This window comes from Apium graveolens, chromosome 10 (assembly GCF_009905375.1).
Source record: "Apium graveolens cultivar Ventura chromosome 10, ASM990537v1, whole genome shotgun sequence".
Classification (NCBI taxonomy): Eukaryota; Viridiplantae; Streptophyta; class Magnoliopsida; order Apiales; family Apiaceae; genus Apium; species Apium graveolens.
Window position 1 is genome coordinate 45329412 of NC_133656.1, and position 72089 is coordinate 45401500.

Here is a 72089-nt window from a genome sequence, read left to right on the forward strand (position 1 = left end):
CTTTCTTTATATTTTAACACCTTTATCCTATTTGTACCAGTGATGCCTATCTTCTTGATGTTCCAATACCTATACCTTGTCTACAACCGTTGCTTTAAGTCTAGTTTGGCATTACTCTTTCATCTTATCCAATAGCCTGGCTTAATTTCCTTGTCTAAGTTCTTGTTTATGGAAACCTCTCAATTACCCTAATATAGTAAAGTCTAGTAGATCATGGCCCTGAGATTTAGTGTCATATTTCCAGTGTTTCAAGTTGATCTATAATCCCTTGATAAAAATAATTACAGTCAAAAGAGATTTTGTCATAAATCGGCATCAGTTTTTAAAATGATTAAAACGTGGATTTTTCAGTCCCAAAGGGGGACAAATGTTTTCTTGAATGGTGGATCTGGACTGAGACGCGAGTCCTTTCCACACTTATATTAGGCTTAAAAGTTGCCTAGGGATTCCCAATAATGTTTTAGAACCCAGCGAGGTTCGGGATTACTTCGCGGCTGATCACCGGCTGTAATCCGTAGCGTCATAAAATGATTTTGATTAAGAATGGTTTTAAAATTTGTTTTGATGCAAGCAAAATGATGCCAACTCACATAAGATTTATCTCTCGATTATCATTGATTATGTCATTCCATTGTCATTCCTAAAGGTATATCTCGATTTATGCTTTGCGTTGTATTGTTAGCACTTGTTGAGCTTTTGGCTCACTTCTTGCTTTACCCTGATATTACAGCTAGCAGCCATGGTTAGATTCAAGCAGACTGCCCGTAAGACCTGTGATGCGGATGCTTATGTTCGAGCTCAGGTAGAATGAGTAATAATAGTTGTGTGAGGACTCGGTATTTGTAATCAGATGTAATAGTTGGTAGTGTTGGGCTGTTCCAAACCCTAAACTGTAAGATCTTGGATTTTGGTTGTGTAGTACTCATTAAAATGATGTAATAACTATAACTATTTTGCTATTTAAGTTGGGGGTGTGACAGTTCTCATATTTGTAATTCGTTGCAAGGACTAAAGGGAAGTAGGACTCTTGAAAAAGATGAGGCGATTCTACGTATGGGCAATGGAGCAAGGGTTGCGGCCATATCTGTAGGATCATTTAGTTTACATATGCCTACGGGAAAAACTATTATTTTGAATAATTATTATTACGTTCCCTCTATTGTGCGGAATATTCTTTCTATTCGTATGTTGGATGTGGATGGTTTTTCATTTATTATTAAGAATAATGAATGTTCTATCCTTAGAGATAATGTTCTTTTTGGACGTGGCAATATAAATAATGGTCTGTATGTATATGACGTAGAGCATGATTTACTTCAGATTGAACAAACTAATAAAAAAAAACGAGATGATGAAAATCTGACCTATTTATGGCACTGTAGGCTAGGTCATATTAGTGAAAATAGACTGCGAACATTGCATAAGGAAGGGTTACTTGACCCCTTTAATTTTGAATCATATCCTACATGCGAGTCTTGTCTATTGGGTATAATGACCAAATCTCCATTTAGTGGACATGGAGAGAGGGCTGCAGATTTGCTATGATTGGTACACACAGATGTATGTGGACCAATGTCTACACAAGCCATAGGTGGATTTTCGTACTTCATTACTTTCATAGATGATAGATCTAGATCCGGATATGTGTATTTGATGAAACCCAAGTCTGAAGCCTTTGAAAAGTTTAAAGAATATAAACATGAAGTGGAGAAACAAACCAAACACAATATTATAACTCTTCGATCAGATCAAGGTGGTGAATACTTGAATGGAGAGTTTCTAGATTATCTCAAAGAAAATGGTATAGTCTCCCAGTGGACTCCTCCATATACTCCACAGTTAAATGGGGTATCTGAAAGGAAAAATCGAACTTTGTTAGACATGGTTCGGTCCATGATGAGCTATACGAATCTTCCAGTATTCCTATGGGGTTATGCATTGGAAACCTCAGCATATTTACTGAATAAGGTGCCTTCCAAATCTGTTCCTCAAACACCATATGATATATGGAAAGAAAGGAAACCGAGTCTTAAACACGTTAAGATTTGGGGATGTCCAGCTTATGTCAAGAAAGTTGACCCAGATAAGCTGGAATCTCGATCCGTAAAATGTAATTTTGTGGGATATCCTAAAGAGACTTTGGGGTATTACTTTTACACCGATCATCGGGTGTTTATCTCCAGACATGCTACCTTCTTGGAAAAGGAGTTTAACCTTGAAGGAAACAGTGGGAGCAAAATTGAACTTGATGACGTTCAAGAAGCACAAACTACTACGGATCAAGTGGAAACACCTGTTCAGACTGAACAACCTTCTGTGGAACAGCCCATTCGTAGGACAGGGAGAGTATCTCGCCAACCTGAGAGGTATTATGGCCTTCTCATTGAGAATGACAATGAGTTGTCAATCATTGATGAAGACGACCCTGTGACCTATAATGAGGCTATGAGTAGTGTTGACTCAGAGAAATGGCATAGTGCCATGAAATCCAAAATGGAATCTATTTATACCAACCAAGTATGGACTCTGGTTAAGGCGCCTGAAGGTGTTAAGCCTATTGGGTGCAAGTGGGTATACAAAAGAAAGATTGGAGCAGATGGCCAGGTGGAGACCTATAAGGCCAGGCTCGTGGCAAAAGGATTCAAACAAAGGCAAGGGATTGAATTTGATGAAACTTTTTCGCCTGTAGCCCTATTAAAATCAATTCGGATTTTGCTTGCGATTGTTGCTTACTACGACTATGAGATCTGGCAAATGGACGTGAAAATGGCCTTTCTCAATGGGGAACTTGAGGAGGAAGTTTATATGACACAGCCAGAGGGTTTTCTTTCCAAGGGAAATGAACACCTAGTGTGTAAGCTGCTGCGAACCATATATGGTTTAAGGCAAGCTTCTCGTAGATGGAACATCCATTTTGATGAGACAATCAAAGAGTTTGGTTTTATCAAAAACATAGATGAACCATGTGTCTACAAAAGGGTTAGTGGGAGCGCGGCAATATTTCTTGTATTATATTAAAAGAGGAGATGTCAAGAGAGTTGATACACATAACAACGTAGTAGACCCACCCACAAAGCCATTTTCTCAAAGTCACTTTGATCATCATAAAGACAAGATGGGTATTAGATACTAGAGTGATGGACTTTTGTACAAGTGGGAGATTGAAAGAGATATGTCCTAAGTCCAATCATGTATGATGATTTAGGAATAACTTTTATGTAATATGTTTTGATTTTATTGATATTAATAAAAGCCTTGTTTTGTTTTTTATTGCGGGCTCTATCTATTTAAATGTTTAAATAAGATATACCACAGTTTAGAGTAAAGCTTTTTATGGATTGTGATGAGATCATAATAATGAGACCTAAAAGATGATAACTCTAAACTTAAATAGTTCCTGATCGTAGGATTACTAACTGTAATTAGTATTCCGCAAAGATCGGTACATACTATGCTTGCTTCATTATGAAGGATGTCTGTTCTCATAGACATTTGTGTGGTGACACTATAGCTAGTATGTAGGTGCTTATTATAGAATAAGTTCACTGAACATGACTTACACATCTGAACAACTGATGAAGTTCACTCACATGTCAGCAGTTGTTCACATAGTGATAGTTGTACAAGTATCCTTAGACTTGAGGTCATCATAGTCATCTTGTGTACATTGAACTATGCTTTGGTTTAGTTCTTAGTCTCAAGGGACAATTATAGGGCTCTACTAGGTATAGGAATTTGTACATGAAGATAGTGTATGATCAATAAAGGATCTACCCCTTCCAGTGTAGGAAGAGAATGTTCAATGCTCATCCACTTATGTTAGTTCAGGAATCTCTGGCCAGAGTGAATGAAATTAGAAAGGAGTTTCTAATTTACATTAAATAGAACTAAGCATAGTGAATGGGAAAGCAAGTGATTAAATAAGATAGGCTTGACACAAGTTCCATGCATTGTATTTAATCGTGACATTGCAGGGTAGAAGGAATAGGTTCTTGGTATTCTAAGCAGTGAATTCGTATTATCCGGATAGTCGCGATATGTTGAGAAGTATCCCTCACGATGTAGAATAAATATGATTAATTAATTAATCATATTTAATGAATTACATAATTCATATAAATAATGATAAAATAGTTTTATTATTATTTATTTCTACTATCGGCTTAATATTGAACCTACAGGGTCACACCATAAAAGAGAATGATTTAATGATGGAGGAATTAATTAATAATGGCTGATAATTATTTATTTATGAAATAAATAATTAATTGGCAAATTTAATAATTGATTAAATGAGATTTAATTGATTATAAATTAATTAAGAAAAGGTTCTTAATATTATTAATTAAGAATTTAATTTTTGGAAATTAAATCAAGTGAGAGAATTATTTCTAAAGAGTTTAGAAAAAGGATTAATAATTAAAAGGTGTTTTAATTATTAGTGAGAATAATAAAGGGTTAATAATAATAATATTTTATGGGAAAATTTTCAGCTGAAAATTTTCCCTATAAATATACTATTATAAACCCTATTTTTGCCTCAACCAAAAAGATTTACAAAACCCTAATTCTCTCCATCTCCTCCTCCTTCATTACATCATTTTCTTGGTGGATACCGGTGGATACCGGTGGAGTGCTTCACACTTGAGGAGAAGCTGCTAAGGATCACCGTTCATCATTTTTGGATCGCCATTAAAGACCTCCATCTTTCCATTAACGTAAAGCTTCTTAAGGTAAACATACTGAACTACGAATTAAATATTATTTTTCGCATGGATCCTGCGGAGGGTTTCGTTTATTTTAAGATCATCACCCGTTCACGGGTACACAGAATCCTCACCAAATACTGGCCACTGGATGTCAACTCCTGTGGATCGGAATGTAGTCCCTAATTCCTGGGTAAGGTCATGTGCAAACTTGCTATGGATGTCATGCATCGGATCCATCCGCCTGATCAAGCGCCAATATTGTGCTGAACCCAAACCAACACTGTCCTCTGATTTCTGCTGCTCCTGCGATTGTGAAGGATCGGCCTCACCCTAATGATGTCTCCATGCTGTTCTACTGGCCTGAGTCGTACCACAAGCATATGCCTGATCAGCTGGACGGCCACCCGACAAGTGATCATAAGAGTAACCAAGCCCCTTTTCATCCGGCTTCCCACCGTACCACTCCTGCATACTCAAAAGTGTAGAACTGTCAATAGGGGCACTAGGAAGCTGAAGCTGCTCATATGCGATCAAATGAACTCCAACCGCCACATATAGCTTCATCACAATAGACGTGTAGGGAATAGAGCCCGTAGTGTTGCCTCACAGAAACCTCAGAATACCTTGATAAATCACCGACCTGAGATCCACATAATCTCCCTGTATAATCCCTCATAATAACCATGCACGCTCCACCGTAACATCATTCACATGAGAAGATGGCATGATGTTGGCATAAATAAAAGAGTTTCATGCACGTGCAAACCTGTTCATGCACGAGGCAAGGAAAGTGGCATACTCATTCGTTCCCCTCTTGTACTTCTAGTGAGTCTTTGGCACACACAACATAGCAACAATCAAATCCAAGTTAAAATCATCCCTGTCTTAGCATTCCAATTCTCATGATCTGGCCTCCTCTCGGGCTGGTTGATAACCCTCTGAATAGCCTCAGTATTGTAATTCACCATCTACCCCCTCACCACAGTGAAACCATTCTTATCCGGCTTCGCATTCGCGTAAAACTCGCGAACAACACTCATGGGCACAGCCGCGGGTGCCTCACAAAAAGCGACCCAACCCATCTCCAGAATCATCTCAAGCAACTTACCATCCTTTCCCGATGGCAGAAAACCCCTCTCCTTCACAATCGGCTTTGTCAACAGCCTCACATACTCCGCTTCAGCCTCCGGAGTAGAAAATCTAGGCCTCACACCCCCAACACTTGAAGAATCGGTGGTGCTGCTGTTAACTTGGGTTCTTTGTCTCTTGGGAGCCATTGAATTCAAATAAGAGAGAATAATAGAGTGTATAGAGAGATTTATGTGCTTGAGAATTATGAATATGGTGGTGATGATTGTGTATAAGTTTGTGTGTATATAGGGAATTGAGAATTAGTTTTGGAAAAGAGTGGGATTTTATTAAGGGAATAATGGGAGTAATGGGGGTAATGAAATTGATTTGGAGAAGATAATATGGAAGTAGAGGGAGTAAAACTCGGCTGGGGTTTATTTTGTGTTTGAATTTTTTGTTTTTCTATTTTTTTCTGGTTTAGGGAGACAGCGTGACCGCCTCGCCTGGCAGCGCGAGCGCACCGTGCTTCTGGAAAACCAGTGTGGCCACCCCGGGCGTGCGTAGCTACTGGACTTCCAGCGTGGTCGCCCCAGTTCTAAGCGCTAGTGCACCGTGCTAATGTAGTTGACATTGAATTTTTTCATTTTTCTGATATTTTTTGGAGTATTCTTCTTGTTTTCTTCTTCCTCTATCCACTAATGTATAACAAACTTGGGTTGCCTCCCAAAAAGCGCTTAGTTTACATCATTAGCTTGATGTAGAATTCCTGAGTTCAAGTTAACAATAAAACGGCACTAACCACCTCACGGTTTGCCGTATCTCCATAATAATGCTTCAATCGTTGTCAATTCACCATGAATGCTTGGCCTAGATCCTTCTCAAACATCTCCACCGTTCCATGTGGAAACACAGTTTTAATAACAAATGGCCCTGACCACCTCGACTTCAACTTTCCAGGAAAAAGACGGAGACGAGAGTTAAACAAAAGAACTTGTTGCCCCGACACAAATGATTTGAGTACTAAACCCCTTTCATGCCGCCTCTTAACTTTTTCCTCATATATTTTGTTGTTCTCATACGCTTGAAGTCGAAACTCATCGAGTTCATTCAATTGATGCATCCTTTTTTTTCCAGTTGCATCCATATCAAGGTTCAATTTCTTTGGCGCCCAATATGCCTTGTGCTCTAGCTCCACCGGCAAATGACATCCCTTACCATAAACCAATTGAAACGGGGACATGCCTAGTGGAGTCTTGTATGCTATTTGATATGCCCAAACAGCTTCATCTAGCTTCAAATACCAATCTTTCCTTGATGGACATACAACTTTTTATAGAATACGCTTGATCTCTCTATTAGATATCTCAGCTTGACCATTAGTCTGAGGATGGTAGGCTGTAGCAATGTGATGATTCACATTATATTACTGCATCATAGCAGTGAACTTGCGATTACAGAAATGCGATCCTTCGTCACTAATAATGACTCTTGGAGTTCCAAATATTGTGAATGTAATATATAATAGATGATGTCAAAGAATTATGCCTCAGAAGAATGTCAAAGATTACTGGAGCTAATAATATCATCAACATCTATGATCTGAAATCATATCGCAATATAAGAATCTCGAACCACGACGCGAATTATACTAATACCTGTTATACCGTAGCACTCAACCTCTCGACGTTCTATCTTTCTATTTCTTACTTCTAATCCTAACCCTATACCCATTCCATTCAACCTAGGCTTGTGTCAGTGACTTATAACCTGTAGCTCTGATACCAAACCTGTGGCACCCTCCAAACCCAGGTCAGAAGTTTGGGGTCCACACACACACACACTATTTATAACCTGCTTATAACAATAATAAAGATAATAATAATAATATGCAGTGACCCTACTTACCAACTACCACGGACCGCAACAGGTTAAAGTATGCACACAAGCCAAACACACTTACTTATATTACAAACATTTGAATCCCAACTATTCCAACTCAGAACTGAGTATTAAACATTATTACAAACTTTTAAAAACTTGAATTATCCCAAAAGAAGCCTACTAGCTCAACTCGGTCAACCTAAACCCCTAGCTCTCGCACTGGACTGGGGATCCTCGGTACCAACCGGTTCCTTCTTAACTGGAAAAGAACATAAACAACATTGCACAAATGAGCTAACTAGCTCAGCAAGTCACAATGACAAAACTGAGAATAATGATCATCAGGTGAATATGGTTTTGATATCAAGTGAACAATAGATTATGATTTAGAATTGGATATTATATTTTCATTTAAAAAAAACAAGGTTAGGCTGCTGATCAGTCACGCACTAACCCCGAGCAAAGCACACAGCACTGCTCTAACTACTGGATCCAAGGCACACATTGGCCTAACTTGACCATTATATGGTCTGACCACGAATCTGGTCCACAATTTTATAAAAACAATCCAATTCTAACAGAATAAGCAGTGATAAACAATAAACAGTATCATTAATCAACATTGGACGTTCAATAATGAAAATGGTTTCAATCTGCATAGGGATCAATATGGCAGTTTCAAAGCATGGATGCTAGGTAATGAAAGAATTGGATAGCAAAGGAAATAATGTTTTAAGGATTTGGCCTTTCAAAGCATAAGATACAATGGTTTGAGTGTGTAAGCAATCTGGTTCAGTGTTTGATATTTAGTTTGTATGTATTTGTGGAGTTATATCGTATATTTGAGGTTCGTATTTGGGTATACAACAATCAATGGTCTAGAAAGAATCCGGTTTAAGGCTCAAGATCAATAACTGGAATCATGGTTTAGGGTTCAGTGCTTCAAAGCACTTGCAATATCAAACAGGACTATCAATCACTACAATATCTCGAGAAAGTTCAGAACACTTGCCTAGTACTAGCTTACTATACTGCACTCGCTTTCAATCACCACTGTCTTACTCCTCGACTACCTGTTTTCCTTTTCTACGCCTTGTCCCTTCTGCTCACATATCATAAGCATCCATCAATATTCAACTTATACGATTCTATTCGACACATACTTCTATCTACCCTTCGTTTTACCCAAATCCGATTAACGGATTGAAAGTTACGCAATAAACAAGTAAATATTGAATATATAGACCGACAGTTAACCACCAAGTCACATATAGCACGTAACACGTCACATAATCAATGATATAACATTTATAAAGAAGTCTCGGGTTATAAACGGGCTTTCGGATATTTAAAATGATTTTTAAAACATTTTTCGGAATTAAAACGGGTCGTTTGATCCATTTCGGAGTAATAAAGAGGGTTCGGTTGGCCAATTCTGGCTTCGAAACAATTTTATAATAATTATGGAGCCTTGAAAACAATTTTAAATAATATTTTAAAGCTCGAAACTATTTTTCGGAATTTTTCAATCATTTTTAAATAATTAAATCTAATTAAATAATTAATTAAAATCAATTAATAATTAATTAAATCAATTAATCAATTAATTTTCGAATTAATTGACCAATTAATCTATTAAAAATTAACTAAAATTAATTAACTAATTAATTCAGATTTATTTTTGAATTAAAAATAATTTTTGGAATTAAAATAATAATTTTTGGAATTTTCAGAATTTAAAATCGAATTTTTATAATAAAAATAAATAGGAAATATGATTTTTGAATAATTTTAAAACAGGAATCCTAAATTTGCAAACTCTGGAAACTTCAGGGACTGAACTGTTTCTTCCCCAAAAGTTCAGGTACCAAACTGCAATTTTACACCCCCGTCGCCGGAAAATACAGGGGTGGCCGGAGAACACGATTCCGGCACCCTCACCTCACCACAAGCTCTAGATCACATCTACAGACAACCAGGAACTTATTCGTGCAATCAAATCATTCAAATAACCCCAGACTTGGCCGGAAATTTGCCAATAACATCGCCGGTTTCCGGCGAAACATCGAAAACTTAAAAAGACAACTCCCTACGATTCAAGCATCCTCTGTTAATGAGCTATATACCAATCGATTGCAAATTTCATAAGGAACATAACCCACTATAAATCAACAGCTAATAACCCCTAAATCAAAAAGCCCCAAATTTTAATTGAAAACATTCATACGGGTTATAAACCCTAATTTTAAAATTCGAGAATTAAACCCACTTTTGAGCATGTTATTGAACTCCAAATCAGACGTATGACATATGAAAATCATCAGGAAAACAAGCTCTACAACATGAAATCATCAAATCATACAAACAATCATCCGAACAAAAATTCATATTTTTAATAAAAATAATTCGAAAATAATTAAAAATATATAAAATCAACCTTTGATTCTGCAGTAAAACAGGTTCTCGAATCTAATAGTACTCCTTGAGACCTTCGATTTGGTTACTTCAACTTTCCAAACGGATTTCACTAACACCTTGAATTTGTGGTTTGATTCTCAGGAGGTTTTATGAATTTAGGGTTTTTCTCTGGAAAGTTATATATTTAGCTGACTGCAAATGATTTTGGTATGAAATAAAATACGGTAAAAGGCTATTTATAATTATGGAAAATTAGTATCCCATTGGATCATTCCGGATATAAAACGGTACGTTTATTTGTAAAAACTAATCCAAACGGTATCGGTTTTCAGGATAATTATCCAAATCAGTACAATTTGTACTGCGGTCTTGGTCTCAGCGCCTGGTTACACGTATTACGATGTGATAATTGCGATAGTTTAATAAAAAGCTCCCGTTTCTCGAAAATACGAGTTTTATTGATTTACCGAAACGAATATTGTATCGAAAATGTTGCGCCGGGACCCGCACAGGACAAACCGTACGCCGGATCAAAAAAGTCAAAACATGGAAAATGCTTGGAATATTGCAATTAGGTTAGGAAGGAGTTCTCGGAAGAGTTTCGGGTTCTAAAAACATAACAACGGATGACGTCGGTTGGTTCCCGTTTTTATAAAATAGATTTTAAATACCCGGAATTTTTTTTTATAAAATTAATATGATTCCTATAAATTCATAAATCAACATAAAAATAATTAGGAAGATATGACAATTATCTATATTTTATTAACAAATAATTCACAGAATAGATATTGAACACATATAATCATTATTTATTAGCAACAATAAATACACGATATATCCCGGATAATACAGATGAAACTAGAGTTGTGCTAATTTCCTTGTTAAGTACCATAGTTTGTTGAGAAACTGTGGTGTGGCTAGGTTTGGGTACACTCACCTCACCATCCTTATTCTCAGGGTTTCTTTTATGGTCACCCTGTCCCTCACCAATTTTACGCACCTTCACACTCCCCTCTTTGGTTTTGGTGGCTTTTGAAACTGGCATCTTTTGAGAGACACCAGAGTGTGGTTTCTTTGTTTTGGATTTTGAAGATTTGGATTTTGTGGCTTGGGTAGGCATCTGTTGGGTCAATGACATAGATGTCATAGCCACGGTCAATGGCAAAGAAATTTGGGAGGTAGAAGGAGTAGAGATAGAATTATTTACCTCACTTACCTGAGGGCCCTCCATGATAGGTAAATAAACAAGGGGCACCTCCTTGTGGTGATCTGCTCTGTTTAAGTCTGTAATTATTCTCCTTTCTTGAACCCAACAATCCAGTTTGTTGGTTGGGTTCTCAATATCTAGGTCCTCACAAACATGGTTAGCAATAATCATAAAGAATCTAGCATAATAAACATTTTTAGATCTCTTTTTGATCTCCCCTAACTTGTAACCTAACTCAAACATGATAGCATCACTAAAATTATAGTAATTATCAGTAAGTAACATGTAGAGCATGTTGAGTATGGTAGTGTTGATAGAATCAAAATTGCTTATCTTACCTAGAAAATACTTTGGTAACTACATCACATAGATAACTCCACTCTTTCCTAAGACCTAGCCTTTTAATCTCACTTAACTTAGTGGTAGGAAGTGCATAGGCAATAGAATTAAGTAAGCTAACTAAATCAGCATCTGTGTGTGGTTTAGTAGTAGTGTTATCAGGAATTTTAAAGCATTCTTGAATATTATCACTATTAATGCAAAATTCCTTACCTTTAATGGTGAGAGTTATAGTTTTTTCAGTTGCCTGATAGACAACAGCAATCCACATCTCCTCCACAACTTCACAGTAAATTGTGGGTGATTCCAGCATGGCATAACTAAGCTTGCATCCCTTCACAAAATCCATCATTTTGTGATAATCCTCAGAGGCCGGAATTTCTTTGTTCACAAGAGCTACAAAATTGTTCTTCTCATAAATGAATCCTGATTGAGACATGATCTTGACTACTGGTGCCATTGTTAAAGCAAGGAAATTTGCAGAGAAAAAGAGGATTTTGCTTTGAGGAAGTAGAGAGTAGTTAATTGCAATAGAGAAAGATAAAAGCTAAAATAAACTTGAAGTAAGGCTTTTATGTATTCTCGGGATTTAATCCTTAATTTTCTGGATTTATTCCTTATTTCTGAAAATATTAACATTTTCAGAAAATATTTCGAGAAATTTCCTTATTTTCCTGTAATTTTCCATAAATTTTTTCAAATTTCCAACCCTTTTTCGACCAGGATCCTAGTCGAAATTTCGACCTGGATCCTAGTCGAAATTTGGGCCAGCCTTATAATCCTGGTCGAAGGAGTTCGACAAGGATCCACGACCTGGAATTCGACCAGGATCCTAGTCGAACTTTCGACCTGGATCTAGGTCGAATATTTACCCTTGTTTCTATTCCTGGTCTTGAGGTTTCGACTAGGATTCATGACCTGGATTTCGACAGGGATCCTAGTCAAAACCTCGACCTGAATCTAGTTCGAAATTTCTTTAATATCTCTTGCTTCCTGGTTGATAGATTTCGACTAGGATTCACGACCTGGTTTTCGACTAGGATCCTAGTCGATTCTTCGACCTGGATTTTAGTCTAGGTTTCTAAACCCCATACTTGAAAAATGTTTTGTTTGATTCGACCTCATTCCTGGTCCAAGTTTCGACCTCAATCCAGTTCTGTTATTCCCGTAATTTTCGGGTGTCTGTTCGAAGGATTTCGAGCAGAATTTATGACCTGAAATTCGACCTGAATTCTGGTCTTTTATACCCGTTATTTTCGGGTGCCTGCTCAAAAGATTTCGAGCAGAATTCACGACCTGGATTTCGACTAGAATCCTGGTCTTTTAGGACTTCCATTTATTCCATTTTTTACTAGGCCTCAGTTTGGGCCTAGCCTTCTTTATTGGGCCTTACATATTTTAGGACTTCAATTTAGGGCATTGTATTTTTCCAAATCCTAATTGGATTTGGGCCTTCTTAATTCTTACTGGGCTTTTCCAAATCCTAATTGGATTTGGGCCTTCTTAATTCTTACTGGGCTTTTCCAAAATACTAATTTGATTTTGGGCCTTCTAACTCTTATTGGGCCTCTTATTGATCCGGGCTTAATATACCAAAAAACCCTGTTTAGAATTCTCTAGAATTCCTTGGAATATTCTGGAATGTTCCTTTTTCTCGGCTTTTTTCTTTGGGCCTCTCTCCTTACTGGGCTTTTGTCCCTTCAACTTCACTTTTCCTCTTATATAAAGGAGTGAGGAGAGTCTATTGCTCCTCACTTTCTCATTTCTAAGTTCTTCATCTTTCTTCTCTTGCTAAGAATCTTAGAGCAATAACAGCAAGTCGGAGTATCAAAGCCTTTTTTAGGAGCATTTCTTCAGGTAAAATTCCTCCCTTTACTCATTGTGCTTACCTTTACGTAGTGTGCGCTTTTAAAATTATCTCTTTATGTGCCCTTTTTTCAGATGGCTGATAAGAAAATGACTCGCTTAGCCAAAATGAACGTGGCTAGAAGGTCCAATGAATTCCCTATTCGATCAAGGTACACTTCCTTGATCGACATGATCAACACCCGAGGGGACGAGTACCCGTCTGATGCGCATCTAGACGCGCACGACCATATTAGTGCCTTGCGGGATCCTAAAGAGCTGGAAAAGTTGAGCAGCTGTTTCAAAATCAGGGAACCTTTCAAACTGGTTCTTGCAGGTCCGGTCGATAGGGCCTGCCAGTGGAAGAAGGACGCATTATGCGTCTATAGGGATACTCTAAGGGCAGGTATCAGACTCCCCTTTCACCCATTCATTCCTCTTTTGCTAGCCGATGTGGGCATCAGCCCTTGCCAACTCCCCCTAATTCTTGGAGGCTCATTCCGTGCTATCTGTCACAATGTGCCAAGCATGATATCCCCACTTCTGTTGCTGTCTTCAGAAAGATTTTTTAGTTCAAGAACAGCCCTGATAAGAATCCCGGTTGGGTTTCTATAAACCAGCGCCCTACTATTCCCCATATTGTGAACGGGAAGTCCATCCCTGACAACAACTTGGGGTGGAAGAAAGATTTTTTATTCGTCATTTGGGAGGGTGGCGATTGGGGCACCCTATTTCGATCATCTTTTGGGCTCGCCGTTGATGGGAGCCCAAACGATATAACTTTGTCTGAGGAGGAGGCCAGAGCTTTCGACCTCCTGACGTAAGATAGTGGGACTTCCCATTCTTGGGATCTTATTAGGGAGACCGTTCTTGTAGAACGCGGCCTTTCTCCTGTCCCTAAGAAAAGTAAGTTTCCTTCCTTATACATCTCTTTTTATTTCCTTCATTTTCTATTTTGCTGATTCCTCAACTTACTTATCTCATTTGTTGCAGTGGCTGAGAAAATTGAGGAGGCTACAAGGCCTAAAGACCTGGAGACAACCAGGATGAAGTGTGCTGGAAAGGTCTTTAAAGACCCGCGCCTTGGGGATCGCTTCCCCGAGTTCCTACTCAAAGCAGTGGAACCAGGCGAAGAAGGCCCCAGCCAAGTTTTGCGCACCAAGCAGAGGCCAGGGGCTTATTTTCAACCTTCTTGGGGAATCCGGGGCAAGGATTCAATCCTTGGCAGCACGGCGCTTGCCAAGGAATGGTCTAAGCATTCCATCTCTCCGGTGGACTATCAAGACTTTGTCCTTCAACAGGACTTAGAGGGGAACGAGCTTTTCGGAGCCCAGGCTTTGGCGACGGTAGGTCTTTTTCCTTTGCCCTCCATAGTTGCCCTTTTTGATTTTCTCGTCTCATACTTTTGATGTGTCTCTTGTAGGCGAATGCCCATTTTCAAGGGGCGATTCACCAAGCCAAGGCTTGGAAGGTTGTCCTGGAGGATGCTAACAAGAAGTTGGATGAGGCCAACCAAAGAATAGAGGCCCTTGAAGTGCAACTTGCCTCTTCCACTTCTAACCTGGAAACGGCCCGGGCCGAAAATGTTATCCTGAAGGCTCAGAAGGATAAAGCCTTTGACGGCTGGATGGATACTCAGGAGTTTAAGGACTTAATGGTGGAGCACGATGCCCTCCTACACCCAGTTAGCTATAAAGAAGGCTGGGATGCTGCTGTGGAGGCCATTCAGGATGAATTTCTAGAAGTCCTCGAGCAGTCCTCCTTTCCTTGCCCTGTGCGAGTTCCAGAACTTGGGGGTGTTGCCGAAAAGCTTGTGGGCCTGATCAAGGACAGCCCGTCGGGGAGCCAAGGCCAAAAGAGGAAGGAGCTTGAGTCTATCTCCGGAGAGGAGGAAGCTTCTTCCGAAGAGGAGTCTGAGCCCGTTGCAAAGAAGATCAGGGTGGAAAAGCCTCCAAGGGAAGCGCCTCAGCAACCAGCATCTCCCGCAGCATCCAAAGCGCCCGAAGGCAGTTCTGATGGAACCTCTACGGGGACTTCCGAGGGGACGACTAAGACGTCCGAGGGGACGACTGAGACATCCGAGGAGACTTCGGATAGTGGTTCCGAGGAATCCCATCCTTCCAAGGCCTAAGTTTTTTTTATGTATTTCTTCTTTTTAGATAATATGTGAACTTTGTTTATATCAGAACTTGTTACTCTTCGGGGTTATTTCATATGCTACTTTTCTTACTCGCCTCTTTCTCCTTTATCTTTCCAATACTTAATATGCATTTAAACTTGAACTAATTGGCCCTTTGAATTGTGCAACGTGCACTCTTATAAAAGAATCTGTGAAGTCTTCCTTTTTTCAATGATCAAAGCATGATTTTTTGTTAAAACCTCACAAGGTATTATCACTACTTAAACATCCACAGGTTGAAATAATTTCAAACTCTTTAATATGAAGTGTAGTTTTCCAAAACCTTATATAGTATGGGTCTGACCCTTAACAATAATAACCTGACAATCTAAATTCTACTGGAATATAAAATCCTACGCAAGCAAAACTTCAAGGTGCTTTTCAACCTACTTGTCATCCTGATAAATGAGAATCGTATTCAGTTGCCCTACACATAGTAAACCTTCAGGTTTTGTGCATGCCAAGTTCTTGGGACTTCAAAACCATCCATTGTCTCCAGCTTGTAGGTTCATCTACCTTGAACGCTCTTGACTTTATACGGCCCTTCCCAATTTGGGGCAAGCTTCCCTTTCTGTCCTATACCAAAAGCTTCTATCTTCATCAAGACTAGGTCACCTTGTTTGAAAAACCTTTCTTTAACCCTTAGGTTGTAGTAGAATGAAGCCTTTTTCTGATATTCTACTATCATTACATGTGCCTCATCTCGCACTTCATCGATTAAGTCCAGAGCCAACCTTTGTCCTTCCTCATTTTCCTCAGCATTGAAAGCCTGAATCCTTGGAGAGGAATGTGATATCTCCACGGGAACTACTGCTTCTGCCCCATATGCCAACATGAAGGGAGTTGCTCCAGTCGTGACTCTACAGGTAGTCCTGTAGGCCCATAATATTGGAAGTATTTCATCCACCCAATTATTTCTTGACTTCTCGATCCTCTTCTTTAATCCATCCAGGATTATCCGATTTGCTACCTCCGCTTGCCCATTGGCTTGCGGGTGAGCCACAGAGGTGAACCGTAACTCAATTTCATTTTCTTCACAGTACTTCTTGAATTCCTCGTTGTTGAATTATGTTCCATTATCGGTGACTAGGATACGGGGAATTCCATACCGGCACATAATATTTTCCCACAGGAATTGTGCAACCTGCTTAGTTGTGATCTTGGCCAAGGGTTTGGCTTCAATCCACTTGGTGAAATAATCAATGGCTACAATAAGGAACTTTCTTTGTGTCGTGGCCATGGGGAAAGGCCCAAGAATATCCATTCCCCATATAGCAAAGGGAATGGGCGAGTTTATATAGGTCAGCATCTCGGGGGGTCGTCTAACAACAGGTGCATGCTTCTGATAGCAATCACACTTCTTTACATATTCTTTGGCATCAGCCATCATTTCTGGCCAATAGAAGCCTAAACGGGTTATCTTATGAGCCAAGGCCCTGCCCCCCAAGTGTTGCCCACAAATACCTTCATGCACTTCTTCAAGAGCCAAGCGTGCCTCATCGGGCCTGAGACACCTTAAGTAAGGAACCACGAAAGATCTTTTGTACAGAATCCCATCTATCAAAGAGTACCTTAGTGACCGAATAGCCAACTTCCGTGCTTCAATTACATCGTTTGGCAACCAACCGGTTTGAATGTTGGCCTTAATGGGATCTATCCACGACGTCCCCAGGCCTATAGGAGCTACAAGCTTAACATCAATGCTTCGTGTCTTCAAAACGCGGAAGTATACACTTCCTGAACTTTCCTCTATCTTAGATGAAGCAAACTTGGATAAGACATCTGTCTTAGCCTTTTCCTCCCTTGGAATGTACTCAACATGGCATTCATTGAATTGGGTCATCACAACCCTTACTAGGCGGACATACTTCACCATCGTATCATCCCTTGCCTCAAATTCTCCCTTTACCTGGGATATGATCAGCTTCGAGTCTCCGCGGACCTTTAAGTTTTTGACTCTAAATGTCCCGGCTAGGCCAAGGCCAGCTATCAGGGCTTCATATTCTGCCTCGTTGTTTATGGTTGGGAAGTCTAATTTCATGGCATACTCGATGAAGAACCCGTCAGGGCTTTGTAAAACCAATACTGCTCCACTGGAGTTTGTTTTTGATGCTCCATCAAAATAGAGAACCCAATATTCTTTCTCCTTATCATCCTTCTCTTTGTCCCCATTATTGACTCCCTTGTCTTGAGGTATGGTATCTTCATGCCCCCCGACTTCTTGGCTGGGTATGGTACATTTCACCACGAAGTCAGCTAGTGCCTGGGCTTTTATTGTCGTTCGTGGCTTATACTTGAGATCGAACTCACCCAACTCTATTGCCCACTTAATCAATCTCCCACTTGCCTTAGGACTGTGAATGATATTTCTCAGGGGCTGATTTGTTAGCACCTCAATCTGATGAGCCTGAAAGTAAGAACGCAGCTTTCTCGAAGCCATTACCAAGGCTAGAGCAAATTTCTCAATAGTTGAATAATTCAACTCAGCACCATGCAGAATTTTGCTGACATAGTATACGGGTTTCTGGACTTTCAGTTCCTCCTTAACCAACACCGCGCTCAAGGCACTCCCTGAAACAGCCAAGTACAAGAATAAAACTTCACTCAAAACTGGCTTGGCCAACAACGGGGCCTGCACCATATATTTCTTCAATTCCTTGAAAGCCTTCTGGTTTTCTTCACTCCATACAAAGTCCTTAACATTTTTTAGTGACTTAAAGAATGATAGGCACTTGTCTCCTGACTTGGAGATGAATCGTCCCAGCGCAGCAACCCTTCCTGTGAGCTTTTGAACATCCTTGACAGTTTTTGGTGGTTCCATGTCCAGGATTGCCTTTATTTTATCAGGGTTAGCCTCGATCCCTCTCTTGGAGACCATCAATCCCAAAAAATTTCCAGATCCTACTCCGAAAGCACATTTTGTAGGATTCAACATCATCTTGTGGTACCTTAGGACCTCAAAAGCTTCCTCAAATGGGTTATATGATCAGTCTTTACTAGACTCTTGACTAACATGTCATCAACATAGACTTCCATAGTCTTACCAATAAGATCCTTAAAAATTTTATTTACCAACCTTTGATAGGTAGCTCCTGCATTCTTAAGACCAAATGCCATAACAAGATAACAATAAACACCAAAGTCAGTGATGAATGATACCTTTGGAATGTCATCCTTGTGCATCTTAATCTGATTGTACCCGCTAAATCCATCCATGAAGCTCAGCATCTCATGCCCAGCAGTGGCATCAATCAAAGTATCAATTCTTGGCAACGGAAAACAATCTTTAGGGCACACATCATTCAGATCAGTGAAGTCTATACACATCCTCCATTTCCCATTAGCCTTCTTCACCATTACAGGGTTTGCCAACCACTCTGGAAATTGAATCTCTTCAATGAAACCAGCCTTTAAGAGCTTCTCCACTTCCTGTTTTATAGCTTCTTGCCTTTCTGGAGCAAAACTTCTTTTCTTTAATTTTACCGTCTTCTGATTTGGGTCTACATTCAGCTTGTGAGTAATCAATTTCGAGTCTATACCAGGCATAACAGCTGCTGACCATGCAAAAACTTTACCAACTTCCCTCTAAGGGGCTCCTTTAATATGGCTCCAATGAAAGTCATCCTCTCAGGATTCTCGGGGTCTAAAGGAATCGAAACCAAGTCTTCTGCTGGCTTTCCCCTTTTCTCATCATTTTCTCGGGTATCCAGATCTTCAATAGGAAGAACCTGCCCCCCAACTCCATCTGCCCTCAAAAAAGCCACATAACAGCTTCTTGCCATTTTTTGATCTCCTCTTTCTTCTCCAATCCCATATCGAGTCGGAAATTTCATAACTAAATGATAAGAAGAAGGGACTGCCTTAAAGGCATGTATCCCTGTTCTTCCCATGATAGTGTTGTAGGTCGAACTAGCCTTTACCACCACAAAGTCCAACATCTGAGTTGCTTGCCTTGGTTCCTGTCCTATGGTTGTTGGCAACTTGATTATTCCTTCTACGGGGCATTCCACTCCCGCGAATCTATATATCGGCATGTCGGTTGGGGTCAACTGGGAGTCATTATATCCCATCCTTAAAAAGGTGTCATGGAGCAAAATATCCACTGAAGCTCCATTATCCACAAGGACCCTCTTGACCGGGCTATTTCCTATTACCGATGTTATGACCAGCGGGTCATCATGAGGAAACTTCACACCCTCTAGGTCAGAATCATCAAAAGCCAATGTTACTTCTGTCCTGGCCCTCTTCGGGGCTTCTCCAACAATATGCATAACCTCTCTATTATAAGCTTTTCTGAAGTTTTTGGATAATCCAGCAGCAGTTGGTCCTCCAAAAATTGTGTTGATTACAGGCCCCTGTGGGCGCGGTCCTCTGAAGATTGAATTTATCACCGGTCCCCTAGGTTGAGGATTTCGCCCCTGATCTTCTTGATCTCTCCTACGGTCATCAAAGTTCCTTCTCACGTTGTTATTTCTATCCCCTCCTTCTCCAGTATATTTGTTCAATCTTTCTTTTCGGATCAAAAACTCAATTTCATCTTTCAGTTGCCTACACTCATCGGTGTTATGGCCAACATCTTTGTGAAATCTGCAATACTTGCTTTTATCTAGCTTGGCGGGATCAGCCTTCAAGGGCTTAGGCCAACGGATATCTCTATCTTTCTCGATCTCCATCAAAATCTGGCTTCTAGGAGCATTCAACTTAGCGTATTCAGTGAACTTTTGCCCAGGTCCTCCCTTCTTGGGGGTTGAATCAGAGTTTTGTTCGGTTCTAGGATACTTGTCCTTAGCAATATACTCCAAATCAGTTTTCCGCTTCTTGCCTCCAGTGGGCTCATTACTTACTATGATCTTCCTCATGCTTTCTTCAACCTTGATATACTTCCCTGCCCTATCCTGGAGCTGCAACATACTTTCGGGGGGACGTTTGGCCAAGGACATCTTAAAAAACTCATCCCTAGTTCCTTGCTGCAGTGCTATCATAGCTACCTTATCATCAAGGTCCGGGACTTTTAGAGCCTCTTTTGTGAATCGATTCAGGTAATCTCTCAAGGATTCCTTTGTTCCCTGCACAATGCTCATAAGTGATGCTGAACTTTTCTCATGAACTCTCCCACTGATGAATTGCTTAATAAAAGCCTGGCTTAATTCTCTGAACGACCCAATAGAGTTTGGGGGCAAGCGACTGTACCACCTTTGAGCCATACCCGACAGGGTTTGAGGGAAGGCCTGACACTTTATAGCATCATTTACGGGCTGCAACAGTAGTGCATTAGAGAATGTCCTAACATGATTAGCGGGATCTCCCGTGCCATCATAAGCTTTGATAGTTGGCATCTTGAACTTTCTTGAGATATGGGTATTCATTATTCCTTCAGTGAAGGGTGGAGTAGGATCATCAGGATCTCCAAAGGGAAGAAGATTGCTCGGATCAGCCCTTGGGACAACAGTCCTTCTCTGTACCGGACCGTCCAGGTCTATGATGGGAGGAGGATTTCTCCCTCTAGGAAGTGCTTGGGGTTTGGTGGTCTGGTGCACCTCCAAGTCGCGCTTCAGCCTTTGAATCTCAGCCTCATGAGCCCTGATCCGTTCCTGCACTTCTTGGGGATTCGCCCCTTGGGTGCTTTGAGGGCATTGGCTTCCATCAGCCATCGGCTCTTTGCCAGCACACCTCCTTCTTGGGGCCACTTCATCATCCGAAGATTCGGAGTCTCTCTCAGTGTAAGGACCAGAAAATTCCCGATCCTCAGAGATAGGAGCCAAACCTCGTATGTAGGGGCGATTGCCCTCGTGCTTCACTTTGCCCAGCATGTCCGCTTCCTCCAACCTCGGGGTAAAGGGGCATCCCATAAAGGGGGTTAGTAGTAACAACGGTTGAATATTCATACCCGACGGGTCGAGAATTCACAGGTACATGTACTTGTTGAACTTGAGGATTCGTACCTTGAATAGTTGGGGGAATTGTCCCTTGTGGCTGAGGTTGAGTTACCCCAATCTGGCCTTCCCCTTGAGTAGTTGCATAAGTTGAGTGAGGGGGTATCTCTACAGTTGACGAAATCACCTGGGTTGTCCCCGATGGTGTTCCTTCCTCCAGAGCTCTAATTGTTCTCCGTGTTCTCGCCATGGTTGTTGTTGTGCTGTCCCACAGACGGCGCCAAATGTTATGGATTAAAAACTAATATATAATCGCTGTATTTATTACTAAGGAACGTGAGCTTCGAGGCTCGATTTGACTGCTCTTATGTTTCGTAACTCAATCTGCCTTAACAATATGCCTACGTACCTTGCTGATTGCCAAGGATCTAGTCAAAAAAATGTAGTTCTGATTTGTGGGGTGAGGCCCCTTATATAGATGCTGGTGGTCCTTGAATTGGACTTGATATAGGAGACTTGGTGGGCAAGCCTCATAATTAGAATGGACTTTGGAGTCCTAGATAGTAGGAAACTGATTCCTTATCCTTTTAGATCCCCTTGAGGCTAATCTGCAAGGATTTATATCCTTATCGGGACTCTTCTTAATAGCTGATTTTTCCCTTATTAATTAATTACGAAATTAATTGATATACAGGGTTTTTGGGCCTTCTTTGTTCCATCTGGCCTGATCTGGTTCATCAGGCCTGATCAATGTGTTGACCTTTTTGGTCTGAATGTTATACATCTTCTTATTGGGCCTTGCAGCCCAAACTGTAATATTTAATTATGTAATCAGGATTTATTTATCCCTATCAGGTTAAATATTTCTTTCCCTTTCGAATCTCATCACTCCCTCCCTGGGAGGCACTTTTAACAATACTTGGTCTGTTACTTCGTACTTTCTGTCTTTATAATTCTGGTCCGTATATCTCTATTGTTCATCCTGGGCTGCCACTAGCCGGGTTCTGATAAGTTCTAGGAATTCCTTTGGTATGCTGAATCAACTATGGTCCAAGTATCCTCTGTTTACCAACTTATTCTCAATCTAAGGGAGAATGATTCTTTCTTCCGTACAAAGCTTTTTAGTCATTCCAATGCCCGCATGATAACTCGTTATTATCAGTAATTCGATTAACGTCAATTGGTCACTTCATTTTCCTTAAAAATCTATAATATGGACTATTAGTGCAACAATAGTGTTTGGAATGCTCCTTCAACTTATTCATTTCCCCTCCATCACTCTTACTAGTGCTAGAGTTTCGTTCCTTAATGTTTGCTCATTTCGGCGCATCATCTTTGTCGATTATTTTATGTAAGAAGTTCTCGTTGCATTTCTACACGCTCATCTCCTTTTATACGTTTAGCGTCAGATTTAACATTTCTTCCCATAGTAACGTAAGGCATGTCGGGTCATGTTGCCATCTTGAAGGAAGCACCATTTCATACGTAATTGATTGATACGCTTTAGAGTCGTGGAAAGCTCAGCTTCCGCTATCGGTCATACTTATTTAATCATTCCTCGTATAATATTTATAGTACTATGATACCTTCCGGGTCGTATTCATTATCCTCGCTAGCGCATTAGACGTATTCGCGTTTATTGGGAACAACTACTAGTGGCCTTTAAAGGGCGTGCATGATCTTCCTTGCCTTCAGTCAGCTTTAACCATAACAACCTTCATTCTTCCACGTTGTCCTTCGTAAGGGTTATCAGCGGTTATTTTCCTCATGCTAGCATGGTATGTATATCTACACGAATTTTTCGGCAACAATAGGCGATTCTTCTAACCGTTCCAAATAAAAGGTAGGCCGCTAGACATATCTTCAATGATCTGGATAGTTCTCTCGCCTTTCTTGTCGATTTGAGAATTTTAAGTCGTGCCTCTGTTTGTCCTTTCTCACGAAATATCTTGGGAAATAATCCGTTTTGAAATTAATTTTTGGGTCCTTGCGTAGCGCGATATCATGGGGTATTTTTATCACCAATTATCTCTTCCGCGTTCATAACAATTTTTTAGAGTGGACATCTATCATTTGCATAATAAAATAAGCGGTCTTATTTAATTTATCACTCAAAATCCTCAAATAGCATGACGGCTAACTTGGTTCTTGATAATCCTCCTTCAAAATTTATTATAATTAACTCTTACTCCCATTTGGGTCATCTATAAGTTGTAATCGCCAAAATTTTAATCCTCGCCTTTCCGTTTTCATTTTCAACCATATCGAATACTTACTTACCTACTCAATGACATGCCTTTTCATATTCTGTCATGACTAATATCCTTTTACATTTTTAGGCATCTTTAAGTCTTCCTGTTAAGTAATAAAGGGTTCTCTTCATACGATCCTTCTCATCAGTTATTATGAGATTTGTCATCCTCAATATATATTTTCGTACTTAAAGTGTCGGCCACCACATTGGCCTTTCATTGATGATAACAATTATCATAATTATTCTAGATCATTATTAGGACGCCCTCTGTCACGGTCCTTAAGCTGTGTAGATGTATCATTACATTTCACATAAAATCCATTTTTTATCGTCGAGTATTTCTAACAAGAGGTTATTACTAATCTTACCTTCACTTTTTGAAAATCTTATTCCTCGAATTCATACATGCTTGGTCTTTCCCGAATTCATTAGTACCTATCCCGATAATGTTTCATAGAAGCGTACCTCAATAATCACGTTGTATCTTTATTATCATCCTTCTATAACCATATTAAAGATCCTTATGATAATAACTAAATATGGTATTTCTTTTTTAAAACAACTTACTCATCACGATGCTCCGATTTCACCATCTTAGCACTGAGTCTTCAATCTCATAATACAACAATTGGTTCTCAACTATACTTCTCTTTGTTCGGAAGGCAATCAACATTGAAAAAAATGATTTTCACGATATCGATGCAATTTAGACAATCTTAACAAGATTTCAAAATCTAATATCTGAAGGAATAAGGAGTTCTGAATAAAAGAGTCACAACACTCAAAATATTTATAACTTGGAAGGAAGAATACAACAAGGATTATCCTTCCATGTCCTTAGAATTCTATATTATGATGTTATAGAGAATATTCCTTGAAAGCAATGATTGCTGATTAATAACATCGTACAAATAATACTTGTAAGATTTCCCCAATAAAAGAATACTTTTCTTTTCGAGTAATGAAAGAAATTCCGAATAACATTCTCAAAAGGTTAACCATTGGGATTTCAAAATAATGTTCTTTTGAAAGAAGAAATTTTATCCAATAATTAACAAATAAGGAAGTATATTGTTTTTCAATCACTTTATGATTTACATGGATATTCTTTATTTAAATGAAAGAATAAAATATTTCATGAATAAAATATTTCATAAATCTGAATATGAATTCTCGTTTCAGTGGGCGACCTAGTTAGGTCTCAATTAAATCTTTCTTTGAAAATTTCATCAACAATTAAATTTTGCATATATAATGCACTATGGAATAATAAATATTTGACTGGAAGTGGAACTAGCAAAATAATAACTAGTCCATATCAAGCAATATTATCGACCGGCTAAGAAAATGGCCAGCACAATTGGTTTGGCCCATAGCAACTAGCTAGGACGATTAGCTAGGCTTTCGTCATATTATTTAAAATTTTGACTAGTTAGGACAATTAACTAGTCATTCATGAGAACATATGCAACTAGGCATATTTCAGTTTGTTTGAAAAAAATCTCAACATTGTAACCACTGAAGAAATTTGTGGCAACCTGGAAGACGATTTTGAAATAAAGAGTTTTTAAATTTGGGCCGAGAAAGACAATTATAACTCTGAATCGAGTGGTCTTGGCATCGGAACAATCGATAGCCTCTTGTCAAATATTTCTTGCCAATAAAAGGGTACACTCAGAGGTGCCCTCGTTTACATACTTATCAGATTCTCAAATAGAATTGAATTCGGAATACCAATATCAAATTGACATCCTTACTATGATTTCAAAGTTCAATATACAATTTCATCCCGATTAGAGAAGAAAAGGATTCCCGAGGAATCTATGGATATTAGATCATCCATGTTTTTATCAATTTGTTAGATATTTACAATCTCGACTGCGAAGAGTAAGTATGAAACAAGAATCAAAAAAAGATATTCATTATGAATATTCATCAATGAATTGAGGAAAATTTATTTAAAAATTCCTCGGATAGTTGAAATAGGGTATAAATAGCTCTGAGCCGAACAAGAAAATCATAATCTTTGAATGAAATTTCATGGATCAACTAAAAGAATTGAAAATTTATTTAAAAATTCTCCGGATAGTTGAAATAGGGTATAAATAGCTCTAAGCCGGATAGTTGAAATAGGGTATAAATATTTGCATGGATGATACCACCTCTTCGTCTTTGTAATTCCATGTTTCAGCTAGTGTCTCTTTCACATCTTTTTAAAATCGCTTACTAATCTTGACTTTCGCACGTATATCTGTCATTCCGGTGTTTTACCTAGAAGATCTTACTCGAAAATATTCCAAAAGCATATGTTAAGCCGATAGGGGCCTGCTACACGCATCTGTTACTAACTACAAGTGGCCAGTTCCCCCTGGGAACAGATCAAAGTGATCTCTCAGGGATCTCAATGCAATCCATAAGTTCGGTGGCATATGTGTGTAATTGAATCATACGTTACCAAATATATTAGAGGTCTATGAGTATATATACGTAGTTTAGGACATCATTTCTACCAAATAATTCCTCTCTAGACTCACTGGTCTATCCTTTTAGAAGGTTCTAAGATCGAACCATCACTTATTGTAATCTTACTCCATTTAATTATAGACATGCCATCAATTCTTGACGCTCTTGATCTCTGAGCTAAACCATCATAACCCTTCATGTTAAGCGCACTAATAATATCATGTAGTGTACTTGGCTTATGATGACATTCGTGTATTAATTTCAAATCTTCCTTAATGAAAATAAAAATCCACAAGGGTGTATTGGGCACTATCTCTACTGAATTCGTTATTCATACGGTATTCAAATCCTCATTGGTAAAATGATCCTTTAACTAGTTTGGGTCCATAACCTCAATTGTATATTAATAATTAGACTTCATGGTCCTCACATGTGATGCCCCTTCATGGGCAACCTATAAATAGCTACGAGTAGCCAGATTCGTGTTATCAAAATGAACATATGGTGTTGGTAATACCGTCTTTACCCTAATTGCCCTGGAGACTCAGCACCGAATTCTACATCTACATCCTTGCCAAATCAAATATGATTTTAATTTTTCTTCTCATCATTCTGATAATCTCCAATGGTTCTATTAGTCATACTTTAACACCTCAAATATACACTTATCATAACCTATATATTGGGGCTACATCCGGTAGTCCAATGATGAACTCTATATGAGATCTTACGAAATCTCGCATCTAGACAAACTCCTAACACTCTCGTATCTAAGTACTATAACTCAACGCTCTGATACCATTTCTGTAACGCCCCAAAATTCGGGGTCAGGAATCGGGGTCATTACGCAATCCTTCAATCATGTGTAACCTACATTAACTAAATAATCCAATAATTCCATATCACAGACCCCCAATCTCACACACTCACAAGTTATAGCCTTAAGAACGATGTACAACAAGTATCATTTGTTATGAAAACTCAAATGTACTTTACAGGATCTCAAACAATTATTCATAACCTCTACATGAAGTTACAATAATTACGACTGATATCTTATACCTATCTGATACTCTGGCCCACCTGAGACAAAGCTGCCAGGGATTCTCCCCATGGGTGCAAGCGACTAAGTCCCACAGCGGCATACTGGTTATCTGTTGTGTTGTGATATTTAAAAGAAAGCAAGAGTGAGCAATAATGCTTAGCCATAATAATCAACGGTATGAAAAGACTGTTAAAGAAATTATAATAATCCGTATAAGGATATGTATTTATTCAAAGTAGTTTTCTTGGTGAAACACACCTCTTTTCAAAACAATTCTTTGATTGACTTATTAGTCTGCAAATACCTTAATGGGCTTGGTTTACGGTATTGCATCTCAATTCCAATTGGAAGAATAAGACATTCACTTGGAGCTACCGCATACGATGATTAGTCATACTACGGACAATTAGTAACCTTTTCTACTAGTAGAAGGACAACATCTTCGTATTCCGGTTATCACCCTTGCCGCATACGGGCTATATGTCCTCATTTTCGGTATGCACACACTTCGCAGGTCCGTAGGTACATATAGTACCGTCTCATACAGTACCAGCAGTCTACCCAATACTTGAAGTACTTGGATCTCTACCCCTCCTTTGTCCTTTAGGAAATCCTATCATATATTTGGAATCATCGAACTACATCGAAGTTCCCCAAGCATTTTGCTCGTTGATAGGAACTGCTCCTTATATGTGTATATATATATACTTCCGAGAATTTTCGGAGGAAGTACTAGGATAGTGTGAGTTGACCGTTGTCAATAGATAAATAAATGAGGGGAGTTTCTTTTGAAACTATATTCAAAATATTTAAAATATGTCGAGATAATATTCTTCGATGATCTGGAATTATTCGAATGATTTTCTGAAATTCAAAAAGTATTTTAAATCAGGTTTCATGATTTTTAAATCATATTAAATCATTTAATAAATAATTATTAATTAAATAATAATCCTTAAATAATTAAACCTCGAATAATTATACTTTAAAAGAATATTTGAAATAATAATCCTCAACTAATTTATGTTTAGATAATTAAAGTAATCTTTAATAATTAATCGAGTTTGAAATAAATAATTATTTGAGAATAATTCTCATATATTAAATGAATAAATAAAATAATATCCATTATTTGGGTAATTAAATATAGTTTAGGGAATACGATTTTTGAAAATCGTTTTAAGAAAGTTAGAGGTGATTTAGTATTTCGCAAGTGAACGTCAAGTCCCTTGGAATAAAACAAGTACGGACTTTTAATTGTCCAAAATATCTCCAGGATGATTTTCGAGTTTATAATTTATAAAAATTGACCGCCTCTCGGTCTTACAACTTATACATCACGCTCTAATATAGCGTTAATATTCTTAAATAAAACATCTCCAAAATACTTCCGGGTTTTTATCAAATTATACTGACCGATCTTCGGTCTAAAATATACTCTTCATATATACAACGCTACTCTCTAGCGTTATCGATTGAAATTCGGAAATCTTCATATACCAAAATCATTAACATAGCATATGATATTATATATCACAATTAATAAATATTGTAATACAACATCATGTATATAGCATTTATTTGAAAAAATACACAACACAACAGCTTTAAAATGTAGGGTTTGAAAACTTGCCTGGAGTCCAAGATACGTTTCCAGACTTCCTCTCGTTCCGGGTTTTCTAATCAACAAACATCATAATCTTAATCAGTTTTCCTACTCTCATCAGCAACTTATATTTCTTATAAATTCAATACTTCATAATTTTCAATATTCGACCGACTCGAAATAAGTATCAATCCTTGGTCGAAACGGACGGTCAAAGTGGTCTTCTAGAATTGACTTTACCGAATGTTACTACGCGACTCGCACTCTAACATTTTAAATAAATCGTAAAATTAATATTTTAATACTAAACCATCTCGAGAGCTTCTTGAGTGCTTTTCATATTTATCATAAAAGTTTCATTTTGATAAAATGAATTTAACTAGGTGAAAAGCATTTCAAAAGTTCGGTCAACTACGGAGTTTTACTATTCAAACCGCTTTCACTAAAATATTGATATCTCTCAAACCGTTAACTCAATTGATACACTGTTTTCACGTGTGTGATCTAGACAAAATTTAGAACACATTATGTGAAAATGGTTTTCTGGTAACGGGGGTGAAAATCCCGAAGTGGTAGTTTCTAACAGGGGTTATTTTTTATGTTCGTACTCCGCGCGACCTCGGCTCCGATAATTTTATAAAATCGAAAAATTAACATCTTTAGCTAAAATTTAAAGAGTTCTTCCTCACTGTATAAGTAAGTTACTGACCAAGTTTCATAATTTTAAAAAAAATTTAAGGGCCTCAATTATACCCTCAAAGTCAGCACTAGCTAGCAGTTTGGTTTTCTCAACCACGTTCACTAAAACAAGCTTTTATCCTAATCCATAAATCGTCTCAGCACGATCTTTATATGCCTGAAAACTAGAAAAAATAACTTTACATCCATGTCCAGTGGCGTATAAAATATTAAATTGACAGTTCGTATATCTTGCTTAAAACAGTCCTAAATATAAACGGACATTACGACGGCTATACGCGTAACGATTCCCGGTTTTAAATATGTTAATTTATTTGACAACGACTCAGACACCAATTCCTTCATATTTCTTGAAAGATATGCCCCTAAACTATAATAAATAATAACCAACATCAATCCATAACAATCAACCGTCCAAAACCAACTTTTTATAATCCAAACTCCATGAACCAACATGTACTTAAACATAAATCAAAATTAATCTTATAACTCAAGCAAATTAAAGGGTGGATGAATTTATACCTTTCTTGAAGCATATTAATATTTAATAAAGTCCTAAGATCCTTGATGAAGCCTTGGTCTAGCTTTAGGAGCCTTAAACTTCCATGAAAAATCAAGAAAACAAGTTAGTGATTTTCGGAGTTACTATTCACCCTCAACTTCAAACATTTTTATAAAATTAAAAACTTTATGTATGGGCTTGAAATTTGGTACGTGCCTTAACCATGACATTAAAGAGGTTTGGTAAAAATTTGGTGATTTTTGAATGGGTAGAATGTGAGTTTTGAATTTTTCTTTCCTCCCTGTTCTTGAAAATCAGCATTGTTCTTAAAGAGAGAGAGAAAGTTGACTGGTTTGGCTTCCTTTGGAAGTATTGGATGATATTTGTGATATATTTTGTGTATGTATAACGTGTGTTCAAGAAGATGCTTCTTATTCAAGCCTATGTATTAGCTTGCACAACACACTTGATTAGGCATTTTCATTATAAAACATGAATTCTTATTTTAAGAAATATTATCTTTTACTTAATTTTTAATTTAATTAGCTAGATTGGATAATTTATTGCTAATTAATTTAGATGGGATTTTAATGGCCTTGGTTCATTTATTTATTCGCTTACATATTCGCTTGGTCATTTATTCGTTTTCGTAATAAATCTTCGTAAGCGATTCTCGGGGCAAATCATTTCTTATAAATCATTTATGCTTTGAAACCTTGTAATTGGATTGTAATTTGTAGAAATCTAAATTCTAAATCGTAATGTAATTCTCGTATTCCTCGATAGTCTGTAAGATATGGTCGTTTTACAAAGTTTATTTTCTCCTAAAACGAATTGCTTTCCCATACACTCATTTGGTACGTATAGTCAAAATGTCAACTCGGAATCTTAAATTAAAAACTCGTATATGGTGTGGTTGCAAAAGTTTTTTTTTAAACTACAAGGTAACTTATTCATAAAGGTCTTTTACCGATGTCAAAAATTTGGGTTCTTACAAATTGATTTTTACTAAGCTATTCTATTTCGACGGATGATCAAATTCGATGGATAAAGAACATCCGTCGAGATGTAAAATTTGACTTAGCCAAATTTTCATCCAAGACTGAAAAATCAATTAAGTTTCTGGATGCATTTCAACTTGCAAAATTATCTCAAATAATTTAAGAATAATTAAGCATACCTAACTCACTTACCAACTTAGTGAAGGTGGATTCATCAAGTGACTTGGTAAAGATATCTACAAGTTGCTTCTAACTTGAAACAAAATGAAGTTCTACAGTACCATTCATCACATGTTCCCTAATGAAGTGGTACTTGATATCTATGTGCTTTGTTCTTGAATGCTGTACTGGATTTTCAGTGATGGCAATTGCACTTGTGTAATCACAGAAAATAGGAATTCTGTCCACTTGCAGACCATAGTCCAACAATTAGTTTTTCATCCATAGAATCTGTGCACAACAACTACCAGCAGCAATATATTCAGCCTCAGTTGTAGAAGTAGAAACTGAATTTTGGTTTTTACTGAACCAAGATACTAGCTTGTTTCCTAGAAATTGACAGGTTCCTGTAGTGCTTTTTCTATCAATTTTGCACCCTGCATAGTCTGCATCTGAATAACCAATTAGATCAAAACCAAAATCTCTAGGGTACCAAATGTTAAGTCTCGGTGTTCCCTTGAGATATCAGAAAATTCTCTTAGTAGCTACTAGATGAGATTCTCCAGGATCAGCCTGAAATCTAGCACAAAGACAAGTAGCAAACATTATGTCTAGCCTACTAGTTGTTAAGTACAAAAGTGAGCCAACCATGCCTGTAACTTTTGTAAATATTAAGATATTATAAAATCTATGATGTGGCATTACTGTGCATTATTGTGAGTACATAAGTTTTTAAATATTGCTTTTCAGTGATTATGTGAATTAAGTACATACGAATATATTTTCTTTCGTGACGATTTGAATCTTCGTACAAATATTTAGATATGGAAATTCTTTGCTTAGACGATTAGATAAATTGGTATAATGCTAAATATTTTTAAAACTTTATTTGCATTAAAATCTAATTAAATTGTATTTTTATGTGGCTTGTTATAGAAGTATTATTATAAAGAAAATTCTTTTAAAAATTATTTTTATTCAAATTTCTTGAAAATACTCTTATAAAACTTCTAAAATCTTAAAGTAATTTATGGTATAATTTTTGTGATTTATGGAATTGTACTTTATTTATTAAAATTCTTTCTTTTTAAGCATATTTCAATTCCAGAAAATTGATTACTAGATTACTAATGTACCCTTGCATGCAAAATCCCTCATAATAGAGACCAAGGATAAGACCGTCATTTCCAACCCCACTAACTCACTTTAACCAAGCAAAGTACTCATCTACCCTTGCATGCAAAATGGCTTAAGCTTTTAGGAAGGGCATAGAGGTCATTTCTCAATTCCACTACCACTTTAACAAATCAAAAACCAAGAACACAAGCTTACTCTCTCATTTTGCACACACACTTCACTCTCTCCCCTCTCCTTTCTCTCCATTCGGCTGAAGCCACCCCCTCCCCCTCTTCTTTTATTTTTTTTATTTTCTCAAACACTTTGATCAAGGAGCTAATTCACTCATATTCCCACATTTATACTTGGAAAATTTGGCTAATAAAAGGTATGTTTTATTATGTGTTGATGTGTTCTTGTAGCCAAGATTTAGGCCTTGAATTTTCATGGATTTAAGGACTAAAATCATAAGGGCTTAAAGATATGGACTTGATATGGTCTTGGATAAGTATTTTTACTTCAACTTTATAAGTCATAATCTTGTTTATAGCATTTGGTAATGATTTATTAAAAGAGCCGAATGTATATGGATTGTTCTTTAGAAATTTCTATGAAAATGACTTTGCATGTTACTTATAAAACGTTTTTGCTTCTAAAAATGATGAATTATAATGTTTAAACTCTTGAATGCTATGTTGTTTTCAAGTATATTAAGTTTTAAGACTTGCATGTTAGTTATAGCCCTTGCATGTTGAAATTAACCCTTGCATGTTGATTTACAAGTGATTTTAGATTAGGAAACCATACTTGCTTGCTATGAGCTTTGATACTTGATTTTTATGAGGTGCATGCCATGAATTATGTGTTAAATTGATAGTTTAAATATGTCATGATTAAAAGAGATTAAAATCAGTAGGTATCAAGTGCTTAACCTAAGTGTATAATTCGAACTATGCTTAGAACTTAGAGATATGAAGTTGTCTAGCTAGTTGCCTCTCTTGACCCCTTGATAATTGGTAATTATGGTAAGTAAAATGAAAATAAACCTTGTTCACTATAGGTCAGTAGGTGTTAGCATGATATTAGGCTTGGTTATTGGTTTGTTCTTTGGTTTTGGTGGTTAAGAGGGAGTTAAGGTGGAAGGGATGCATTAGTCCTATTTGGACAGAATTTAGCATTAGAAGTTTAGGTCATTTTATGTATGCATTGGTGAGGCATTGTTAGACCCAAGTTCAGTGGAGTTAGGACTTGGTATGTACTTGAGTCCAGAAGCTTTATATTGGATAAAATCATGCATTTGGTTAGGTGCACAAGCACAAAACCGAGAGGAACTCAGAACAGGGCAGATTTGGTACAAGTCCATATTTGACCCATTATAACCATGTTTTAGGATAGACATTCATTGGGAATTGGTTTATAATAGTATAATTAAGATTTACGAAGCTTAAAAAGTCATTAAAATCAATATTTGAACAATTTAAGTGAGTATTAAGTTGGTAAAAACAAGGCAGATTGGTAAGCGGGGAAGGCAGATTTGTGTCAACTTCTACTTAAGGCCTAGGGAGGCTTGAGTGAGGTTTTCGAGTCATTCCAACTTTGAGAGTTAGTTTAGAGTCTTAGGAACCTCAGAGAGTTGGTTTGGAGTGAATTCCCAAGGTGGAGATACCCCATTTCCACCAAAACACCCGAGAGTCACCATAAGAGTTGCATTAAGAAGCCTATGAGGAATGCATTGTGTTTAAGTGCTTTATGAGTCAGGCCTTGATGTCAAGTCAAGTATGGGAGTTTTATTATGTCATAAGAGTCTATAGAAATCATAATTAAGTGAAGGCCCAAGGTATAAATGTATATTTGTGCCGAGGCACACAAGTGGTGCCAAGGCGTGCATCCGGGAAGAGTTTAGAGTATGCATTAGTTTTGTGAGTCATTGTGAGTGAGGCCTAAGTGTGCCTTACTATTTTTGGGATAAGTTGAGGTCTGTAAAAGAAGAGTGATAGTATTAATCATAATTTTTGTGTGTTACTTGGTCATGTGCATAAGAATCTGAAATAGTGTATAGAGTATAAGTATGTACTATTAACTAAATGTTATATTGCCATGATTATGTGTTATGTGATTTCTTTGATGTATATGCTACTTGTAAGCCTGCATATATACATGTGTATATATATATTTTCATATATAATTATAAGCGGAGGGGTAGTTAGCAAGTGTTATTGATAAGAGTGCCATTATTGTAGGTTTCAAGTAGGAGGCCAGGTAAGGAGCCCATAGACGATTCCATTCAAGTACTCAGTAAGCGTAGTTCAGGCAAGTGAACTCTCAACTTATCTTTATAATTCCATTTCTTGTGATTGAATACCCTGTGAATGCTTGGTTATCGTTTAATAATATTGATTAGTCCCTGACATCACTCAATGTTTGGATCTTGAACTTAGTTAATCGCTTCCATACTTGAATTGACCCCCTTTTTATCACATATTACCTCGTATCCCTGTGAATACCCTACAAATAGTTCCTTAATATATATTCAGTGAAACCTAAAACCCTCATAAATTAGATTCATTTCCTTTGGAAACCCAAACACTAATATCATCCTCTCATTTGAACTTTGTCAATACCAACCCTTGTTATATTGTCCTTGATTAAGAACCCTTTTAATTTGAAATGAGTTATTAAAAAGGAATTGAATGATATGATGAGACTGAGGCGCCAGTCACTGTTATAGTTTTAAAACCTCAGTAGCGGGGAGCCTGATGGTTTTATATGGCCAATGTGTGTCGAGGATCCTCAATAGTAGTGAATCACTTGTTATGTGGTTTGGAGCTTTGATGTGGGCTGATCACCCCTCATTGCTGATAGCGCTGTGTAATTTCAATTCCATTCACTTATTAAAATCTTGAACTTTTACTTGAAATTTCATATTGTTGATTTACCTTCTGTTATTGTTTTATTGAAGCATGTGATGAACTGTTGTACCCTATTATTCACTTACTGAGCGTTTTGCTCATTAATATTGTTATTGATGTTATCCCTTCAGTGAAACCCGAAGATGGTTCGTCTCAACCAAACCGCGCGTAAGACTTCTAGGGACTCGGGGTATGCCTACCGTCAGATGTTGGAGAAGGTAGGGAACTAGTAGTTCTCTAAGGGTTGTAAACCTTGGGTTTAAAACTTGTATAGTAATTTGTCTTTAGATAATTTTGGTCTGTAATAATTAAGATGTTAGATGTTGTTAAAACTCATTCCTGTGTATTCGGGGATTGTGGTTAAGGGTTATAGCTCTAATGTTCTATCTTTTATAGTTCTTACTGTTTAATCTATATTATGTATATTTCTGCTAGTTAGTATTGTGGGTCCGTCACAATGCCTCTATAGCTTGATATATCCACAGACTTTTCAGCAGTGTTTAATTCAAGTTTAGTTGTAGTGGCCTTGGGACTTTTTGCAGATGTGCAATCCATTAGATCAAACTTCTTTAAAAGATCATAAATATATTTGGTTTGACTAATAAATATTCCATCACTAACTTAATTAACTTCTAAACCAAGAAAGTAAGTTAGTTTTCCCATCATGCTCATTTCATACTTACTTTGCATCAATTTGGCAAACTTTTTGCAAATTTTTTCATCTATAGAGCTGTTAGTCGCTAAACACGCGCTAATATTACAAGCAAGTATACGAGTTCGCAAGTAGTATAAGATATAAATCAGATTCGATACCACAGAGACTGTATTCGTTAACTATCTAAATTACGCACCTAAGCAATAATGTATGGTTATTATTCAATGCTAAGACGATAACAAATTGAGAATGTTTATAACTAAGAATTACGCTAACTATTATAACTACGAGAATGAGATAGACTAGGTTAATATATATGACATACATGGGATTCTAACTTCATTAATTACTTCATTCAATGGCCTTATTATTCTCAACCTTAGCATTCAATGGTGATGACACTAATCAAATAACATAAAACTGATAAACGCCAACTTTCGTTGCACGAGTACCATTCTACCAGACATCCACAAAAGAGATAGAAGCTGAATAAGCACCAATTATATTGAGACCCTATATGTCTATAGAATTTGACAACATAACGGTTTAAGCACAAGTTATCTATCTTGATTACATAGGGCAAGTAAGATGGTTAAAATTACCTACGAATCATGCATAACAATACATGAACCTATGCTAGCATGGCAAGTTCTAAATCCTTAAATTCACTTTCCCTTCATTAAGAATTAACAAACTATCTTATAAGTTCGCGACGCTCACAAGATGAATACGCATAGCCAATACTAGGATATCATACAATCACCACATACTAAGGCATTAAACAATTTAACTAAATAAATCCACTAGAACCTCACGATAACGATTAGCCCATAATGGAACTCATCGCCAACGTGGGTTCCAATGAAAACATGATATAGCAAACGTAGTCTTTATACAAATAAATAAAACCAAGTACACACAAGAATATAGGTTCAGCAAAACAAGAAACAAGCATCCAAATTACAACTCAAAATAAAGATTCAATAGAATAAACTAGATCGTCTTCGCATTTGTTGAATTGTACCGAAAAGGTCTCTTGCCGTCTTCTCCTTCCTTGATATCTTGAAAACTCTGAATCTCTCAATATATATCTTAAAAAATGACCTAAGTTATGTTTATATAGCAGTCCATGCATCCCAGGAGTCCAGAATTCGAATTGCAAAAGAATCGGGATTTTTTTTTATCCCGACCCAGCACGGCCGCGCGCTTCACCAACGCGAGTGCGCTGACTTTTGGTTCCCCGGCGCGGGCGCGCCTGCCTTCTGCCAAAACTTTATTTTTTTCTTCTTCTTTATTCCTTGCATCTTCGAGCCAATCTTTCAAGCTTTTATTTCAACACATCCTAAACACCATATTATCATCAAAACAATGCTAATTCACTTGATTCACAAAGTAAAGCCTGAAATGCAAAAACACTTGAAAACACGTTAAAACACAAATAACTTCAGTACAAAAACACCAACTCAAAGCTTATTAGAGCATAAATAAGTGTCATAAATGCCACTTATAACACCCCCAAACTTGAATTGATGCTTGTCCTCAAGCATAAACAGACTCAAAGAACAAGAAATAAAAATGCATGAATGCAACTAATATGAATGCAACGATCCCCAAAGAATAACTAAACCAATAAACTAGCAACACCTCAGTAAATGCAATTATTCGCATAAAGATCCATCAAATCTCACAAATCAATCTACACACCAGAGACGTGCGTGTGTGCAAATGCTTATAGATATACTATAACAACTAGATCGACAAATATAACTCACTATTTATCAAGATAATCGCAAGTTTATAAACAGAATAAAAGCTAGACTCAAAATAACTTATAACACTTCAATTCTTTTATCGGAGTTAATCATGGATTCATTCTTTTATTCATACAAAACAAAACACATATGCTTATTTTATCATGCAATGAGTGAGGTCCACAAAAGACTTATACAATAGTACCCATGTAGCGAGCGTTAGGTTAGCGGATCCCAGACTATAGAAGCCTTAGGTCACTAGGCACAAAGTCCCCTAAGAACTTAATAACTTGAGTACTAAAGAGCCCACTCATGATCAATTATACATAACACTTATTCTTTTTTTTCTTTTTTCTTTTTTTTTTCTTTTTTTTACAATTTCTGAATGAGTGTGTTTCGCTCCATCTCATTCAACCCTAGACTACTCATAAAAATATGAGCCGACTACTAGCCATTTGACACCTAGCCACACAACTAGCAATGAAATCCAATTCTCCAATTTCTAAATATCCATGTCTTTTATTATTAAGAGAATACCCTAAATTCTAAATATAAATAAGCGATCAAACCTCGACAAACTAACAAATCATGACTATGATCTAGCACTATAGCAACCTATAAGACTTAGTGAAATATAAATGTCTCTAGCATACAAATCAATCCAATAAGACTCAACATTACTAAATACGACATCACTACACTAGCATCAATATCACCAATTAATCGGAAAAATTATCTAAGGGAATCATGATATAATGCAAATGCATGAAACTACATGAATAAACTATCATAAAAACTATCAAAAATAAAATAATAAAAAAAACTACATGGAAAAATATATGCAACTATATGAAATAAAACTATCATGAACATACAAACTATATGAGACTCACACAAACATATTCCTTCAACTACTACCCCCAAACTTAAAATATTCATTATCCTCGGTGAAGGTAATAGTAAGGAATCAGGCATACTTACTCAGAATCAGAATCATCACCCTCAACGGGTGGAGTGTAAGGTGTGTCCGGAGGTGGATACACGGAATCCTCACCAAAAACTGGCCACTGAATGTCAACTCCGATGGCTCTAAATGCAGTCCCAAGTGCCTGGGTGAGATGGTATGCAAACTGATTGTGGATGTCGTGCATCACATCCATCCTCCTCGCAAGACGCCTATACTGCGTCGAACTCAAACCGGATTCCATATCTGCTCCTGCTGCCTCCTCCTGCTACTGCTGCAATGGACCGGCCTCCTCTCCCAACTTGGCTCTCCAAGCCGCCTTGCTAGCCTGCTGCGTACCACCGGCATATGATTGAGGGGCTGGACGTCCTCCTGGTAGATGATCATAAGAATAATCAAGCCCCTTAGGATCGGGCTTGCCACCATACCACTCAACCATGATGTGCAGTGTAGAACTGTTGATAGGAGCACTCGGAAGCTGCATCTGCTCATGTGCGGGCCAACAAACACCAACCGCCACGCACAACTTTGTCACAACAGACGCATAAGGAATAGCACATGTAGTACCTCCCCTCAAAAATCTCAAGATCCCCTGATAGATCACCATCACCAAATCAATGTAATCAGCCTGCAGAATACCCCAAAGCAAACAAGCACGCTCTACAGTAATCTCATGCACATGTGAAGATGGTATGATGTTAGCATAAATAAACGAGTTCCAAGCTCGTGCAAACCTGTTCACGCATGAAGTAGGAAATGTGGAGTAATCAGTAGTGCCCCTCTTAAACTTCCAATGAGTCTCAGGCACACAGAGAGTAGCAACGATCAGATCCAATTTAAAGTCCTCCGGAGTCTTATCGTTCCAAGTATCCTGTCCGGGCTTCCTCACGGGCTGCTCAATCACCCTCCTTATAGCATCAGCACTGTACTCGAAAGTCATACCCCTCACCACCGTAAAGCCATTCTTCTCCGCTTTAGCATTGGCATAAAACTCCCGCACAACACTCATGGGTATAGCAGCGGAAGCCTCACAAAAAGGTACCCAACGCATGTCGAGAATCATCTACAACAACTTGTCATCCCTTCCGGATGGTAGAAATCCTCTCTCCTTAGCAATAGGCTTCGAGAGAATCCTCGTATACTCCTCCTCAGCCTCAGGAGTAGAGAACCTGGGCCTCACACCACTAGCAGATGATGAATCGGTGGTGCTGCTTCTAACTTGAGTTCTTTGCCTTTTGGGTGCCATCGAGATTGAATAAGAGAAATTAAAAACTTAAGTGTTTAGAGAGAATATGTGTTGAGAGTTTGTGAATTGGTGGAGAAGATGTATGCAAGTGTATGTATTTATAGGTGGAGGGTGTGAATTTGATAAGGAATAGAAGTGGGATTGATTATGGGAATCGTGGGAATAATGGAATTGATTATGAGAGGGAATTATGGGATGTGGAAGAGTAAAAATCGGGTTAGAATTGATTTTGGAATTAAAATCCCGATTTTCTCTTAATAAACTGCCGCCTTCATTTTTTTCTGAACAGGGACCTGGCGCGGCCGCGCACTAGGACAGAGCGATCGTGCTCTACTTCTGGAAAACCAGTGCGGCCGCGCGCTAGGACAACGCGGGTGCGCTCAGCTACTGGAAAAACGGCGTGGCCGCGCGCTAGATCAGCGCGGGAGTGCCCAGCTTCTGTACTTGACCCTAAATTTTTTTCTTTTTCTTATTTTTTTGTGTTTTTCTCTTTTCTTCTTGCTTCCTCTACCTACTAATATACAACATACTTGGGTTGCCTCCCAAGAAGTGCTTCTTTTACGTCGCTAGCTTGACGTAGAATCTCGAGATCAAGTGGATAATAAAACGGCACTAACCACCTCGCGGGTTGCCGTATCACCATAATAATGCTTTAACCGTTGACCATTACCTTGAACATTTGGCCAGGATCATTCTCAAAAATTTCCACCGCTCCATGTGGAAACACAGTTTTGATTATGAAGGGCCCTGACCATCTTGACTTCAACTTTCCAGGAAAAATGCGAAGATGAGAGTTGAATAAAAGAACTTGTTGCCCTGGCACAAATTTCTTGAGCACTAGACCCCGATCGTGCCACCTCTTGACTTTCTTCTTGTACATTTTGTTATTCTCGTAAGCTTAAAGTCGAAATTCGTCAAGTTCGTTCAATTGAAGCATCCTTTTCTTTCCAGCTGCATCCAAGTCCAGATTCAATTTCTTCAAAGCCCAATAAGCTTTATGCTCGAGCTCCACCGACAAATGACACCCCTTACCATAAACCAACTAAAACGGCGACATTCCCAATGGAGTTTTATATGCTGTTCTATACGCCCAAACAGCTTCATCAAGCTTTAAAGACCAATCCTTCCTTGATGGACATACCACTTTCTCTAAAATGCGCTTTATCTCTCTGTTAGATACCTCAGCTTGACCATTTGTCTGAGGATGATAAGCCGTAGCAATGCGATGATTCACATTATACCTTTACATCATGGCAGTGAACTTGCGGTTGTAAAAATGTGACCCCTCATCTTTGATTATGACTCTTGGAGTCCCGAACCTTGTGAATATCTGCTTATGAAGAAAATTAAGCACGACTTTCGCATCGTTCATTGGCAATGCCTTAACTTCAACCCATTTTGACACGTAATCAACTACTAACAAGATATACTATTGTTGCAAGATGAGACAAATGGCCCCATGAAGTCAATTCCCCAAACATCAAAGACCTCAACCTCGAGAAGCACATTAAGAGGCATCTCATCCTTTTTAGTCATATTACCCACTCGTTGACATCGATCACATTTCAAAATGAACTGATGCGCGTCTTTAAACAATGTTGGCCAAAAGAAACCTACTTGAAGAACATGAGCTGCTGTCTTTTCTCCACCATAATGTCCTTCATAAGTCGTTGAGTGGAAATCTCGCAAGATCCCCCTGGTTCGCTGTAAGGAATGCATCTCCTGATGATTTGGTCAGCTCCTTGGCGAAAAAGAAATGGCTCATCCCACATATACCACTTCACTTCATGTAGAAACTTCTTTCTTTGAGCATAAGATAAGTCGGGAGGCATGTGTTACTCATAAGGTAGTTCACAATGTCTGCAAACCACGGCTCTTCTTCTTGCACTCCAAACAACTGCTCGTCAGGAAAATACTCATTTATTAATGTCTTATCCAATGAAGTAGCATTAGGATTCTCTAAACGCGAGAGATGATCAGCAACTTGATTTTCAGTTCCTTTTCTGTCCTTAATCTCTAGTTCAAATTCTTGGAGCAAAAGAACCCATCAAATCAATCTAGGCGTCGAGTCCTTCTTCGAGACGAGATATCGAATTGCAGCGTGATCAGTGAACACTGTTACCTTAGTCCCAAGTAGATAAGATCGAAAAATTTTCAAAACCGTAGACAATAGCCAAAAGTTCTTTCTACATAGTAGTATAATTCAATTGAGCACCGTTGAGGGTCTTACTAGTATAGTAGACCACATGAAATATGTTGTTCTTCAGCTGCCCAAGAACTGCTCCAACTGTATAATCACTTACATCGCACATCATCTCAAAAGGCTCATTCCAATCAGGTGCGGTTATGACAGGTGTCGTGATTAGACTCTTCTTCAATATCTCAAATGCTGCAAGGCACTCATCATCAAATTTAAAAGGAACATCTTTCTCTAGTAAACTGCACAATGGCTTTGAAATTTTTGAGAAGTCCTTAATGAAATGCCTGTAGAAATCCGCGTGACCAAGAAAACTACGAATTTCCTTGACATAAATAGGTGGGGGAAGATTCTCAATGACCCCCACCTTGGCCTTATCCACCTCAAGACCCTTACTAGAAACCTTGTGCCCGAGAATTATGTCCTAACGTACCATAAAGGGACATTTCTCCCAATTGAGAACTATATTGGTTTCAACGCACCTCTTGAGAACATGTCTGAGATTTTGCAAGTGTGACGGCCTCAACCCCGGGGTCAGGAGTTGACGTCGTCAATAACAACAATAACAACATAATATAATCCAACTCAACATTATTATATAAACATAACCCCTTTTTCCAAGATCTTCTTCAGGTTTAAGTATGACTTAGGTTACAACCATCACAAAACCAACTTACTAAAGACAATCCAAACAATACTATCTTTGTTCAGCAACTCAACAGACCCGCTTGGGTCCAACACAACTACCTCAGAGGAGCCTGACACGGAAGGGACTGGAACTCTGCCCTGACTACCACGGGAGGATCCCTTAGGCATTTTCAATACATATATAAAACATTTTGCAAGGGTGAGCAATCAATTGCTCAGCAGTACTACTATATGAATAATAATCAAAAACAGTTTATGATAAACAGTTATAGGAACAGAATTCATAACTTGCTAGAAAATAAGTAAAACATGTATGAACTGGATATCAAAACTAGCATGCTCTGTAAAACCAAATCAACAGTTGTGTGTTGTGCATAAATACCAGAGTTCAATTTTAGCATGCTACTTTCATTTTCAAATATTCCGTCCCATCGCAGGACCTATAAAACTTGTCCCATCACAGGACCTATAAAACTTGTTCCTCTCCGGGAACCTCAAAATCACTTACTCAGATATAAAGTATTGGATGATCCTTGGTGAGACAGCTGATCAGGCTATCTCCATAGGATAACTCTAGCCTGGCTATCCTATGAAAACTTGTTTCGAAACTCAGAGACTAGCTAGGTCCCTGTCACGCTGGGCTGGTGGTTATTGTAACACCCCAAATCCGGGGTCAAGATTTGGTATCACTAAACAATCCTTACATAGAATAAAGAAATAAATAAATAACCCCTTGAATCCGGATCATTTACAGGTTATGGTATGAAGCAAGAATCTAATCTTCTACAACTTACAACAACTAAAATACAATTGTAAATACCTCTGAACTAATGCTCAAATCATATTCTTCTAACTTCTTCAACCTCTCACAGCGGAGATTTCTCGAACTTCTGTTGTCTATCTAAGCTATTCATTTTTATCCTTATCCGTTTCTGGCAGAAATAAGAATTGACAAAGCAAGAGTGAGCCAAAAATGCCCAGCAAGTATATAATTTGAGTCTCAAACATTAATTTTAAAGAAAACTTCCAGACAAAATCTCTGAAATATTTTGAAGGGCGAAACACGAAATCATTTAAAGGATATACTTTATCAACTTAAAATCAATTTGATTTGCATTGCTATAAATCACATAGGACATAATGACATTTTTGTAAGAGCTTTAGAGATCGCGTGTTTTCAAAATAGCTTCTGGTATCATTTCATAATTGAGCAATGAATGCAATAACTATTCATAAAACGACGTTCAAGAAATTCCTAACTATTCAGTATCCATCATTATCGACTAAGTTTCCATAGACTTAGCCTGCTAAACCAGCCTGATAAGGACGGGTTGAATAATTAAGAAGATCTCAATTCATTCAAGATCCTAACTATCACTGAGCAACTAATGTTGCAGCAACAATCTGAACCTCGAATATATTTAGAAACATTGTAATTTCCCGAAACTGAGTGCTAAGAAAGAATAACTTTAAACCATAATCACATTTTATTTTAAGAGGGAATGCCATTAATGACGAACAACAATAAATTGGACTGGACACTAGAAACCAACATATGCACTATAACCTGCTGATCAGTCAGGAGATAGTGCGGATCTATACCCAACTGCATAGACCCAACCAACATATGGGGCACCCAGGCAACTATGGCCTAATAATTAATGGTCTGGGTAAAACCCAGCCCGTATAGTAATAATCCAGCCCGTAGAGTATTTTGATATCAAATCATTTTGATTTCAAAACATCCCAAATTAGGGTTCGCAAATAACCCGAACGAATGGGTATTTGCTCAAGAGAGCAATTAAATTATAGGAACAAGAATAAATGAACAAGCATAATATGAGTAATTGCAGCGAAATGTAAAACATTTAACTATTCTGAACTTAGAATAGTAGCGAATAATATTTGCAGTATTTAAAAGAAATTCAAGAGTACTTGCATAATATGATTAGAAATGAACGTCACTTGATCGATAAGTGAAGTTAGGGGTACTTGCCTCAATAAGCTTTAACCGTCATTACTGATTGACTTTGGTTCGACTTAGATCGTTCGGCTTTATCATCCACCTACTATCCTATTCTCGATACGATCCCAACATTCAGACCCTTTGGTTGGAACTTCGTTGATCTCGATGTCTAATTACTAGATCGTTCCTAGTCCGATGTCACGTCTCGGGTCTTCCGTCTAAAACCTACAGGGTTGAAATACCCTAATTCAGATAATCGCTTAAGCTTACATCAAATCACTATTCTATTCAACCCGTACGATTTCATAACCGAATTCATATTTATATGTATTATAGAAATACACATAGCAATTACGGTTCACATCTTCGAAAATCGGTTCGGTATTTAATTTCGGAAAATACGTATATTTGTCGTTTTGAAAAATAGGGTAATCGATTATTCACAAAATATCTTGTCACATCACGCAAGTCAGTTTCATAAAGTTTAATTATATCCTTGTTCGACATCTCCGACAATTACAGGTTACGTTTCCGTATTTTCAGAATTAATTTTCCCGAAAAATCGGGCAGCATTTCCTCTACTTATCGGCCTGCCCGTCGAATCATTTCGACGTCAAATCACAATACAACAATCAATCTAATCCATCATTCGCAATCCCAATCACCAATATAATTCGATTATCAACTATTTTTATTCATGTTGAAATTTATTTTACAAACTAGTATTTTAATTCATTTTCATTTCATAATTATTATCACGAACTAATTTATTTAGTAAATAAATGTAGGACTCAGATAAAAATCATCATTGCCCACCGTCGGCTCGCCGAGGCTCATTGCTGACGGCGGTAAAATTCGCGGGTTTCCGTTTATAACGGACTTCCGACACGAATTCCACCGATTAAATCTAATTTTCCCCGTACTAAAAATATATTTGTTTCATTAAGATAGTCAATTATTTTTCTGCAGAAAATAGTAAAAGTTCAATCATAAAATAGAATAAAACAATCCGAATAAAACACAGGAACCAGCGCACGCGCCTCACGGCCACCTCCCACAACACACACATGCTGTTTCGCACACACACAACACACAGCACTCACACACACAGTTCAGCACACAATTCAGCACACAAAATAACACATATATATATCCGAATAAAAAGCCAAACAGAACCACGGGCAACACACGCGCCAAACAACAATCGCACGCGCCGCCACACCTCTCGGAAATTTCCGAGAGGCGGCAACGCCAGGTAATAGAACATGCCGACACAATACATACACGTATATACATATATATCAGCAAAATCAGTCATCACGGAATCGAGGGAAATCAATCGGACACAAGTAACGATCGGAAAAAAGAGGGAAGACCGGCGGACTTACCAAACCCGGCGAAACAGAGGGGTGAAGAGAAGGGAAGTAGAGAAAAAAATTGTGAGAGATGTAGAGATATAATCTGAGAGACTATAGAGAGAGAGTTCGAGGGAGAGGTCGAGAGGGAGAGATTGGGCGAGAGAGAGAGGATCGGGAGAGACAAGAGAGATTTTGAGGAGAGAACTAGAGAGAGAGGCCTGGGCCGAAGAGATAAAAGAAAACGGGTTGGACCCGATTTAACCCTGTACCCCTTTTTCTCTCGTTTTATTTTAGTATTTTATTACGATAGTTCCGATTTCAGACACCGAAATTTCAAAATTTAATGAGCGTTTAACAGGTAAAATCACTTAAAGATTCTCAAAAATACTTTTTAAAATCTCGAAATATTTAGAGGTTATCAAAATAAAGTTTTTAGAATTTCTAGATCATTTTTGAAACGCAAATCAGACCCGCATTTAATCATTTAACAAATACACATGTGGTTAAATAAAAGCCAGAAAATTTCCAAAGAATTCTAAAATTCTCGAAATATTTAAAAGTTAATAAAAATAAAATTTTCATGATTTTTGAAATATCTTGGAATTAAATATTGATTTTACAATTAAATGGAGTCAGAAAATCATTTAAAATTAAATAATAAATAAAATATTGATTTCTAAATTTTATAAACTCCTAAAAATAATAAATAAAATTATAAAACAACAAAAATAATTTTAGGAGCAATTTTAGCATTCATAAGAATAAATATTCAATAAAATCATTTAAACAAATTAATTAAATTCATACAACTCGATAATTAATCATAAAATTAACCTTTGCATCGAACAAATCACAAACAATAAATAATACACATCACATAGATGACCGAATCATCACACATTTGATTTGTTTAATAAATCGATAATTACATTTACCTTTTGGATCCGAAAATAGGTTACTTAGCCGCTAAGTAACTGAAAACACGATAGATTCTAATACCAAAATTATCTATATTTAATTCTGGATAATTAAAAATTAAAATATCTTCATTTTTATCAGAAATAAACATCCAAATATTAATATCAATTATCAAATAATTCACCAAAATTCACATAAAATCATATAATAATTATTTATTGATAAAAATAAATACATAATATTTCCCAGGCGTTACATCCTTCCCCCCTTAAAAGGATTATGTCCTCAGAATCATGCTAAAGAACAGACACTGATACATTTTGAGTATCTACTTAAAATTTCTCAGGACTCACTACTTTAATCACGTTTTAATGGTCTCCTGCCGTCATCAAATTTTATCAGTTGCTCATGCAACCCCTAACTCAATATTTTATTTCTCACTTTAAGAGCTAAATTATTCTTCATAGTCCTACACACATGAATATCTTATGAACTCGTTACACCTGTGACAACAAGACCAACTCATTCACAATCGTTCTGTCTATCTCACTATTTTGAAAGACTAACTTAATTTACACTAACATTCTTTTTTTCCAATTCTAATAGTTCCTATTCATGAAATTTCTATTTTCACTGACTACTCTTCTCTACTTACCATGTCTCTTTCTGTTCGGTTAAATTGACCTATGACCATTTTCAATCGTATTCAAGAATCTTTAATCGGTTTCTTGCATTTCTTATCAGTCTGTACCCGATGTCCTGAGTTCATGCCATCTGATGCTTCGAATTATTCTACATCTATTCAAAAGTTAAAAAGAAAAATCTCGGCAATTGCATCTACTCACCATTTGGTAGCATATTTCTATTTCTTTTTTATCACTATCAAGTAGCTTCATCAAGCGAGAATCCCCTAATATCTGAAAGAAAGTACATTAATTGGGAACGGAATGAATTAGAATTTTGTTCAAAATCCGGTCTCTTGGTACTAATACTCATTTTGTTGTCCTATCAAATTAGATATCAATACGAACTTTGATGCTCACATCGTTCCATACTGAAGTCAACATCAATCATCTGCATTAATACCACCTTTGATATTCAACAACAAAGTAAGTATCAGCATAACCCAGAAGACGGATCAAAATCTATTCTTCAATTCCTAACTTTTCCAATTCTTTTAACCATTTCCAAACAATCTTAATGATATTCACTCTTTTCTTTCTATTTGAACATCTGTTCCTAAATGGACTTTTCCTGCCGGTAGTTAACCATACCCTGGAGCTCATAATCAATTATATCCAGAATTCATATCTTTGAAGCTAAGAATGCAACTTCTATTTTCCAGCTCTTCGCAAGCATATGTTAAGGCGTTCAACTTGGTCTTCATTAGTCCTTGAATTAGCGAGGATGTTATCAATAAATACGATCACTCTATCTCAATACTCCTGATATATTGTGTTCACTTAACCTTCAAACTTACAATTTCTGATAATCGACGCGTAACCTCATATATCTATTTTCTTTTTCCATAACCACTTTTGTGCTTAGAGAAAAATACTTTTTATTTCTTTATCTTTACATTTCACATTTCTGAGGTTTTTCTTCACTTATTATTTCATCCATATTGAGTTAGATGATATGGGGCTTTTGTCACCAGCTTGACTCTGTGCAGTAATCGACGAGAAATCCTAACCTCATTCTTTGAGGTAATCTTGATAGAGCATTCATTTGAACCTCCGGGATTTCGCTTTAGTTCTAAAGAATTCCATTTTGAGATTCATTGCAACTTTCTTCTTTAGCAGTTCGCCATCAATACCTTGGTTTAATCATTCCTGTTTACACGTATTCCTTGAATGAAATTCCCTTCCTCAATTATCAACATTTCACTTCATTCTTCAATCAATTCTGGCCCAACTGACGTTCATACCTTACGTACATCCTGGATTATTTTATAAAATTTCTTTATCATCCTTTTGATTCCACTTCTTGTGTTGATTAGTTCTTCATTCTCATTATTCATTATCTTTTTCATACATAACGAATTTTTTTTTTTAGTAATATTACTCTGTTTATTATTGGATAGGTCATTTCTGGAGTTCACACTGGAATGAAGGCTTTTATTTGTACTATTTAAATTCTTACTAACAGAATTATCAAATTTCCTCGGTAGCTATTTTCTTAGTCTTGCTTGACGTGTCACAGCTCGTGCGTTTGATTTCTCTTCATTGACCATCATCCCTTTTTCCTGAGTTCACATGCGGACTTCATCAATCTTCGTCTTTCATTGGGTGCTTGAATTTGCGAACTTTCCGTTATTTTGTAGCAACTTTCATTCAATCGCCGTTCAAAAGAAGCGTACCTTCAAATCTTCCATTAATTCGTCATTCAATATGGGTATACACCCAAGTCCATCCTGGAACGCTATTGCAGATGATATAATCCCTCTTCTTTATCTTGAACCTTCAGTTCTTAAAAGAATTCTTATTACTAGCATGTACCGGTAATTTCATGTTCCTTTTATTCATCGAAAAGAGCGTATTCTTCTGGATCAACCTTGCACCTAATTACAGTAACATCACACTAATTGAGCTAGGCCTTTTTAATTTACGTTAATGCCATTACTTTCCAAATTTCTTATTGCTTTGATTTCGGAGCTGGAAATCATGTTAGAGCTTGACTCAATCTAATTGGAATCGATTTCCATTTAACTAACCATTAGTTGGCAAAGTGGATCAATCAACTCCTTTAAATGATCACTTAAATCAAGTGCTGACTAGCTAACTGGAATCAAAGACCAATTACATAAAGTCAGTTTGGTCATAACAACTTTCTCAAGAATCGAGATTGCAATTATCTGGAATGCTGACGAGAATGACAATATACTTCTTTGTTCTTAACTATAGGGTAATTTCTGAAAATTTGGGCAGTACTTCCCCCTACACCATTGACTATCAGTCGGACTCAAGCCGACACCATCAATCAACCAAGTCATCCACAATCATATACGTCCACTTCCATCAACCAAATCATCAATTCCCACAATTCACCTTTGATCAGCATCTAACTAGTATAGCATATCTCTTTTTAATTGGGATTGGATCTGAAACCCACAATGATTAATATAACCATACCTTTCTCAATTCTTTTTAGAATATTACGAATTGTCCTTAATGAATTTAAGGTTTGATTTCATGATTCTGTTAATTTATTTTTGACCATTATTAATCGGTTTATCTTTTAATAACTGCGCATGGTCTTCATTATTACCGTCACAATCTCGTAAAAACTCAACCGTTAGATTATTATTTGTTGAAAAATTTCACAATCGAGTCACCATTGCTTCATCTCTATTTATGGCTTCGCATCGAACTTCCGTTACTGACCCGGGTATGAGCATTGGATTCATCATCACTTATTTACGCAAATTAGAAAATTTTACAATTTCTTGAAGAACACGTTCGAAGTTTGATTACATTTAAGATTTCTTCCATTTCCTTCAATCATCCTCCGTCCATTCGAATCACGAATCTCGTTAAATTTTATTAATCTTATAAAGTGGGGAAATAATATTTTAATACGTTGATTCAATTATTGATTTTATTAAACAACATTTACTTTCATTTTTCACAGCAACCTTAAACCTTCTTCCTGCTGATGGGTCTACTTGGCCCTTTGAATAAGAACACTAAGTCTAATTCCATTCTTCTTTTTAGATCATTTTCTCTTTATAATAACAAGAACATAAGTAGTAGTTTGACAACCAATTTGTAAAACTCATTTCATGAAAAAATCTTCTGAAAGTTGATTAAGAAAATCTTTTCCGAAATCTCATTTTAAAGTTTTGGAAATCAAATATTTGGTCGTCATTACTATATACATTACTTGCTATTTTTATGGTTTAATAATGAAATATCTAATTAAATAATGTCCATATAAGGGTCTCTTCACTTTGATACCTCTTCTATATTTCCTCGGATTCAGCTCGCACAGATTAGTCGCCGTAATTTCATTCACCGTCGTAAATCATCTTATTCGCAATTCTATCACAACGCTGACATGTAGTAATATCTTTGACATTCTTGTCATCGTCCTTGATGTTATGCTTACAACCACGCATGTGATTTGATGTTCTGTATGTAGATAGGGTCGTACCTTCTTGCTAGTCTTAACTATATCTAGGAAGGTAGATATCATTCCTCGCGTAGCTTCCAATAAGTGATAGGATCCTTCTCACCACGGTGGTGCCTTCGAAACATGCAACGTTGGTTCTTCATTAGATTCCATCAACTAGTTGCCCTCGACGTGGAACTCGTCTGAATACCTAATTCTAAGTTAAATCGTAACTTCTCTTACACAATTCTCACAAGAATCGATCGCATATTCTTCAAAACCACGTGAAAAGTAGGGATACCCCGTCTTCAACGATCCGTCGATTCCTCATTATTGTATAATTTGAGAACTCAATATAACTAAAATGTTATGATATTCGCCTTACACTTTCTCAAACGATCATATCTTAGCAACTCCAGATCGGATCCGCTAACCCTAATTCACACTCAACTCAACTTAACCTGAGTATGCCTAGGGTCTTTCCTATCCTGTACGACCTATCATTCCTATCTTACTCTAACTTATTCTTATTTCAGTGACCAATAACCTGCAGCTCTGATACCAACTGTAACACCCCAAATCCGGGGTCAAGATTTGGTGTCACTAAACAATCCTTACATAGAATAAAGAAATAAATAAATAACCCCTTGAATCCGGATCATTTACAGGTTATGGTATGAAGCAAGAATCTAATCTTCTACAACTTACAACAACTAAAATACAATTGTAAATACCTCTGAACTAATGCTCGAATCATATTCTTCTAACTTCTTCAACCTCTCGCAGCGGAGATTTCTCGAACTTCTGTTGTCTATCTAAGCTATTCATTTTTATCCTTATCCGTTTCTGGCAGAAATAAGAATTGACAAAGCAAGAGTGAGCCAAAAATGCCCAGCAAGTATATAATTTGAGTCTCAAAAATTAATTTCAAAGAAAACTTCCAGACAAAATCTCTGAAATATTTTGAAGGGCGAAACACGAAATCATTTAAAGGATATACTTTATCAACTTAAAATCAATTTGATTTGCATTGCTATAAATCACATAGGACATAATGACATTTTTTAAATAGCTTTAGAGATCGCGTGTTTTCAAAATAGCTTCTGGTATCATTTCATAATTGAGCAATGAATGCAATAACTATTCATAAAACGATGTTCAAGAAATTCCTAACTATTCAGTATCCATCATTATCGAGTAAGTTTCCATAGACTTAGCCTGCTAAACCAGCCTGATAAGGACGGGTTGAATAATTAAGAAGATCTCAATTCATTCAAGATCCTAACTATCACTGAGCAACTAATGTTGCAGCAACAATCTGAACCTCGAATATATTTAGAAACATTGTAATTTCCCGAAACTGAGTGCTAAGAAAGAATAACTTTAAACCATAATCACATTTTATTTCAAGAGGGAATGCCATTAATGACGAACAACAATAAATTGGACTGGACACTAGAAACCAACATATGCACTATAACCTGCTGATCAGTCAGGAGATAGTGCGGATCTATACCCAACTGCATAGACCCAACCAACATATGGGGCACCCAGGCAACTATGGCCTAATAATTAATGGTTTGGGTAAAACCCAGCCCGTATAGTAATAATCCAGCCCGTAGAGTATTTTGATATCAAATCATTTTGATTTCAAAACATCCCAAATTAGGGTTCGCAAATAACCCGAACGAATGGGTATTTGCTCAAGAGAGCAATTAAATTATAGGAACAAGAATAAATGAACAAGCATAATATGAGTAATTGCAGCGAAATGTAAAACATTTAACTATTCTGAACTTAGAATAGTAGCGAATAATATTTGCAGTATTTAAAAGAAATTCAAGAGTACTTGCATAATATGATTAGAAATGAACGTCACTTGATCGATAAGTGAAGTTAGGGGTACTTGCCTCAATAAGCTTTAACCGTCATTACTGATTGACTTTGGTTCGACTTAGATCGTTCAGCTTTATCATCCACCTACTATCATATTCTCGATACGATCCCAACATTCAGACCCTTTGGTTGGAACTTCGTTGATCTCGATGTCTAATTACTAGATCGTTCCTAGTCCGATGTCACGTCTCGGGTCTTCCGTCTAAAACCTACAGGGTTGAAATACCCTAATTCAGATAATCGCTTAAGCTTACATCAAATCACTATTCTATTCAACCCGTACGATTTCATAACCGAATTTATATTTATATGTATTATAGAAATACACATAGCAATTACGGTTCACATCTTCGAAAATCGGTTCGGTATTTAATTTCGGAAAATACGTATGTATGTCGTTTTGAAAAATAGGGTAATCGATTATTCACAAAATATCTTGTCACATCACGCAAGTCAGTTTCATAAAGTTTAATTATATCCTTGTTCGACGTCTCCGACAATTACAGGTTACGTTTCCGTATTTTCAGAATTAATTTTCCCGAAAAATCGGGCAGCATTTCCTCTACTTATCGGCCTGCCCGTCGAATCATTTCGACGTCAAATCACAATACAACAATCAATCTAATCCATCATTCGCAATCCCAATCACCAATATAATTCGATTATCAACTATTTTTATTCATGTTGAAATTTATTTTACAAACTAGTATTTTAATTCATTTTCGTTTCATAATTATTATCACGAACTAATTTATTTAGTAAATAAATGTAGGACTCAGATAAAAATCATCATTGCCCACCGTCGGCTCGCCGAGGCTCATCGCTGACGGCGGTAAAATTCGCGGGTTTCCGTTTATAACGGACTTCCGACACGAATTCCACCGATTAAATCTAATTTTCCCCTTACTAAAAATATATTTGTTTCATTAAGATAGTCAATTATTTTTCTGCAGAAAATAGTAAAAGTTCAATCAGAAAATAAAATAAAACAATCTGAATAAAACACAGGAACCAGCGCACGCGCCTCACGGCCACCTCCCACAACACACACATGTTGTTTCGCACACACACAACACACAGCACTCACACACACAGTTCAGCACACAATTCAGCACACAAAATAACACATGTATATATCCGAATAAAAAGCCAAACAGAACCACGGGCAACACACGCGCCAAAGAAGAATCGCACGCGCCGCCACACCTCTCGGAAATTTCCGAGAGGCGGCAACGCCAGGTAATAGAACAAGCCGACACAATACATACACGTATATACATATATATCAGCAAAATCAGTCATCACGGAATCGAGGGAAATCAATCGGACACAAGTAACGATCGGAAAAAGAGGGAAGACCGGCGGACTTACCAAACCCGGCGAAACAGAGGGGTGAAGAGAAAGGAAGCAGAGAAAAAAATTGTGAGAGATGTAGAGATATAATCTGAGAGACTATAGAGAGAGAGTTCGAGGGAGAGGTCGAGAGGGAGAGATTGAGCGAGAGAGAGAGGATCGGGAGAGACAAGAGAGATTTTGAGGAGAGAATTAGAGAGAGAGGCCTGGGCCGAAGAGATAAAAGAAAACGGGTTGGACCCGATTTAACCCTGTACCCCTTTTTCTCTCGTTTTATTTTAGTATTTTATTACGATAGTTCCGATTTCAGACACCGAAATTTCAAAATTTAATGAGCGTTTAACAGGTAAAATTACTTAAAGATTCTCAGAAATACTTTTTAAAATCTCAAAATATTTAGAGGTTATCAAAATAAAGTTTTTAGAATTTCTAGATCATTTTTGAAACGCAAATCAGACCCACATTTAATCATTTAACAAATACACATGTGGTTAAATAAAAGCCAGAAAATTTCCAAAGAATTTTAAAATTCTCGAAATATTTAAAAGTTAATAAAAATAAAATTTTCATGATTTTTGAAATATCTTGGAATTAAATATTGATTTTACAATTAAATGGAGTCAGAAAATCATTTAAAATTAAATAATAAATATAATATTGATTTCTAAATTTTATAAACTCCTAAAAATAATAAATAAAATTATAAAACAACAAAAATAATTTTAGGAGCAATTTTAGCATTCATAAGAATAAATATTCAATAAAATCATTTAAAAAAATGAATTAAATTCATACAACTCGATAATTAATCATAAAATTAACCTTTGCATCGAACAAATCACAAACAATAAATAATACACATCACATAGATGACCGAATCATCACACATTCGATTTGTTTAATAAATCGATAATTACATTTACCTTTTGGATCCGAAAATAGGTTACTTAGCCGCTAAGTAACTGAAAAGACGATAGATTCTAATACCAAAATTATCTATATTTAATTCTAGATAATTAAAAATTAAAATATCTTCATTTTTATCAGAAATAAACATCCAAATATTAATATCAATTATCAAATAATTTACCAAAATTCACATAAAATCATATAATAATTATTTATTGATAAAAATAAATACATAATATTTCCCAGGCATTACAGTTATAATAGGGTGCGCAACCACTTCGCCTCTTACGCTAACTTCTAAGCCGTTACGGGCCCCTTGCGCACACTTATCCAATTATCTGATCAATTTTTATCCAGTTTTCCAAATCACTTACCTATCTCATTTCAAAACCATCGTATCACAGCACACTTTCGAAAACATTTTCATTTTATTCAAAATTTAGAGATAGGCATTTTTAGAAGTTACTTTTCCCCCAAAACACAAGTTAACAAAACAATTTGAAACCCATGGGATACATAACTTAAATCGTTATGTTCCAGTACATAATTTAAATCAATAATCATTCATATATACTGAACCGTAAAAGATTTGTTCAGGGGTACTTGCCTTGCAGAGCTTTACAAATAGTATCGATTGACCTTGAGCCGACACGGACGCTCAGGCTTTAACGTCTAACCACTAGATTACCCTGGATTCGACTCCAACACTCAGGTCCTTCGATTGGAACCTTACTGAGCTCGTCGACTGTCCACTAGGCTATCCAACGCCAACTCTTGGGCTTTCCGACTAGCATCTACAAAGTCGAAACACCCTAACTTACACCTTCGATTAAGCTTAACATATCCTCACCAACAATCTACCCGAACGTTAACAAAACCCGACTCGTAACATACCTCAATATTATAATACATGAATCAATTAAGGTTCACGTCTTCGAAAGTCGGTTCGGTATTCGTTTTTAGAAAATAGGTATATTTATCCTTTTATGAAATTATGGTTATAGATTTTCGTAAAGTATTTCATCACAATATATAGTTAGATTTCGTACAAAATAGTTACATATAATCGATCGAAGTTCCGATAGCCATTGGGTACGACCTCGTATTTTCGTAATTAAATTTTCCGGAAATCGGGCAGCACCTCCTTTGATTATCTGCTAACCCGTCGAACATCCCGACGTCAAATCAATTACAACCAATTCAAACCAACCACAATATAATTCCCAACCACCGATTCCAGTCAACAATGTCAATTCGCAATTTCACAAACACCAGTTAAATACACTTATTATTCGTTATTATCCGCATTTTATAATTTAAATCGTATTTTATATTTTTAAATCATAGGACTCAGATTGAATCATCACAGTCCACCATCGACTCGCCGAGGCTCATCGTCGACGGCGATAAAATTTACAGGTTCCCGTAATTACTGGGCATCCTTCGTAAATTTCATCAATTAATTTCATACAGAAACCTACCTGAAAGGTTGGTGTTCAAGTACAAAGAGGGAAGGGAGATTCAGTGGCCTCTTCACAGGATACTTCAAGATAGCCAAGCTGTGTTGATCAAAGTCTACTCATCCTTCAAGAAAAACTTTGGGTTCAATGTAACTACAAGAAGATTAGTATTGAAGAAGATTGAAGAGCTAAGGAGTGTTAGAGCCAAAGATGCACTACCCAAAACTCTTATCATCCCATACACAGGGAGAAGAGTGCATCTAAGGCCCTACTGGCTGATGGAATTCATGGATGACAAGGGTTTGAGAAGATTCTTCAGATTAGAAGACCAATTGAGTATCTCTAGCAATGAGACTCTCTTGGAAATGCAAGAAATGTTAGATCTCTCAGAATCTGATGAATTAGAATTCCATAGACAGCTCCAGAATCAAATTGAAGAAAACAACAGAAAGCTTGGAAGAAGATCCAGACCTTCAAGAATCTAGAAAAATCTGCTCAGACTAGAGGAGCATCTTGAACTGACTGTGAGCCAAACCTTGTACATTTTTGTTTAAATTGAAGCACTTTCAGTTTTATCTACTTATCTTTAAAGGTATATGTTTAGGATGTTTTATTATCATCAAGTATCTCTTAATTTATGGCTACAATTCCAGTACACATAAATTGGGGGAGATTGTTGTGAATATGTTGTGTACTTGATGATTACCTAAACAAAACATCTAAGTGGATTTTACTTAGTGAAATAAAGTAGCACTCGACGGATAAGAATTATAGTCTCGACGGATAACTCATTATAGTCCCGACGGATGATTAACTTATTATCCATCGAGTGAGTAGCTTATGTAATAATAAGTTTGTAGCACAGTGTTGTATGCACCTTTGTATAGGATCTGAAGTAGCATATAAGTCATGTTCACTTTAACTAGATATGCAGAATAGGTTGATTAACTGTACATAAGCAATGTCTTGTAATTCTGTATAAGTGAAATGAAGTCAAGTGCCAAAATAGCTACCAACGGATGATTAACAAAGCTTCGACGGATGATCATATGACTATCAACGGATGTTTAACATAGCAGTCCACGGATGATCAATCAAGTTAATGACGGATGATCTGAAAGTCAACAGATGATCATATCAAGAATTCAAACATCAGTTGAATAGTGAAAGCTGACACACAGCCGTTGAGTTGGATACAAACACACTGTGGAAGCCCATTAACTGGGTAATAGAGGATGAAAAGCAGCAAAGATCAAGACTGTTAGATTTTATATTTGTTCAGTCTTTTTGACTTTGTAATCTTGGTAATATATAAACCAAGAGAGTAGCAAATAGAAAAACAACTGAGATAGCTAAGAAACAACAACAGAGAAATCTTTGTAAGCACTATCTTTAGCATTTCCTGTGTTCTTAGCAGTTCTATTTTGTGTAAGCAGCTGTGAGCATTTCTGCACACAGAGTCCTCTCGATATATTAAATATATCTCTGGTGGAATTGTTTAAATCCACCAGAAAGTTTTTAAAGACTCTTGTTTTTAATTACTTATGTTTTGATTCATTCAAGTTTACATTCCGCATTGTGCTAATCAAAACAAATATATCCATAATCGAGTTGAGCATTTTTATTTCAAGAAAAAGGTTCAAGAATTCCATACAACCCCCCTTCTGTAATTCTTACTATATTGTTAAGGGACTAACAATTGGTATCAGAGCAAGCTCTTAATCTACAAAGAGTTTAAAGATCAAAACAATTCAGCAAGATGAACAAGAAAGATGTTGCAGTCAAGATTCCTTTTCTTGATAAAGATAATTACCATCATTGGAAGGTAAAGATGCATCTTCATATGCTTTCTCAAGATGAGGCCTATGTGGACTGCATAGAAAGAGGCCCTCATGTTCCAATGAGAGTTGCAACAGGAAATGAACCATCTGTTCCAAAGCCAAGGTATGAATGGTCTGAACCTGATATGGAACAAGTCAGGAAAGATAAAAAGGCCATGAACATTCTGTTCAATGGTGTTGATGCAGACATGTTTGATAACATCATCAACTGCAAGACTACCAAGGAAGTTTGGGACACAATACAGATAATCTGTGATGGTACTGAGCAAGTAAGAGAAAATAAAATACAGCGCCTGATTCAGCAATATGAGCATTTTCATAATGAAGAAAGTGAGTCAATCACTGACATTTTTAGTAGATTCCAAAAGCTACTAAATGCTCTTAAATTGCATGGAAGAGTCTATCAGACTAAAGACTCCAATCTGAAATTTCTCAGATCTCTTCCAAAGGAATGGAAACCAATGACAGTCTCATTGAGAAACTCACAACATTATAAGGAGTTTACTTTGGAGAGACTGTATGGCATTCTGAAGACCTATGAGCTTGAGATAGAGCAGGATGAAAGAATGGAGAGAGGAAAGAAGAAAGGAGGATCCATTGCACTAGTGGCTGAACTGGAAAAGGAGAAGGAAGTGAAGATGGAAGCTATGGAATCAACTTCAAAGGCCTGTGAAAGCAAGGGTAAAGGGCTAGCTGCAGAAAGTGAAGATTCATTGAGTCAAGATGACATGGAGGACATTGATGAGCACCTAGCATTCCTTTCAAGAAGATTTTCCAAGCTCAAGTTCAAGAAGAACTTTGGAGCTGCCAAGCCAAATAGAAACATGGTGGATAAATCAAAATTCAAGTGTTTCAAATGTGGCTTGGCAGGGCATTTTGCAAATGAGTGTAGAAAGTCAGATTCCAGTAAGAAAAGATTTGAGTCTGTGGATTATAAGCAAAAATACTTTGATCTACTCAAACAGAAGGAAAGGGCTTTTATTACACAAGAGAATGACTGGGCAGCTGATGGTTTGGATGAAGATGAGGATGTCAGCTATGTCAATCTAGCCCTTATGGCCAAGTCTGATGAAACAGAGACAAGTTCCTCAAGCAATCAGGTAATCACTACAAACCTTGCACATTTATCTAAAGCTGAGTGTAATGATGCAATAAATGACATGTCTACAGAATTGTATTATTTGCGTGTTACACTTAAGTCCCTCACTAAAGAAAATGCTAAAATCAAAGAAAACAACTTGTTTTTGAGTGAGAGGAATAATGTGCTTGAGTCTCAGTTTGTTGACTTTGAGAAACTAAAAATTGAGTGTAGAATTGCCAAGGAGGAATTAACTGAGTCCTTGAAAAAGGAAAAAATTTTAAAGAAGCAGCTCGATCGTGAACAGAAGGTGATTAAAGCATGGAAAACATCCAGAGATGTTCATGCTCAAATCACCAAGGTTCAAGGAATTGAGTCTTTTTGTGATGAAGCCTGGAAAAAGAATAAGGAGAAACTAGAACCTATTTTGGTAGATGGATTGCTGACAGATGTAGACTCGACGGATGATGAGGACTATCCGTCGGATAACAAAAAGTGTTATCCGTCGAATGATAAAAATCCTCATCTGTCGGCTGTGAGCAAACCCATTAGCAAAGCCAAATTAACCAAGCTAAATGAAAAGTATGGGTCTGTTTCCAAGAACTTTGTTTCAGGAGAGTCAAGTCAAGCCAAGAAAGGGAAGAAGGCTAATGTTGGTCACATGACTGTCAAACAGTTAAGTAACAGACTTGAAAAATAGAGGTAAAAACAGAGACTAAAAGGAAAAACAATAGGAATGGTAAAGTAGGGATTAACAAACATAATAACTACACACCTGACAAATATGCTCCTAGAAAAATTTGTGTCAAGTGTGGTAGTGTAAATCATTTGTCTGTTAATTGCAAATCTGCCATGCCTACTCCCATGTCTGTTCAGCCTCAATTCTCTAACATGAATGCCATGCCTCCCATACCTGTAAATGCTATGCCTATACAGAACATGAATGCACAGTTTGCTAATATGCCATTTGCACCTAATCCATATTATGCTGCATACAATATGCCTCAAATGCCATTTAGCATGCCTTACTGGAATAACATGTTTGCACCAAGCATGCCATTTCCTGTTAGCCATAACATGCATAATAATTCTGTTGCATCTAGTGGTTTCAAAGGCCCAACCCAAATGACTAAGGAAGAATTTGAAATTCCTAAGTCAAATGAGTTAAGACCTAAGAAACAGAAGAAGAAAGCTAACAAGGCAGGACCCAAGGAAACTTGGGTACCAAAATCAACTTGATTTGATTTTGATGTGTGCAGAGAAACAGAAGGAATCTTTGGTACTTGGATAGTGGTTGTTCAAGACACATGACTGGTGATTCTACCCTGCTCACAGAGTTTGAAGAGAGAGCTGGCCTAAGTATCACTTTTGGAGATGACAGCAAAGGTTATACTGTGGGATATGGCTTGATTTCAAAGGACAATGTCATCATTGAAGAGGTTGCCTTAGTGGATGGTCTCAAACACAATCTGTTGAGTATCAGCCAGCTTTGTGATAAAGGCAACTCAGTAACCTTCAACAAAGAAACCTGTGTTGTGATTAATAATCAAAACAACAAAGTGGTTCTCACTGGTGTGAGAAGAGGAAATGCGTATCTAGCTGACTTCAACTCAACTAAAGCAGAATCTGTAACTTGTCTTCTCAGTAAAGCAAGTCAAGATGAAAGTTGGCTATGGCACAAGAAGCTATCCCATTTGAACTTCAAGACCATGAATGAGCTGGTAAAGAAAGAGCTAGTTAGAGGCATTCCTATGGTGGAATTTACAAAGGATGGACTGTGTGATGCCTGCCAAAAAGGGAAGCAGATTAAAGCATCATTCAGGAAGAAACTTGATTCAGCAATAGAAGAGCCTCTACAACTGCTTCACATGGATTTGTTTGGACCAGTCAATATATTGTCAATCTCAAAGAAAAGATTTTGCCTAGTAATTGTAGATGATTTCTCAAAGTTCTCTTGGACCTATTTCCTAAAGTCCAAGGATGAAGCTAGTGAAATCATCATCAATCACATAAGGCAAGTTAACAATCATCCTGATTTCAAAGTTAGAAGAATCAGGAGTGATAATGGAATTGAGTTCAAGAACTATGTCATGAGAGAATTTTGTGAGGAAAATGGAATCTTGCATGAGTTCTCAGCAGCAAGGACTCCACAACAGAATTGAGTAGTGGAAAGAAAGAATAGATCTCTTATTGAAGCTGCAAGGACAATGCTTGAAGAATCAAAACTACCAACATACTTCTGGGCTGAAGCTGTAAACACTGCATGCTACACTCAGAACATCTCTCTGATTAATCAAGCAAGATGCATGACACCTTATCAATTGTTCAAGAACAAGAAGCCAACTCTGAACTTTCTTCATGTCTTTGGCTGTAAATGCTATATTCTGAGAAATCAAACTAATCAAAATGGGAAGTTTGATGCTAAAGCAGATGAAGGAATTTTTGTTGGATATGCTGTTGGTAAAGCATATAGAGTCTACAATCTAAGAACCAACATTGTTGTTGAATCTATATATGTTGTGTTTGATGATAAAAAGATTAAAGGACTAAAAGATGGAGATTACCATGAGAGCCTCAAATTCGACAATGTTGAGATGGTCAGTGATGAAAGTGATGATGAGAGTGATCAAGAAACAGTGTCTAAGGATAATGCAGACAAATCTACTATAAATGAAGCACAAAACTCAACATCCGTCGAGTTACATAATGCTTCATCCGTCGGAAGGCAATCTGTATTATCCGTCGGAAGACAACCTGCCTCATCCGTCGGTACTCAAAATTCACCATCCGTCGGGTTATCAAAAGGAGCAGGAAGTCAAGGTAGATCACCCATAGAAAGCACCCCAATCTCAAATCAAAGATCCACAAACTCAGGGGGAGTTTCTAGCAATCAAAACTCAATCACACATCAAGACAACATTGAGGTCTCTTCATCTACGGCTAATCTACCTCAACCAAGAAAATGGACAAAAGATCACCCCTTTGAACTGATCATTGGTGATGTTTCTTCCAGAGTTCAAACCAGGAGAGCAACTCAAGAAGAATGTCTATACAGCAGCTTCCTGTCTAAGGAAGAACCAAAGAAGGTAGAAGAAGCCTTGTTAGATTCTGATTGGATTTTAGCTACGCAGGAGGAGCTAAACCAATTTGAAAGGAATAAAGTATGGAAGCTGGTACCCAAGCATACAGGAAAGAATCCAATAGACACCAAATGGGTATTCAGAAACAAGATGGATGAAAATGGCATAGTAGTAAGGAACAAAGCAAGATTGGTTGCTAAAGGCTATTGTCAGCAAGAAGGAATAGATTTTGATGAAACATTTGCTCCTGTTGCAAGACTTGAAGCCATCAGAATCTTCTTAGCCTATGCAGCCCATGCCAATTTCAAGGTCTATCAAATGGATGTCAAAAGTGTCTTTCTGAATGGAGATTTGGAGGAAGAAGTGTATGTAAGTCAACCTCCTGGCTTTGAAGATCCAAATTTCCCAGAGTATGTCTATTATCTACTGAAAGCACTTTATGGACTGAAGCAAACACCTAGAGCCTAGTATGACACTTTATCAAAGTTCCTTTTGGAAAATCACTTCACAAGAGGTACTGTAGATAAAACTTTATTTTTCAGAAATGTGAATGGCTCTAGCATACTTGTTCAAATTTATGTGGATGATATTATTTTTGGCTCTACAGATGAGAAACTTTGTAAAAAGTTTGCCAAACTGATGCAAAGCAAGTATGAAATGAGTATGATGGGAGAACTAACTTACTTTCTTGGTTTACAAGTTAAGCAAGTTAGTGATGGAATATTCATTAGTCAGACTAAATATATTTTTGATCTTTTAAAGAAGTTTGATCTAATGGATTGCACATCTGCAAAAACTCTCATGGCCACTGCAACTAAGCTTGAACTAAACACTACTGAAAAGTCTGTGGATATTTCAAGTTATAGAGGCATGGTTGGCTCACTTCTGTACTTAACAGCCAGTAGGCCAGATATAATGTTTGCTACATGTTTGTGTGCTAAATTTCAGGCTGATCCTAGAGAGTCTCATTTAATAGCTATTAAGAGAATCTTCAGATATCTCAAAGGAACACCAAACCTTGGCATTTGGTATCCTAGAGATTCAGGCTTTGATCTAACTGGTTATTCAGATGCAGATTATGCAGGTTGCAGAATTGATAGAAAAAGCACAACAGGAACCTGTCAATTTTTAGGAGACAAGCTTGTGTCCTGGTTCAGTAAAAAGCAAAATGCAGTTTCTACTTCTACAGCTGAAGCTGAATATATTGCTGCTGGCAGTTGCTGTGCACAGATTTTATGGATGAAAAGTCAATTGCTAGACTATGGTTTGCAAGTTGAGAGAATTCCTATTTTCTGTGACAACACAAGTGCAATTGCCATCAATGAAAATCCAGTGCAACATTCAAGGACAAAGCATATAGACATCAAGTACCATTTCATAAGGGAACATGTAATGAATGGTACTGTAGAGTTACATTTTGTTCCAAGTGAGAAGCAACTTGCAGATATTCTTACCAAACCACTGGATGAATCCACCTTTTCTATGTTGGTAAGTGAGTTAGGTATGCTTAATTACTCTTGAACTTATCTGAATTATTTTGCAAGTTGAAAAGTAGCCATAAATTTAACTGATTTTTAGTTTTGGATGAAAATTTTGGCTAAGTCAAAATTTGCCAAAATTTGCATCTCGACGGATGACCATTATCCATCGAGTTGGGTCATCCGTCGATATACAAATTGTAAATAAAAATCAATTACTTTTCTGGAGTACTTTAAAGCTCGACGGATATCAACTTATCCTCATCCGTCGAAGTGTCTAAATCTTAACTGTTAATTCCCTGAACATTATCCATCGAGTATACTTACAGTTTGTAAGCATTACACGATGGATAATGGGTGGAATTTTTACAGTTTATTTTAAAACGGCTATTTTAGACAATTTCTATTGGGTAATTTACTTCTCTTATTATTTTTATCAGTTGATTTTGAGTAAAGTATAAAAGCTTATTTCTTTCTAATCATTTTCTTTTATCATTCTCAAATTCAACTGTGTTATTTCATTCTCTCTCAAGCAAAAATCCTCTTTCTTTTCAAGCTTTTCTTCTCTAACAATGGCACCCATAGTTAAGATCATGTCACAGACTGGGTTCATCTATGAGAAGAACAACTTCACCGCCTTGGTCAATAAGGGGATTCAGCAATCTGAAGACTATCATAAGATGATGGACTTCGTGAACAACTGCAAACTAAGTTTTGCCATGCTAGAATCACCCACAATTTATTGTGAAGTTGTTGAGGAGATGTGGACAACATCAATCTATAACTCTACTGACAAAACCATCACTCTAACCATCAAAGGTAATGATTTATGTATCAATAGTGATGTCATAAAAGCATGTTTCAAGATTCCTGATGATAATGTAACTGCACCACACACTGACACTGATATTGTCAATATGCTCAATTCCATTCATTATGCACTTCCTACTGCAAAACTAAGTGAAATTAAAAGACTAGGTCTTAGGAAGGAATGGAGTTACTTGTGTGATGTGGTAACTAAAGTCTTTTCTGGAAAAATCAGTAATTTTGATTCTGTGAACATTTCCATGCTTAACATGCTATACATGCTAGTTACAGACAAATATTATAATTTCAGTGACCTTGTTGTGTATGAGTTAAGTTTTAAACTAGGTGACTTAGCCAAAAGAGGAAAGAATATTTACTATGCTAGATTTTTTATGCTTTTGGCTAACCATCTTTGTCAAGAGATTGAACTTGAGAACCCAAACAACAAATTAGCTTGTTGGGTTCAAGAGAGAAGAATCATTGCAGACTTGAATAGAGCCAACCATCACAAGGATGTGCCAATGTTCTATTTTCCTGTAATGCTGACACCTCAGGTAAGTGAGGAAGTTCATCCAGACCCTCAACTATTCCAATCTCTTCTATTTCTTTGACTTCAGGCATAGCTATAGCAACTGTGACAATGACCAAACAGTTGCCTACCAAAGCTGCCAAAACAACTACAATTTCTAAATCCAAATCAAAGAAAACCCCCTCTGGTATCTCTCAAAAGGTACCAGTTCAAAAATCTACCAAAACCAAAGAGGGGAGTGTGAAGGAGGGTAAGATAGGTGAGGGAAGGGGTGAACATCAAAGAAACCCCAAGGATAAGGTTGGAGAGTTGAGTGAATCCCAACCTAGCCACACTGCAGTTTCCCAACCAACTGTAGTGCTTAAAAAGGATAAAAGCTCACTTCTAGCTGCATCCTCCCAAAAGGATGTGGCTATTGAACAAAGCTCTCATCCAAGAGCACATGCCAAGAGGGTTAGGGACACAAGCTCACACCAAACTTACACTAGAAAGAAGAAATCCAAAACAACTGGGGATGCACAGGGCACACACTTAGTGCAAACTGGTGCTAAAGACACAGTCCCTGCACCTTCTCAAATTCAGATTGATGTGGCTCCAATAAATGTGGAGTCATATCCAAAATCTCTCATTATAGAAGCCACTGAAACACAATACTCACCAACTAACTCACTGGAAGTGGACATGATAAACACTTCAATTCCTGATTCCCCTTCTTTAACTCTGTTGGGGAAGCCAAAATCCAGTGCAAGTGAGCATCATCTTTTAGATGATTTGTTGGCTCACTTGCCAATTCTTTCTGATTCTATTGTGACATCTGTGCCTCAAATAACTTCAATCAACACAGAGTCAACAATAGTTTCTCTTCCCACCTTATTCATTTCCACTCTCTCGATGGATATTGCTCATCCGTCGAGTAGTGATTGTATCCCGACGGATAAGCTTAACAGTAGTTATCCGTCGGATAGCTTTACCACTCACCCGACGGATATCACTTATCCGTCGAGTGTCTCTGCACAACTTCAAACTTCAATAATTTCAAGTGCAGAAGATTTGGTGGTAATACAATCACTCTTAGGACTGAGAGAGGAGAGTGCATTGAGTGAGAGGCTGGGTTGCTCCCAGGCAAAAGGAGAGGAAAAGAGTGAATCTCAGCAATCCATTCATTCAGGATTGGCAAAAGTGAGTGAGAGGAGTCCCACCTTAGTAGGTGAAGGTGAGGGTGTGAGGGTGGGGAGCCAAGGTGAGACCCTGATGCAACAAAAGAGAGAATATGAGAGAAAGGCAGGTACTGGAAAAATAAGGATGGAACCAGCCATTGCTAGTGAGTCAATGATTGTGGATGATGCTGAAAAGGAAAGACAATTTCAGCAACATTACAAAGCTGTAATTGCTAACATTTCCTTAGATGCTGACACTTTTACTCACCCTGTTTCAGCCTATCAACTGTTGGCTGCTCAGGGCAATCTGGAGGCAGAGAAGACTTTGAATTTAGTGCACACCACAGAATCTCTTCAAAGAGATAAAGTTGCTGTGAACAGAATGCCTTCTCAAGCTGGAGAGCCATCTGAAGAATTTGGAGTAAATTCTGATGATGATGACTCTGGTTCTTTGGATGGAAGCATGAACGTAGGGGGAGCTGAAGACCCAAGTTCTGCTTTCAGTTTACCTAAATGGGCATGGGCAAAGGAATTTTCACCAGGGCAATTTGAGGTGTCTTTGGTAAAACAAGTAATAGCTATTCAGCAGGCCCTTCAGGAAGCTTCAGATGCTAGTACCAAGGCTGTTCTTCAAGCTCACCTAGACTCTTTGCACTTAATGAAGATCCAACACTCAAGACAGAATCTCAGTGTGGATGAATTGAAAAAGGAGATAGCTGACTTAAAGACATATAACTCTGAGAAGCTGGATTCAATAATGCCATATGGTACCATGCATGATCTATTACTAAGGTTGAGAAGAGAATCAGATTCTGACAAGAAGATAGCCAAGCTGGAGAACAGAGTTCAAGTATTGAGAATTCAGTGGCTCTACTTCTTCAAAATCAACAGACTCAGATAAATCTTCTTATGCAACTGGCTAAAGCACAAGGCCTAACTCCTCCACTTGATGATAACAAAAAGGAGGAGAGAGTTTCAAGTAAGGGGGAGAAAGGACCAACTGAGGGGGAGAAACTTCAAGTTCAAATCAGCAAAGTAATTGTACCTTCAATTACTATCTCCAAGCCACCAGTTGCAGATGGTATAGATCTTATAAATGCAGCAGCAGCAAATTTGAAAGATGCTGATAAAGAAGAGTTGACTCTGATCAACTGGAAAAAGATTGATGAGGAAATACAGAAAAAGTTTCAATTAGTCAAGGAACCAGATCAGTCATCCATCCATCACTCTCATGTCAAGCCAATCAATGTGAATGAGATGAGCATGAACTATCTGGAGAAAGGATAATCTTCCTGCATCAAGACTACAAAGGCTGAGATAATTCTTAAACCAAGGGCAAACTATCCAAAGTTATCTTTGAAGAACCCTATGGATTCTGTGTATGAGACACTCAAGCCTGATGAAAAGAAGCTTCTGTCAAGATCTATTCTCCTCTACAAAGATCCAGCTGATTCAGCCTCAAGAAAGAGAATTGCAAAGATATTCAGAAATGGGAAGGAAATTTGTGTGGTAGCTGGACATCCACAATTTGCTCATACAAAGGAAGAAGAAAAAGCCAGATTGAAGCAGGAAAAGAGGCAAGCTACTCTAGATGCAAAGAAGTTTAAACAAAAGAAAGAACAGCTTGTTATCTTGGCCAAGCAACAGGCTGTGAATTCTTCTCAACAAATTCCCTCTCAACCATCTCAAGCTGCTGAATCAGAGAAGAAGATTGAAAAATAGAAGAAATCCCCAAGAAAGAAAGAACTAGCTAAAAGAACAAAAAGAAAGTTGGATGTTGTTGACAAGGAATTGGAAGATCAATTTCCAAAGGAATCCACTCAAGCTGAAACTCAAGCATCAAAGCCCTCTGTGGTGTTTGAAGACATAAGGGTGGTGGACCCCTACAGGAACATACATGGAGAGCCTATTGTGCCAAAGGATGAGCCAATAGAGTGGGATAAATTACCAATTCCTGACTTCAACTTGCCAATTCTTACTAAGCCAAGAAGGACAAAATCAAGGGCAGTCAAGAAAGTGAAGCTGTCACCTCTCAAATCCAAGTCAGTAGTCAAAGCTCAACCCAAGGTCAACAGGGGAGACTACTTGTACTTGTGTGACATCAAAGAATTCTCAGATCTAAACCTCTATCTGGAGGAGCTGGATGAGGTAAGGGCAATTGATGTATATAGAAACCTACCTGAAAGGTTGGTGTTCAAGTACAAAGGGGGAAGGGAGATTCAGTGGCCTCTTCACAGGATACTTCAAGATAGCCAAGCTGTGTTGATCAAAGTCTACTCATCCTTCAAGAAAAACTTTGGGTTCAATGTAACTACAAGAAGATTAGTATTGAAGAAGATTGAAGAGCTAAGGAGTGTTAGAGCCAAAGATGCACTACCCAAAACTCTTATCATCCCATACACAGGGAGAAGAGTGCATCTAAGGCCCTACTGGCTGATGGAATTTATGGATGACAAGGGTGTGAGAAGATTCTTCAGATTAGAAGACCAATTGAGTATCTCTAGCAATGAGACTCTCTTGGAAATGCAAGAAATGTTAGATCTCTCAGAATCTGATGAATTAGAATTCCATAGACAGCTCCAGAATCAAATTGAAGAAAACAACAGAAATCTTGGAAGAAGATCTAGACCTTCAAGAATCTAGAAAAATCTGCTCAGACTAGAGGAGCATCTTGAACTGACTGTGAGCCAAACCTTGTACATTTTTGTTTAAATTGAAGCACTTTCAGTTTTATCTACTTATCTTTAAAGGTATATGTTTAGGATGTTTTGTTATCATCAAGTATCTCTTAATTTATGGCTACAATTCCAGTAGACATAAATTGGGGGAGATTGTTGTGAATATGTTGTGTACTTGATGATTACCTAAACAAAACATCTAAGTAGATTTTACTTAGTGAAATAAAGTAGCACTCGACGGATAAGAATTATAGTCCCGACGGATAACTCATTATAGTCCCGACGGATGATTAACTTATTATCCATCGAGTGAGTAGCTTATGTAATAATAAGTTTGTAGCACAGTGTTGTATGCACCTTTGTATAGAATCTGAAGTAGCATATAAGTCATGTTGACTTTAACTAGATATGCAGAATGTCACACCCCCAACTGAAACAGCAAAATAAATATAGCTATTACATCTTTTTAATGAAGAATACACAACCAAAATCCAAGATCTTACAGTTTAGGGTTTGGAACAGCCCAACACTACCAACTATTACATCTGATTACAAATACCGAGTCCTCACACAACTATTATTACTTATTCTACCTGAGCTCGAACATAAGCATCAGCATCACAGGTCTTACGGGCAGTCTGCTTGAATCTAACCATAGCTGCTAGCTGTAATATAAAGGTAAGGCAAGAAGTGAGCCAAATGCTCAACAAGTGCTAACAGTACGGCACAAAACATAAATTGAGATATACTTTTAAGAATGATAATGGAAAGACATAACCAAAGGTAACGAGAGATAAAAACTATGTGAGATGGCATCATTTTACTTGCATCAAAACAATTTTAATTTAATGTCTTAATCAAAATCATTTTATGACGCTACGGATTACAGCCGGTGATCAGCCGCGAAGTAATCCCGAACCTCGCTGGGTTCTAAAACATTATTGGGAATCCCTAGGCAACTTTTAAGCGTAATATAAGTGCGGAAAGGACTCGCGTCTCAGTCCAGATCCACCATTCAAGAAAACATTTGTCCCCCTTTGGGACTGAAAACCCATATTTTATTTATTTCAAAAACTGATGCCGAAATATGACAAAATCTCTTTTTACAGTAAACAACTTTATCAAAGGATTATAGATCAACTCGAAATACGGGGAATTGGTGCTAACTTCAGAGCCATGATTCACAAAATTATTCTCTATTCAAGTAATTGAATGGTTTTCATATATCAAAGATTGAACAAGAGGATTTAGTGAGGCTAATGGATAATATGAAGGGTAATGCCAATTTGGGCTCAAAGCAATGGTTTCTCATCATGGTTCAAGTGCTGGATCATCAAGAAGGTAAGCTTCATGAATACTAAGGGTGTTAAGGTATGAAGAATGATCTTTAACTCAGGACATATCAGAATTGTCAAGCTTTAGGATAAGAAAGAGGGTATCAATCAATGAGAAATCAAGATGGTAAGTATCTGACTATCAGAATTCAAAGTAAGGTTCTATAGGGGTTCAAGTATCAGGATGAGATATTAATACATAGGAAACATCAACATGTTAATCAAGAGGATCCATCAAGTAATATATCAACTCTTCATTTTACCATGGCATTAAACTATCATGAAAGACTTTTGAACTTCTTGCAATACGTACTCGAGAGTTCATGGCATCTCTATGTAACTCAAAGATAAACAAAAGATACGCTTGATTTAAATATATCAAAATGACTCAGGATAGTTGCATTGATATATATATGAACTGATTATAGTAAATACGAAGATCAAGTTGAATCACTTGCCTTGAGATAGGCTGGTCTGGTCTGACTGGTAGGAGCAACAACTGGAGCTTCACTCGACTTTTATGGCAAGTTTTCCCTCGTCTCGAGATCCTACATAAATAATAATCCTCATTATAATATAATCTCACCAACTTAACCTATTTACAACTCGAAATTAAACACGGATGGCACTTAGGCCTATATGCACTTAATTTATATTCACTTTTAAATTATAATTGCACACACATAGCCACATATTCATATATCATATATTAACACCAAATAACACCATATATACCATAATGCAGCACTAGGCTTGGATGATCTCGACTCACAACTTAAGTCACTTAAACTAGACAAGGTCTTCTAATTTCGGCTTCCTAACTCGATGTGCCTTTCCTAAATTATCCAAAACCTATTGAACCTCACTTGTGCCTTTTGCTCTACTGACCTTATATTATCTTACAACTATGGAGGTCGACCTAGTACTCACTTCTAAGCATTCTAAAACTATGTGATAAGTGATAGTGCTCACTGGTGCAAATTTCAGAATGACAACTATGGTTTCTTGAGTACATTAGACACTCTTAAACTACAATTTTTCCTTCAAAACTTTTACACAAGACTCTCCTGACCTAAGGGCATCTCACAAACTTGATGTGGCTCAAGGGCCTGGCTTGGGCCTTCTTGGGCCTAAGCTAAAAGTCCAAGGTTCCCCTGTTTTTCTGGGCAGAAAATGCCCTGACTTGAATTAACTTGTGAAACATGGTTCTAGCTCATATCCTATGAACTATGGTTGGAAAAACTTCTCTGACATACCCTCTAACTAAGGCCCAATTGGGCCTAATGAGGGCCTACCCATGACATGGTCAAATCTCCCTATTTCTAAGTTGCAACAAAACTGTCCCCTGCTGGACAGATTTTGTGATTCTACTTGTGCACCTAACCAAATGACATGCA